A 72,089-nucleotide genomic window follows, 5' to 3' on the forward strand; every position below is an offset into this window, starting at 1 on the left:
ATCCACTTCGAATGCAGGGAGGTCAGAATCCAACAGCATCTGCAGTCCTTTTCAGCCTCTGAATCAGATTTTTGCTCAGGTCACTCAATTTCAGCCAGAAAATACCTGAAATCACAGAAAAACACACAAACTCATAGTAAAGTCCAGAAAAGTGAATTTTAAATAAAAACTAACTAAAACATACTAAAAACATACTAAAAACAATGCCAAAAAGCGTATAAATTATCCGCTCATCAATTCCTTTTCCTCTTTTCTCTCTCAAAGGGGGAAGAAATGATGCTGAAATGGCTTAATGTGAAGGCTTGTATATGTGGGTTTGGGTCTACTTGGGACCGGTTCACTTATGTGGCTCGTTTGGCCCACTTTTGGACCAAAACCACTGAATCCAAATATCATATTTAATTCACCAAATTCTGATTGCTAAATTTTCTAATCATATTCTCTCATATTTAATCTATTATTTAATTAATTATAGTTTGACCAGATTTTATATTATGCAGTCTGCTTTCTCAAGAATTAGCTAGAATCCAACCAGTTGACATTTCTGTTATCCAAAATGTGAGATTTTTATTTTACCTTCCAATCTAATGCCTATGCTTTCAAGTTGATATCTTAATTCTTATTCAATTAGTGGCAGTTGCACTCTTAGTTCATTGGATTTAGATGTTTCTGCTAAAATAATTTTTATTTGGATTTGGTAGTAGGTTGATTGACAGATCTTATTGACGGTCATTCTTCTTATTTTTGGACAACACAAAAGATCTTAGACCAGCTTGAATTAGATTTCTACTATCATGTATATAATAGCATTCTTTGTCATTTCTGATCACTCCTCCACCCTCTCTTTTATTCCTTGTTTGACAGTGGATCAAGTACATAATATGAGAATGTGAAAACTACTTAATGCATATAAAGAAGGATACAAAAGAAATGAGGAGATATTTTAATGCTATATCGTCTTTAAAAATTAAGAATAGCCTATAAAAATAGTAAAATATATTATAGTGACTAACTTTTCATTAATTTATTTGGGGGATTGATGGGGGAAAATCGTCGGTAAAGAATTTCACAAAAGTAATCACGTTGTAAGCATAGATCTAAACTGACAATTAAACCTCAATCAAATTTAATTTGTTTGTCACTAAAGCAAACCCAATAAAAATAACCGAAGTATTAAACCTCGGGTCGTCTCTCAAGGAATTGCAGGGAAGTGTACTTATAATTGGTTATGAGATTGTATCTTTTTGGGTTTTGAAATAAGGAACAAGAAAGTAAAATAATAAGGAAATAAAATAACAACTAAGAAAAAGTCCTAGCAAGGATTGATAATTAGAAGTCCTATCCCCATTATCATAGTCACTTGTGATGGTAATTGCCTTTTGCTTTCACTTAGTTAACCTCTAACAATGAAGGAAAGTCAAGTGAGTAAAGTTAACTTAAGTTCACAAGTCCTAGTCAAAGACTAGCGTTAATGAAGCTCATAGTCAACTAGCAAGTTTCAATCATCAACCAACAAGAGACTTTGACAATTCAAGAGTCTCTAACTACTCAATCCAAGCTATGAACATAAAAAGCTAAATTAAAATCCAGCCAAGCATTTTATCAAACACTTGGTGGGCGCAAAATGAAAGCATAGAAAAGCAATAAGAGAATGTAAAATCTAAAATCAACAATTGCAAAATCAATGATGACAAATAATAGGAGAAACAATAAACATGAAATACCTCAAATTGCATAAAAAGGGAAATCAAATCTAACATGAGAATTCATAAACCAAAATGGCAACATAAAGTAATCAACAAGGAAAATAAATAAACTAGAATACTAGAACAATTAAAAGTAGAAGAGAAACTAAATTAAAACAAGATAGAATTCTGAAATTGAAAAGGAATAAAACTAAGACCTAAAACCTAGAGGGAGGAGAGAGCCTCTCTCTCTCTAGAAAACTACATCTAAAACCTAATATTATGTGAATGAATTCATGAATCCATGATTCCCTCACTCTACAGCCTCTATTCTGTGTTTTCGGGCTTGGATCTGGGCCAAAAAAGAGCCCAGAAATTGCCTCCAGTGTTTTCTGATACGTGCAGCATGTGGCTCTATCACGCGTACGCATCACCCACGCGTACGCGTCGTTGAACTTTCACAAGGTCACGCGTACTTGTTGCCTAACTGCATGGAAACTATAGCAAATTATATATCATTTTGAAGACCCAGATGTTAGCTTTTCAACGCAACTGAAACTGCCTCATTCGGACCTAGATGTTAGCAAATTATGATCGATTTAGTATGAAGAGGTCAGGCTTGACAGCTTAGCAATTCCTTCAATTTTTTGTATTCCTTCCACTTTTGCATGCTTTCATTCCATCCTCTAAGCCATTCCTGCCCTATAAGCCCTAAAAATACTTAACAAACATACCACGGCATCGAATGGTAATAAGAGAGGATTAAACATAGCAAATTTAAGGCCAAAGAAGCATGTTTTCCGTCATAGCACAAAATTAGAAAGGAAAATGTAAAACATGCGAATTCTATCAATAAGTGTGAGAATAGTGGATAAAATTCACTCAATTAAGCACAAGATAAACCCTAAAAATGGGATTTATCATTTTTCCCACACTTAAACATTAGCATGTCCTCATGCTAAGCTCAAGAGAACCAAAAGAGTGAAGAGGAATGGTAGAAAGTATGAAATGCAACCTATCTATATGAATGCAACTAAATGCAAAATGCTTTTACCTACTTGGTTAAAAGTAAACAAATCCTTCAAGAAGAAATATAAACTGGATCTCATTAATTCAAATCATGAAATAATGTACAAGTAAACTTGCAAAAGAAGATAGCTCATGAAAGCCGGGAATAAGGAATCGAGCATCGAACCATCACTGGAAGTGTATACACTCTAATTACTCAAGTGTTTAAGGTTTGATTCTCTCAATTCTCTACTAACCTTGCTTTCTAAGACTTGCTCTTCTTCTATCAATCAATAGAAATTTAATGCACAAAATACACATATCAAGAGGTCTTTTAAGGGTTGTAATGGGGTTAAGGTCACGGTAGGATTGTATTTGGTCAAGTGGACTAAAATCTGAATCCTTAATTAGCCTAAACTTCCCACCTAACTTAAGACAATCCATATAATCACATGCAAAATCTAACTACCCACTAATTATGTTTTTCACATATTCATGGATCCCAATTTTGAGTACAACTCACATGCATTGCTACTAACACTTACTTTGGGGCATTTTGTCCCCTTTTTATTATTTGCTCTTTTTTTCTTTTTTTTCTCTTTTTTTTTCTTTTCTTTTCTTTTTTTTTTCTCAATGCATATGATTAAATTATTGAATGCAATAATATGTGCTCAACTATTGTTTTGCACATTTTCACAAGAATATACAACACCCAATTCTCGAACCAAATATTGGCAAACCCAACTTTTCCACACTTAAATCATGAATATTCTCACTAGACTAAGCTAACCAAGGATTCAAATTAAGGACATTATTGTTTTCCGCTTAGAGTTAGTGATGAGCTAAAGTAAAGAATAAATGGGATAAGTAGGCTCAACATTGGTTTACAAAGGATAATGAAAAGGTTAAGGCCATATGGGTATGTAAGCTCAGTGAAACAAGGCCTCAATCATATAAGTGCATGCATACATCAAATAATGGAAATATAGAATTAAGCAAGACAAAGATCACAGTTATAGAGAGAACAACACACACCAAACAAAGTATTGGTTGACAAAATGCAACCAATTAAATAGGCTTAAAATCTTACTGGTTTTGTGTTTTCGAGCTCTAAACCATATTCCAAAATAAATTCTTCAAACAAGTTTAACAAAAAAATTTTAATTCAAATTAGTGAAATGCTATAAATAGTTTCCTGAAAAAGAATTCATCACTTCAACCAAGTAGTGGTAAAATATGCACAAAATCAAACAACATGCAATCAAACATGCAAATGCAACAATGAACTAACAAAGAAAATTAAACATTAGTGTTGAGACAGGAATGTAACTAAACCACAAAAGTCGGTATCGACCTCCCCACACTTAAAGATTACACCGTCCTCGGTGCATGCATAGATGTGCAAGTGAACGGGTGGCTACAACTGATGCTTTTTGTCCAAAGAATGTGCGCAGGAACTTGTTTGTCGCCCCAGGTAAAAGTCTTCCGTTTCCTTCTTGATGGCCATCCTGAAAGAAGAGAAAAGAAAAGAAAGGTAACACAGAAACAAAGATAGAAAACAAATAGTATATGGGTGGGTTAATGCCAAATAATGAGGGTCTCAATTACATGGTAGCTACAACATGCAAGAGAGAAAATAGTAGAAGCAAATGGCATATCAATAGTGCAAAAATTGCAACAATGGGAAAGAGATAGTGGGTCATGAAAGACAATATAAGTTCATATCAATGCGAAAGGAATATAGGTATCATAAAAGATTAGCATTGACTTGAACAATATTACCCAATCAGAGTAAAACAAGTCATGAAGTACCAAAATAATTCAAGAAAAGATACAACAGTTGAATAAGAACATTTAACACCAATGGTAAAATAGGAAATTAGAAAAGGAGATAAAAATATGAATAAAATTAAAATGCAATGAAGAAAAGTATGCAAATGCAGTATGTAAAAAAGAACGAAAGAGAATAAGGATGAGAAGAAAGTGAGAAAAGAAGAAGAAGGAGTAGGAGAGGAGAGAAGAAAGAAGAAAAATAGAAAACAGGAAATGGAGTCGACGCACGCGCCTGCATCACGCGTATGCGTGAAAACTGAAATAGCCATTCGACGCTTACGCGTCGCCCACGCGTACACGTGGGTGGCCAAAAATAGGAACTGACGCGTGAGCGTCGGTCACGTGTACGCATGACCACTCGCGCGACTCCAGGGCTATGGCATCACAACTCTCTGTTCAGACACTTGATGAGCGGATAATTTATACCCTTTTTGGCATTATTTTTACATAATTTTTAGTATGTTTTAGTTACTTTTTATTACATTTTTATTAGTTTTTATGCAAAAATCACAATTCTGGACTTTACTATGAGTTTGTGTGTTTTTCTGTAATTCAGGTATTTTCTGGCTGAAATTGAGGGACCTGAGCAAAAATCTGATTCAGAGGCTCAGAAAGGACTGCAGATGCTGTTGGATTTTGACCCTCCTGAACTCGAAGTAAATTTTCTGGAGCTACAGAAGCCCAATTGGCATGCTCTTAATTGCGTTGGAAAGTAGACAGCTTGGGCTTTTTAACAATATATAATAATCCATACGTTGCTCAAGATTTGATGGCCCAAACAGGCATTCAAAAACCAGCCAGAGACTCTTTTCTGGCATAAAACGCTAGAACTGGCACCAAAACTAGAGTTAAGCGCCCAAAATGGCATCTAAGCTGGCGTTTAACTCTAGAAATGGCCTATGCACGTGTAAAGCTCAATGCTCAGCCCAAGCACACACCAAGTGGGCCCCGGAAGTGGATTTCTGCACTATCTGCACTTAGTTACTTATTTTCTGTAATCCCTAGTAACTAGTTTAGTATAAATAGCACTTTTTACTATTGAATTCACACAACTTTATACTTTTATCTTTTGATCATCTTATGTTACATTTGGAGGCTGGCCACACGGCCATGCCTAGACCTTTTTCTCTTATGTATTTTCTACGGTGGAGTTTCTACACCTCATAGATTAAGGTGCGGAGCTCTGCTGTTCTTCATGAATTAATGCAAGTACTATTGTTTCTCTTTCAATTCACGCTTACTTCTTCTCCAAGATATACTCTCGTACTTAATTCAGTTAAGTCAGAATGAAAGGGTGACCCGTGACAATCACCCATTATCTTCGTTACTCGCTTAGCCAAGATCCGCATGCCTGACAACCACAAGCGGTCTACATGATGTTCAACGTAGTCATTGGATGACAGCTGGAGTATATTCTCTTGGGTCTCTAATCCACAATTTGCATCGTCTCTCCTGACAACAGAGCATCCGAATCCGTGAGATTAGAACCTTCGTGGTATAGGCTAGAACCATTGGCAGCATTCCTGAGATCCGGAAAGTCTAAACCTTGTCTGTGGTATTTCGAGTAGGATCTGGGAAGGGATGACTATGACGAGCTTCAAACTTGCAAATGTTGGGCGCAGTGAAAGTGTGCAAAACGATAAAGAGATCCTATTCCGACGCTAGTGAGAACCGACGGATGATTAGCCGTGTGGTAGCTGTACCTGGTATTTTTCATCTGAGACGAGAAATCCGACAGTTGATTAGCCGTGCAGAAACCGTACCTGGTATTTTTCATCCGAGAGGATCATACAGCTTGTCATGTAAGGGAGCACGCATGATTGGAAGAAGACAATAGGAAAGCAGCGGTTCAGAAGCAACAAAGCATCTTCAAACGCTTATCTGAAATTTCCACCAATGAATTACATAAGTATCTTTATTTTATTTTATGTTTTATTTATCTTCTAATTATCAAAACTTCATAACCATTTGAATCCGCCTAACTAAGATTTACAAGATGACCATAGCTTGCTTCAAGCCGACAATCTCCATGGGATCGACCCTTACTCAAGTAAGGTATTACTTGGACGACCCAGTGCACTTGCTGGTTAGTTATGCGGAGTTGTGAAAAGTGTGATCACAATTTCGTGCACCAAGTTTTTGGCGCCGTTGCCAGGGATTGTTCGAGTTTGGACAACTGACGGTTCATCTTGTTGCTTATATTAGGTAATTTTATTTTATGTTTAAGCTTTTTATTTTTATTCTCGAAAAAACAAAAAAAAAACAAAAAAAATGTTCTTCAGAATTTTTAAGAATGAATTCTAGAGCTTCATGAGATATGTTGAAGCCTGGCTGGCTGTTAAGTCATGTCTAATCTTTTGGACTGAGGTTTCCACTTATCAATGCAGGAGCAGTTGGATTCCTATCTATTTGGCTGTTGTATGTAATGCACTGCTAAAGCTTGGCTGGCCATTTGGCTATGTCTAATTCTTTTGGACCGAAGCTTTAGACTAACATTGTACGAATCCTGGAATTCTTATTAAAAATTTTGAATTTCTCTATTTTCTTTTCCAAAATAATTTCAAAAAATATACAAAAAAAATTAATAAATCCATAAAAAACCAAAAATTTTGTATTTCTTGTTTGAGTCTAGTGTCAAATTTTAAGTTTAATGTCAATTGCATCTTTTTTATTTTCTCAAATTTTTGAAAATTCATGCATTGTGTTCTTCTTTGATCTTCAAGTTATTCTTGATGATTTTCCTTGTTTGACCTTTAACTTTTCTTGTTTTGTGTCTTTTCTTATTTTTCATATACATTTTCGAATTCATAGTGTCTAAACATTAAAAATTTCTAAGTTTGGTATCTTGCATGTCTTTCTTGTCTTAAAAATTTTCAAAAATATGTTCTTGATGTTCATCATGATCTTCAACGTGTTCTTGGTGTTCATCTTGACATTCAAAGTGTTCTTGCATGCATTATTTGTTTTGATCTTAAATTTTTATGTCTTGCGTCATTTTGTTGTTTTTCTCTTTTTTCATTAATTCAAAAAAATCGAAAATAATATCTTTCTCTTATTTTACTCATAAATTTCGAAATTTTGGGTTAACTTAGTCAAAAATTTTTAAAATTTAGTTGTTTCTTGTTAGTCAAGTCGAAATTTCAATTTAAAAATTTTATCTTTTCAAATCTTTTTCAAAAATCAAAATTTTTTTTTCATTTTTCTTCTTAGTATTTTCGAATTTCTTAAATAAATTTTCAAAATCTTTTTCTTAATTTTATTTCATATTTTCGAAAACTTTACCAATAATTAATGTTTTGATTCAAAAAATTCAAGTTTGTTACTTTCCTGTTAACAAAGGTTCAATCTTTAAATTCTAGAATCATATCTTTTAGTTTCTTGTTAGTCAAGTCATCAACTTTAATTTTCAAAATCAAATCTTTTTAAATGTCTTTTTCAAATCTTTTTCAAAATAAATTTCAATCATATCTTTTTCAAAACTTAATTTCAAAATCTTTTTCTAACTTCTTATCTTTTCAAAATTGATTTTCAAATCTTTTTCAATTAACCACTTGACTTGTTTGTTTTGATTTTAAAAAGTTTACTAATTCTTATCTTTTTCAAAACCACCTAACTACCTTTCTCTTTCTCTAATTTTCGAAAATCATTAACCACTTTTTCAAAATTCTTTTTAATTAACTAATTATTTTAAATTCTAATTTTATTTTATTTTATTTCTTTTTTTTTAATTTTCAAATTCTAACTTAATTAATTAAATAAAAAGAAAAATATTTTTCTTCTTCCTCTTCTTAAAATTCGAATACTCTATCTCTCTCATCTCTTTCTATTTATTTTATTTAATTACTAACACTTCTCTTCTACTCATAATTCGAATCCTCTCCCTCTCTCAGCGTTCAAATTCCTCTTATTCTCTCTCTATCTCATTTTTCTATTCTTCTATTCTTATACTCACATAAAGAAATCTCTATACTGTGACATAGAGGATCCCCATTCTCCCTTTGTTCTCTTCTTTTTCATATGAGCAGGAACAGGGATAAAGACATTCTTGTTGAAGCTGATCCTAAACCTGAAAGGACTCTGAAGAGGAAGCTAAGAGAAGCTAAAGCACAACACTCCGGAGAGGACCTGACAAAAAATTTTGAAAAAGAAGAAGACATGGCAGCCGAATCCAACAACAATGGTGGAGATGCAAGGAAAGTGCTTGGTGACTTTACTACACCAACTTTCGACTTCTATGGAAGAAGCATCTCAATTCCTGCAATTGGAGCAAACAACTTTGAGCTTAAGCCTCAATTAGTTTCTCTAATACAGCAGAATTGCAAGTTTCATGGACTTCCATTAGAAGATCCTCATCAGTTCTTAGCTGAATTCTTGCAAATCTGTGATACTGTTAAGACCATTGGGGTTAATCCCAAGGTCTACAGGCTTATGCTTTTTCCTTTTGCTGTAAGAGACAGGGCTAGGATATGGTTGGACTCACAACCTAAAGAAAGCCTGAACTCTTGGAAAAAGTTGGTCAATGCTTTCTTGGCCAAATTCTTTCCACCTCAAAAGTTGAGCAAGCTTAGAGTGGAAGTCCAAACCTTTAAACAGAAGGTAGGTGAATCCCTCTATGAAGCTTGGGAAAGATACAAGCAATTAATCAGAAGGTATCCTTCTGACATGCTTTCAGAATGGAGCATCTTATGTATATTCTATGATGGTCTATTTGAATTGTCCAAGATGTCATTGGACCACTCTGCTGGTGGATCTCTTCATCTGAAAAAAACGCCTGCAGAAGCCCAGGAACTCATTGAGATGGTTGCAAATAACCAGTACATGTATACTTCTGAAAGAAATCCTGTGAATAATGGGATGAATCAGAAGAAAGGAGTTCTTGAGATTGATACTCTGAAAGCCATATTGGCTCAGAATAAAATATTGACTCAGCAAGTCAATCTGATTTCTCAGAATCTGACTGGATTGCAAGTTGCATCCGGCAGTACTAAAGAAGCTTCCTCTGAAGAAGAAGCTTATGACCCTGAGAATTGTGCAATGGAAGAAGTGAATTACATGGGAGAATCCTATGGAAACACTTACAATCCTTCATGGAGGAATCATCCTAATTTCTCATAGAAGGATCAGCAGAAGCCTAATCAAGGCTTCAATAATAATAATGGTGGGAGAAATAGGTTTGGCAATAGCAAGCCTTTTCTATCATCTTCTCAGCAACAGACAGAGAATTCTAGGCAGAGCCTCTCTAACTTAGCAACCATAGTCTCTGATCTATCTAAGACCACTCTCAGTTTCATGACTGAAACAAGGTCCTCCATCAGGAATTTGGAGGCACAAGTGGGCCAACTGAGTAAAAGTGTTACTGAAATCCCTCCTAGTACTCTCCCAAGCAATACAGAAGAGAATCCAAAGAGAGAGTGCAAGGCCATCAATATACCCAATGTGGCTGAACCTATAGAGGAGGAAGAGGCAGTGATTTCCAGTGAGGAAGACCTTGCTGGATGTCCACTGACCAATAAGGAGTTTCCTATTAAGGAATCAAAGGAATCTGAGGCTCATACAGAGACTATAGAGTTTCCACTGAACTTACTGTTGCCATTCATGAGCTCTGATGAGTATTCTTCCTCTGAAGAGGATGAAGATAGTGTTGAAGAGCAAGTTGTTCAGTATCTAGGAGCAATCATGAAGCTAAATGCCAAGTTATTTAGTAATGAGACTTGGGAGGATGAACCTCCATTGCTCATCAATGAACTGAATGCCTTGGTTCAACTGAAATTACCTCAGAAGAAACCAGATCTCGGAAAGTTCTTAATACCCTGTACCATAGGCACCATGACCTTTGAAAAGGCTCTGTGTGACCTGTGATCAGGAATAAACCTCATGCCACTCTCTATAATGGAAAAACTAGGGATCTTTGAGGTACAAGCTGGAAGAATCTCATTAGAGATGGCAGACAAATCAATGAAACAGGCTTATGGACTTGTAGAGGATGTCTTAGTGAAGGTTGAAGGCTTTTACATCCCTGCTGATTTCATAATCCTACACACTGGGAAGGATGAAGATGAATCCGTCATCCTTGGAAGACCTTTCCTAGCCACAGTAAGAGATGTGATTGATGTAGACAGAGGAGAGTTAGTCCTTCAATTGAATGAGGACTACCTTGTGTTTAAGGCTCAAGGATCTTCTTCTGTAACCATGGAGAGGAAGCATGAAAAGCCTCTCTCAATACAGAGTCAAACAGAGCCCCCACACTCAACTTCTAAGTTTGGTTTTGGGAGGCCACCATTAAGCTCTGAGTCTCTGTGAAGCTCTCTAAGAGCTCACTGTCAAGCTATTGACATTAAAGAAGCGCTTATTGGGAGGCAACCCAATGTTATTTAATTATATTTATTATAGACATTTGTTTTCCATTGTTATTTTATGTTTTCTTTAGGTTGATGATCATGTGAAATCATAAAAACAGCTACAGAATTAAAGCGGAATCAAAAACAGCATAAAAATAGCACATCTTCGAGGACAGGATTACTGGCGTTTAAACGCCAGTAAGGATAGCAGAATGGGTGTTTAACGCCCAGTCTGGCAGCATTCTGGGCGTTAAATGCCAGAATTGGCAGCCAGACTGGCGTTAAACGCCAAAAAAGGGTCTCTGGTGTCTAGCTGGCGTTAAACGCCAGAATTTGCAGACAAACTGGCGTTTAACGCCAGCTAGACACCAGAGATTGGCAGACAAACTGGCGTTTAACGCCAGAAAAGGGTGTCTGGTGGGCGTTAAACGCCAAAAAAGGGCATCAACATGGCGTTTAACGCCAGAAAAGGTAACAGCGTTGGCGTTAAATGCCAAAAATGGCACACAGAGGGCGTTTGAACACCAGAAAGGTACATGGAGCAGAATTCCTTGACACCTCAGGATCTGTGGATCCCACAGGATCTCCACCTACCCCAACTCACTCTCTCTCCTCTTCACACCTCTCACTCTTCCCCATATTCTCTTCACCACTCACATCCATCCATCATAAAACCCCACCCACCTCCCCATTCAAATTCAAAACATTTCCCTCCCAAACCCAACCCCTCATACACGACTTCCCTCTCTCTTATAGCCTATAAATACCCCTCCTTACCACCTTCAATTTCACATATCATAAACGCTTAACCCCGTTGGCCGAATTCACTACTGTCCTCCATCTCCTCCATTTCTTCTTCTTCTACTCCTTTCTTTCCTCTTTTGCTCGAGGACGAGCAAACCTTTTAAGTTTGGTGTGGGAAAAAGCTCTGCTTTTTGTTTTTCCATAACCATTAATGGCACCTAAGGCCGGAGAAACCTCTAGAAAGAAGAAAGGGAAGGCAATTGCTTCCACCTCTGAGTCATGGGAGATGGAGAGATTCATCTCAAAAAGTCCATCAAGACCACTTCTATGAAGTTGTGGCCAAGAAAAAGGTGATCCCTGAGGTCCCCTTCATGCTCAAAAAGAGTGAATATCCGAAGATCCGACGTGAGGTTCGAAGAAGAGGTTGGGAAGCTCTCACCAACCCCATCCAACAAGTCGGAATCTTAATGGTTCAAGAGTTCTATGCTAATGCATGGATCACTAAGAACCATGATAAAAGGTTGGCATTTAACTTGCCATTGATGCAAGGAGATCCTCACCCTTTCACTAGAAGGGTCAACTTTGATCAAAGGTTGGACCAAGTCCTCATGGACATCTGTGTGGAAGGAGCTCAATGGAAGAGAGACTCAAGAGGTAAGCCAGTTCAATTGAGAAGGCCTGACCTCAAACCCGTGGCTAGGATGGTTAGAGTTCATCCAATGCTCTATCATTCCTACTAGCAATCGATCCGAAGTAACTGTGGATCGGGCTATCATGATCCATAGTATCATGATTGGAGAGGAAGTAGAAGTTCATGAGATCATACCTCTAGAACTCTACAAGGTGGCGGACAAGCCATCCACTTTGGCAAGGTTAGCCTTTCCTCATCTCATCTGTAACCTATGCAATTCAGCAGGAATTGTCATAGAGGAAGACATCCTCATTGAAGAGGACAAACCCATCGCTAAAAAGATGATAGAGCAAACAAGAGAGCCCACTCATGGACCTCAACAAGAGCATGAGGAGATTCCTCATCAAGAAATTCCTGAGATGCCTCAAGGGATACATTTCCCTCCATACAACTATTGGGAGCTAATCAACGCTTCTTTAGGAGATTTGAGTTCCAACATGGAGCAACTAAGGATGGAGCACCAAGAGCACTCCATTATCCTCAATGAAATCAGAGAGGACCAAAAGGCCATGAAAGAGGAGCAACAAAGGCAAGGAAGAGATATTGAGAAGCTCAAGCACTCCATAGGATTTTCAAGAGGAAGAACTAGCTGCCGTCACTAAGGTGGACCCGTTCTTTAATTTTCTTGTTCTTATTTTTCTGTTTTTCGGTTTCTATGCTTTATGCTTTGTCTATGTTTTTGTCTTTACTACATGATCATTAGTGTTTAGTGTCTATGTCTTAAAGCTATGAATGTCCTATGAATCCTTCACCTTTCTTAAATGAAAAATGTTTTCTAAAAAAGAAAAAGAAGCACATGAATTTCGAATTCTATCTTGAAACTAGTTTAATTATTTTGATGTGGTTGCAATACTTTTTGTTTTCTAAATGAATGCTTGAATAGTGCATATTTTTTATAGTGAATTTTATGAATGTTAAAATTGTTGGCTCTTGAAAGAATAATGAAAAAAGAGAAATATTATTGATGATCTGAAAAATCATAAAATTGATTCTTGAAGCAAGAAAAAGCAGTGAAAAACACAAAGCTTGCGAAAAAAATGGCGAAAAAATAAAGAAAAAGAAATAAAAAGAAAAAGCAAGAAGAAAAATTCACTAACCCTTTAAACCAAAAAGCAAGGGTAAAAAGGATCCAAGACTTTGAGGATTAATGGATAGGAGGGCCCAAAGGAATAAAATCCTGGCCTAAGCGGCTAAATCAAGCTGTCCCTAACCATGTGCTTGTGGCGTGAAGGTGTCAAGTGAAAAGCTTGAGACTGAGCAGTTAAAGTCGTGGTCCAAAGCAAAAAGAGTGTGCTTAAGAGCTCTGGGCACCTCTAACTGGGGACTCTAGCAAAGCTGAGTCACAATCTGAAAAGGTTCACCCAGTTATGTGTCTGTGGCATTTATGTATCCGGTGGTAATACTGGAAAACAAAATGCTTAGGGTCACGGCCAAGACTCATAAAGTAGCTGTGTTTAATAATCAACATACTGAACTAAGAGAATCAATAACACTATCTGAATTCTGAGTTCCTATGGAAGCCAATCATTATGAACTTCAAAGGATAAAGTGAGATGTCAAAACTATTCGGAAGCAAAAAGCTACTAGTCCCGCTCATCTAATTGAAACTAATCTTCATTGATAGTTTTGAAAATTATTGTATATTCTCTTTTTTTTTATCCTATTTTGTTTTTAGTTGCTTGGGGACAAGCAAAAATTTAAGTTTGGTATTGTGATGAGCGGATAATTTATACCCTTTTTGGCATTATTTTTACATAGTTTTTAGTATGTTTTAGTTACTTTTTACTATATTTTTATTAGTTTTTATGCAAAAATCACATTTCTGGACTTTTCTATGAGTTTGTGTGTTTTTCTATAATTTCAGGTATTTTCTGGCTGAAATTGAGGGACCTGAGCAAAAATCTGATTCAGAGGCTGAGAAAAGACTACAGATGTTGTTGGATTCTGACCCTCCTGCACTCGAAGTATATTTTCTGGAGCTACAGAGACCCAATTGGCACGCTTTTAATTGCGTTGGAAAGTAGACATCTTGGGCTTTCCAAAAATATATAATAGTTCATACTTTGCCCGAGATTTGATGGCTCAAACTGGCGTCCAAACACCAGCCAGAGCCTCTTTTCTGGCGTAAGACGCCAGAACTGGCACCAAAACTGGAGTTAAACGCCTAAACTGGCATCCAAGCTGGCGTTTAACTCTAGAAATGGCCTATGCATGTGTAAAGCTCAATGCTCAGCCCAATCACACACCAAGTGGACCCCGGAAGTGAATTTCTGCACTATCTGCACTTAGTTACTTATTTTCTGTAATCCCTAGTAACTAGTTTAGTATAAATAGCACTTTTTACTATTGTATTCGCACAACTTTATACTTTTATCTTTTGATCATCTTATGTTACATTTGGAGGCTAGCCACACGGCCATGCCTAAACTTTTTTCTCTTATGAATTTTCTACGGTGGAGTTTCTACACCTCATAGATTAAGGTGCGGAACTCTACTGTTCTTCATGAATTAATGCAAGTACTATTTTTTCTCTTTCAATTCACGCTTACTTCTTCTCCAAGATATACTCTCATACTTAATTCAGTTAAGTCAGAATGAAGGGGTGACCCGTGACAATCACCCATTATCTTCGTTACTCGCTTAGCCAAGATCCGCGTGCCTGACAACCACAAGCGGTCTACATGATGTTTAATGTAGTCATTAGACGACAGCTGGAGTATATTCTCTTGGGTCCCTAATCCACGATTTGCATCGTCTTTCCTGACGAAAGAGTGATAAACCACTATTTTATGGTTTATCTTGTGTTTAATTGAGTGGTTTCATCAAGTCTTTACCCACTTATTCATATGAATTGCATGATTTTACAATTCCTTCCTAAGTTTGTTCTATGGTTGAAAACTTGCTTCCTAGAGATCTTTAATTAGTATATTTTAATTCTCCTTTATACCATTCGATGCCGTGATCCGTGTGTTTAGTGTTTCAGGCTTTATAGGGCAGGAATAGCTTAGAGAATGGAGAGGAAGCTTGCAAAAATGGAAGGAACACAAGAAACCAAGGAGATAACCAGCGAGCACCGACGCGCATGCATGGCTCACGCGAGCGAGCGGAATGAAGAAATTTCCAGCGACGCGAGCGCATGCCTGACGCGTACCCGTGGATTGAAGTCTGCACAAAAGACGCGCATGCGTGGACAACGCGTACGCGTGACCTGCGCGATCTGCAAAAATAACAGAAAATGCTGGGGGCGATTTTGGGCCGCGTTTTGACCCAGTTTTCAGCCCAGAAACACAGAATAAAGCTAGGAAACGTGCAGAGACTCAACATACATTCACACATTCTCATTAGGATAGTTTTTAGGATTTTAGATCTGAATCTAGAGAGAAACTACTCTTCCTCTAGGTTTTCTTTACATTCATAGTTTTCATAGTTATTGCTTTTGCTTTTGGATATTGAAGAGTTATCACCTCCGTTGAAGATACTATTCTAGTTTGTTTTCTTGCTTACTCTTTTATTTATTCCATATTCTTAATTCTTGTTTAGAGTGGTAATTGGATTATTTTGGATTTATTTAATGCAAAGGATTACTTTTATCTTTAATTAATTTTCAAAGCTTTATTTTATTTAATTTATCATGTCTTCTTCTTATATTCTTATGGGCATTACATTCATGTGAATGGAGTAGATTCCCTACTTGACATGGGGGTTGATTAGGAGGAGACACTTGAGTTAGAATGCTCGAATGCTTAGTTAAATTGGAAGTTGTTGGCTAATTCTGTATTTACTAATGCTAGACCTTCCCAAGGGAGAGGACTAGGATTTGCGAATAAGAGTTAGCTCAATCACTTGACTTTCCTTTATTTAGTAAGGGTTAACTAAGTGAAAACAACAACCTCTTTATACTACACTTAGAGAATTCCAACAAGGATAGAACTTCCAATTAATCATTTCCCCCAGTCAAGGATTTTTAATTAGAATATATATTTCTCTTTAAAATTACAATTACTTATTTTCTGCCATTCAATTCTCAAAATTCTCAAAAAACTCCTGATTAATAACTTAGCACCCTTTCTAGCAACTCGTTGGGAGACGACCTGGGACTCATACTCCCAGTATTTTTATTCTAAAATTTTGTGACAACTTTTCTAAATTGATGAGGCGGATCTTAGCTGGTTAAGAACTATATTCACAACGTATTCCCTATATTGATTTTCTTAATTAGCCGACTTCTGCCCTCGCATCACAGAGCATCCGAATCCGTGAGATTAGAACCTTCGTGGTATAGGCTAGAACCATTGGCAGCATTCCTGAGATCCGGAAAGTCTAAACCTTGTCTGTGGTCTTTGGAGTAGGATCTGGGAAGGGATGACTGTGACAAGCTTCAAACTTGCAAATGTTGGGTGCAGTGACAGTGTGCAAAAGGATAAAGAGATCCTATTCCGACGCTAGTGAGAACCAACAGATGATTAACCGTGCGGTAGCTGTACCTGTTATTTTTCATCCGAGACGAGAAATCCGATAGTTGATTAGCCGTACAGAAACCGTACCTGGTATTTTTCATCCGAGAGGATCATACAGCTTACCATGGAAGGGAGCACGCATGATTGGAAGAAGACAATAGGAAAGCAGAGATTCAGAAGCAACAAAGCATCTCCAAACGCTTATCTGAAATTCCCACCAATGAATTACATAAGTATCTTTATTTTATTTTATTTTTTATTTATCTTCTAATTATCAAAACTTCATAACCATTTGAATCCACCTAACTAAGATTTACAAGATGACCATAGCTTGCTTCAAGCCGACAATCTCCGTGGGATCGACCCTTACTCACGTAAGGTATTACTTGGACGACCCAATGCACTTGCTGGTTAGTTGTGCAGAGTTGTGAAAAGTGTGATCACAATTTCCTGCACCAACACTCTTTTAGGCGGATTGGGAAGCCCACCCGTACGCGTCACTGACGCTTACACGTGGATGGACTAATGTGCAGGTGACGCATACGCGTGGGGCACGCGTACGCATGGGGTGGCTCATGCTCCAGGCACCCCTCCCGAGTGTCTCCATTGCAACTCTCTGTTCATTTTCTCTTTGTTGTGCAGTCACACATGACGTGTGCGCGTCGTAGACGCTTGCGCGTCGATTCCTCTTTTTTTAATAAACCATAAATTAATAAGCAACTAAACCATAAATTAAAAGGAATAAACATAACTAAAAATGAAAACATAACTTATTACTAACATAAACAAAAGGTAAATTAGAAAGAATTTACCATGGTGGAGTGTTTCCCACCTAGCACTTTTAGTTAAAGTCCTTAAGTTGGACATTTGGTGAACTCCTTGTCATGGTGGCTTGTACTTAAACTCATCTTAAAACTTCCACCAACGCTTGGACTTCCAATAAGCTTCAACATCTCCAAGTAAATTCACCAGGCCTTGATGAAGTTTTCCACAAGCTTTGAGCTCCCAAACTTGATCCTCTTGTATGCCTGATGATCGGAGTTTTGTGTGGTCTAGAATTTCACAAATGAAAGCTCGTTGTAAAGTATAGTCTCTAAACCAACAATAGTCCTCTCATGCAAAAATTTTGGTGTTGTCACTAGTAACAAACCCCAAATGAATTTATAACCGGAGTATTTGGACTCCGGGTCGTCTTACGAAGAGTTGCAATGAAGTGTATAATTATTGGCTATGAGGGGTATAGGGGGTTTTGGTTGATATGAGGCAAGAAAATAAATGACAAGAAAAAGTAAGTCAAACAAGTAATTAAAGAAAGCAATTAATAAAAAGAGACATTCATGGCAATGGATTGAGATCATAGGCTTTCTATCCTAGTCATGCATGATTAGTTCATCTTATTTAGTTAACTCCAACAAATAGGGAGAATGTCAAACAAGATTAACCAATCATGTCACAATAATAAACAAGAATTTGTCTCATTACGTCAACTCCAACAAATAGGGAGAAAGTCTAATGAGACTAGCTAATCTCAATCCAAAAGTCCTAACCAACTTACTAATTAAATTAGCAAAAGATTAGCGTCAATGGAAACAATATTCCATAAGTCCTAATCAACTCACTAATTAAATTAGCAAAAGATTAGCGTCAATGGAAACAATACTAGCTAAGAACTCTAGATCGCCAACACAAGTTGGGTTTTCATTACTCAAGATTGCCCAATTACTCTTTCCAAGCCAAGAATGCTCAAAATCTACTCTAACATCCTACCAACCATTTTATCAAACACTTGGTAGGCATAAAAGAAAAGCATGGTAAAATTGCAAGGAATGTAACTCTACACTACTCAATTGCAATGAATTAAACAACAACAAATCCAAATCAACAAGAAAGGAACATGAATCATAAATTGCATTGAAGGAAAATAAAAGAAGAAAGAGTGCATCAACAACAAAGTAGGCAATTACAAGAATGAAATACAAAATTAAAGAGAGAAAGAGTAGAGGAACAAGAAATTGTAAAGGAAAAGTAAATCAAAGCATGAATTAAACCTAGATCTAAGATGGAAATTAACCTAACCTAATTCTAGAGAGAAGAGGGAGCTTCTCTCTCTAGAAAACTAACTAAAGGCTCATGTTGGCTAAACTAAGTGCTCCCCCTTGCTTGGACTTCAATTCTGCATGAAATACACTCAGAAACAAGTTGGATTTGGGCCTGGGCTGTTCAGAAATCGCCCCCAGTGATTTGCCTTTAAGTGGGCCAAGTAAGAGTATTGGCGCGCGCGCGCCAAGTGCGCGTGCGCGTCGATTGGCAAATCCCCATCCGCGCGGAAGCGGCATGTACGCGTGCGCGTCCTTGTGGAAAACCGCTTTTGCGCGTGCGCGTCCATTGGTGCACTCCAAATCTTTGTTTCTTCATGCATTCTCCTCTTAGCATGCTTTTCTCCTCATTTCTTCCATCCAATACTTACCTTATGGACCTGAAATTACTTAACAAACACATCAAGGCATCGAATGGAATTAAAATGAATTAAAATTGCCAATTTAAGGCCTAAAAAAACATGCTTTTACATTTAAGCACAATTCAACGGAGAATCACGAAACCATGCTATTTCATTGAATAAATGTGGGAAAAGGTGAATAAATCCCTCAAAATAAGCACAAAATAAACCACGAAATCGGGGTTTATCAAATCTCCCCACACTTAAACTAAGCATGTCCTCATGCTAAAATCAAGAAAGAAGCAAAGGGTATTACATTTATTCAATGCAAACTACTAACTAAATGCAATCTATATATATGATGCAATAGCTTAGTCAGAATAAATCAATCTCCAAGAATATATATGCAAGCATAAGGGCTAAGGAAATGGCAATCAAATCAACCCACAATTGAATTGAATCATTGAAAGATTTTACAAACTTGCAAGAAAAGATGATCATGGATGGAAACATGTAATTGAGCGATCGAACCCTCACCGGATGTGTATCCGCTCTAGTCACTCAAGTGTATGGGGTTGATTCACTCAATTCTTCCCTAATGATGCTTTCCAAGATTTGTTTTTTCATCTAACAATCAACAATTACTCTATGCATGCATACAAATATCATGAGGACTTTCCCATAGGTTGTAATGGGGTTAAGGTCAATGTAGGATGCATATGGTCAAGTGAGCTAGAAATTTGAATCTTTGATTAACTTAAACTTCCCACCTAACCTATGACAACCTATACAATTCTAAACAAACCTAACTACCCATTCTTCACTTTTTCACATACTCATGCATTCTATTTTTTATCACCACACATATGCATTGACTCTTATTGAACTTCACTTTGGGGCATTTTGTCCCCTTTTTATTGCAATTCTTTTTCTTTCTTCTTTTATTTCTATTTTTTCCTTTTTGTATATATATATATATATATATATTTTTTCTTTTTGTTTTTCTCATTTCTTTTTTTTTTCAGACTAAAATATATACAAGAACATCAATGCATATGGTTTACAAATGATTAATACATGAGTATGTACCCAATTTCCAAAATTTTTTATTTTTTTATTTTTTTTTATTATATTTTTTCTCAACAACAACACAAAAATACACTTTCATCTTTACCCAATGTTTCCAACTCTCCCAAGATCAAGTAATGAACACTCTCACTAGCCTAAGCTAATCAAAGATCCAAAAAAGGGACATTTATTGTTTTTCACTTAAGGCTTGTAATGTGCTAACATTAAGAACAAATGGGTTAAGCATAGGCTCAAAATTGGCTAACAATGGAAGATAAAAGGTAGGCTATTTGGGTAAGTGAGCTATTTGAAACAATGGCCTCAATCATATAAATGCATGTATACACAAAATAATGGACATAAAGAATCAAACAAATCAAGGATTACAATCATAGGAAGAGAATAATGCACACAAGAATGAAAATAAGTGGTTATGTATGATGTAACCACACAATTAGGCTCAAATCTTACATGCTTGTGTTCTTAGCTCAAGAACATGATCCACAAAATATATAATTCAAGCAAGTTCTAAAAAAAAAATTTTTTCAATCAATTGGGGTGCCCTAAAGATAAAATCCTTGGAAAATATCATGATTTTGACTAAGTTTAATATATACATATGCAAAATAGGAAAGTGCAACTAAAAATCCTAAAAGGAAATGCAAAAGTGTTGGATTAGAAATTTGTTACCCAAAAACACCGAGTGGTCGGACGACCTCCCCACACTTAAAAGTTTGCACCGTCCTCGGTGTACTAAATGAGCAAGGGGGTACGGCGACTTTCCTAGTTGCTACCTTCAGCTGGTAGGTCAACTGGTTGCTGCGTGTTCTTCCTTTCGCTTCCATTTTTGCTTATGGTGCATCAATCATGAAAAAACAAAATAAACACCGTAAGATGAGAATATACAAAAGCAAGGAAGCGTGAATTGTTGGAATGAGGTAAATCACTAGAATTGAGTGAGTGAATTGGTGTGGCATTGATGAAAACTAAGTGTGTGGGTTCTAAAATTGCGCATGGTTTAGAACACATACACATTAGTACAAAAAGTTATGTCACGATTACACAAAAGAAAACATGCACTTCACTCATTCTAGTGTGCTTGAGATACTTTAAAAGATTTGTAGGTTAAGGCAACCAAACAAGTAGTGAAGAAGCATAAAAGCATTCAAGTAAAAATCAAGCAATTGTGAAATTGGATAATGAATGGGCATTGATTGATGTGTAAGTAAACTTGATGAACATATTGGCATATGAAACTTACACCACAATCAATGACACCTATTAAAGTTGTTGAAACACCTAAGTGACATAGAGGTGGAGCACATGGATGCTATGGAACTTAGGAAAAGGACATAGAAGTCAAAAATCATTTCACATAGCAAGCATGGTCCACAAAGCTTGAAAAGCTCAAAAATACGTCACTAGGTAAGCTCCCGATCCAATTTCACAATTCCACAATCTCAATGCATGAAATAGGTGATGATCAATTAGAACAAGCATCCTAAAAAATGCATTGATAATATACAATTACCTAACAATAGATAATGAATGCATGGTGGCCAAAACATGCAATTCAAAAGAGTTAAGATACATGAAGGCAATGTAACAAGTACTTGGTATTCAAAAATATTAAGCATGAAAAGTTCAGGACCAAGTAACCAAATATAACCTCAACAAAGAAATCCAATAATGACAATTAATAACAATGATGTTAAACTAACATCCTATTAATAGTAAGCAGCAGTAAACAGTAAACAAGATTAGTAATCCAACACTTATAATGGAAAACAAAAATTAAACTAACTAACTAACTAAAAGAAATGGTTATGGATGATGCTTGGTAGTATTGGATGATGATTGAAGGGTGGAAAGAAAAGAAGAGAAGAGAGAAGAAGGAAAGAAATGGAAAGGAGAGAAGAAAAGAAGGTGAGTGAAACAGGGCAATCCACGCGTGCGCGTCATGTGCGCGTAAGCGTGGATTGATGAAATGGAAGCGACGCGGACACGTACGGCACGCCTGCGCGTCGGTGAGTTATTTCGAGAGTGGCGCGCCCGCGCAAGGTGCGCGTATGCGTGCCTTTGGGCACAAAGTTGGCACACTCCAGGCACAATTCTCGGGAAAATGTATGGAGGGTGAAAAAGGCTCAATCCACGCGTACGCATACATGGCGCGGGCGCGTGGATGGTTGAAATTGCTTAGGCATGCGTACGCATGGAGTGCGCGTGCGCGTGGATGGTGCTCTGTTTTTCAAAAAATTTTCTATGTTTTTGCACCAAACCAAGCATTCCAAGCCTCCGAACAGCTACCAAAACATCATAAAACCTTATTTAACCTACTAGACTCCCAATTAAACACAACTAATCAAACAAAACATGAAATTAAACCTAAATTACCAATATTTACAAAAGAGAAAATGAAAAGAGTTTACCATGGTGGGTTGTCTCCCACCTAGCACTTTTGTTTATTGTCCTTAAGTTGGACTTATGGGGAGCTCCTATCAAGGTGGCTTGTGCTTGAATCCATCCTTGAACATCCACCAATGCTTGGACTTCCATTGTGCTACATCATTCAAAGATAATAACTCCAAACTTTGATGGAGTTCTTCACAAACCATAGGCTCCCAAAGTTGATTTTCCTTGTGTGATCCGGGATCCCACACTTTGTTTTCACACCCATCTTTGAGTTGATCATGGTGATCTCCTCCGGGTCGCAAGAGAGATGAATTCTCATAGAAGCACCAAACTATCCTCCTAGACCCATTCAATTGAGTACTACACCAATCCATGCTCCTCAATTTTGAGCTTCCAACCATAATGAGCCTTAACTTACAATGCCAACCACCAAACATCCTCCTCTTACGCTTAATTCCGCAAAGCGCCCTAAGTTGGCCATCCGTCTCAAGCAAACCAAATTCAAGTGGGATAATAAAGCTAAAAGTTGGAAGTTTTACCCACTCAAATGAAGGATTGGATGACAACCTAGGTGGAGGAGTTCCCAACGATCTTGACAATGCATGCTCCACTCCCGTCCATCCTTTTTGGAAGGCTTCCACCACTTAGCAAGGTTCTTCAAGCTCTACCTCTTGCCAAGCTCCCTCAAGTTCACATTCTTCTTCACCAATGTCTTCTAGCTCTTCCCCATCACTCAAATCATAAATAGGAGGTTGAGTGAAATCTACCTCATCATCAATTCCAAGTAGAGTGGGGAAGGTTTCTTCAAGCTCACAAGGATCACATGTTGACTCGAAATCGTCATAAATAGGAGGACCTATTTCTTGGGACACTTCTTCCAATTCTTCAATCACATTGTGCCTTGGAGGTTGTGCACTCTCCTCCTCAACATCAACTTCAAACTCCATGGAAGAAGGCTCTTCAATTTGTGATTCCTCTATGTACTCAACATGTCCTAAGGTTCCAACCACTACTTCCTCTTGTTCAATAATCTCTACCTTCTCCTCTTGTTCCTCTTCTTGCTTTGACTCCTCTTCTTCACCTTGGAGCTTCAAGTTCACTCCCTCACCAAGCTCCTTCGGTGCTTCTCCACATTCAACAATAGGAGTGCCTTGATCGCATAGGCTTAGGCAAGATGAGACTATGTTGCTAACGTCTTCTACCATGATAGCCATCTTAGCTCTTAGCTCCGCAAACTTCTTTTCATCCTCCTCGTGTTGCCTTAAGATGTGAGATTCAAGATCCCTTAATTCTAGCATAAAGGCTTCATCGGAGGGTTGTGGTGGAAGAGAGGGTTCATTGTTTGAGGGAAAGGTATTATAGTCGGAAGGTGGTTCATATTGGTGAAATTCTTGAGGTGGTGTGTGTGGTCTTTGTGGTTCATGGGAGTATTGGTATTGAAAAGGTGGTGGTTCTAGATGTGGTTCATATGGTGGTTGGTATGGTGGGTATGGGTTAGGATCATATGGAGGTGAATGGTGGTATGAGGCATGTGAGTATGGTGGAGGGCTATGTTGAGGATATGGCTCATAGGCATATGGTGGTGGTTCTTAAAAGTCACAAGGGGATTCACCATAGCCATTGGATTGATATGCATCATAGAATGACTCTTCTTCATAGTACATTGGTGGAGGTTGTTGCCATGAAAATTGTTCATAAGCTTGAGGCTCCTCCCACATTTGATCTCCAAATCCTTGATGCACATCCTCGTTGAAGCTTCCATTTCCTACAACATAGTTTGAACCAAACTCATAGCCAAAGTGAGAATCCATGATAGCAAGAGAAAATAAAAATAAAATCAAATAAGAGATAAAGAAAACCAAATCCTAAAAACTAGCAAGAGCTAACAAAAGCAAACATATTCACACTATTCACATATATACAATAACCAATAACATAACACCATTGCAACTCCTCGGCAACGGCGCCATTTTGATGATCGGACTTTTGTGTGGTCTAGAATTTCACAAATGAAAGCTCGTTGTAAAGTATAGTCTCTAAACCAACAATAGTCCTCTCAAGCAAAAATTTTGGTGTTGTCACTAGTAACAAACCCCAAATGAATTTATAACCGGAGTATTTGGACTCCGGGTCGTCTCACGAAGAGTTGCAATGAAGTGTATAATTATTGGCTATGAGGGGTATAGGGGGGTTTTGGTTGATATGAGGTAAGAAAATAAATGACAAGAAAAAGTAAGTCAAACAAGTAATTAAAGAAAACAATTAATAAAAAGAGACATTCATGGCAATGGATTGAGATCATAGGTTTTCTATCCTAGTCATGCATGATTAGTTCATCTTATTTAGTTAACTCCAACAAATAGGGAGAATGTCAAACAAGATTAACCAATCATGTCACAATAATAAACAAGAATTTATCTCATTACGTCAACTCCAACAAATAGGGAGAAAGTCTAATGAGACTAGCTAATCTCAATCCAAAAGTCCTAACCAACTTACTAATTAAATTAGCAAAAGATTAGCGTCAATGGAAACAATACTAGCTAAGAACTCTAGATCGCCAACACAAGTTGGGTTTTCATGACTCAAGATTGCCCAATTACTCTTTCCAAGCCAAGAATGCTCAAAATCTACTCTAACATCCTACCAAGCATTTTATCAAACACTTGGTAGGCATAAAAGAAAAGCATGGTAAAATTGCAAGGAATGTAAATCTACACTACTCAATTGCAATGAATTAAACAACAACAAATCCAAATCAACAAGAAAGGAACATGAATCATAAATTGCATTGAAGGAAAATAGAAGAAGAAAAAGTGCATCAACAACAAAGTAGGCAATTACAAGAATGAAATACAAAATTAAAGAGAGAAAGAGTAGAGGAACAAGAAATTGTAAAGGAAAAGTAAATCAAAGCATGAATTAAACCTAGATCTAAGATGGAAATTAACCTAACCTAATTCTAGAGAGAAGAGGGAGCTTCTCTCTCTAGAAAACTAACTAAAGGCTCATGTTGGCTAAACTAAGTGCTCCCCCTTGCTTGAACTTCAATTCTGCATGAAATACACTCAGAAACAAGTTGGATTTGGGCCTGGGTTGTTCAGAAATCGCCCCCAGTGATTTGCCTTTAAGTGGGCCAAGTAAGAGTATCGGCGCGCGCGCGCCAAGTGCGCGTGCGCGTCGATTGGCAAATCCCCATCCGCGCGGAAGCGGCATGTACGCGTGCGCGTCCTTGTGGAAAACCGCTTTTGCGCGTGCGCGCCTTGTACGCGTGCGCGTCCATTGGTGCACTCCAAATCTTTGTTTCTTCATGCATTCTCCTCTTAGCATGCTTTTCTCCTCATTTCTTCCATCCAATACTTACCTTATGGACCTGAAATTACTTAACAAACACATCAAGGCATCGAATGGAATTAAAATGAATTAAAATTGCCAATTTAAGGCCTAAAAAAACATGCTTTTACATTTAAGCACAATTCAAGGGAGAATCACGAAACCATGCTATTTCATTGAATAAATGTGGGAAAAGGTGAATAAATCCCTCAAAATAAGCACAAAATAAACCACGAAATCGGTGTTTATCAATGCCTGGATCCCAAATCTTGTTCCTACACCCGTTTGTAAGTTGCTCATCATCATTCCAACCGGGTGGCCAGCAAGTCGAATTCTCAATGCAATAGCAAACTGGTCTCTTAGATCCCAGCAATTGATCACTAGGCCAACCTTTGGATCTAACTCTTGAGGTTTCAACCTTGATGAGTCTTGATTTGCAACTCCAACCACTAAGCATTCTTCTCTTACGCTTAATGCCACAAAGCTTCCTAAGTTGACCATTGGTTTCAAGAATACCATACTCAAGTGGGACAGTAAAGCGAATAGAGATAAGTCTTACCCACTCGAATGAAGAGTAGATGGCAACCTAGGTAGAGAAGTCTCCAACGATCTTGACAAAGCATGTTCAACTCCCGTCCAACCTTGCCGAAGGACTTCCGCTTCCACATCATTCTCAGACTCAATCAGAGAAGGTTCTTCATACCCAAGGAGGTCATTTGCGGATGCAGATTCATCACTAGGAAGACTTGATTCATGATCATCATCACCAAGGGGACTTGCTTCTTGATCTATTCCATCCAATTCTTCATAGAGAATATGCCATGGAGGTTGTGCACTAGCCTCTTTGACATCAATTTCAAGCTTCTTGGAGGGCTACTCTACAACTCTAGACTCCCATGGAGGTTCAGCATCTCCTAAGTCTTCAACTACTTCTTCCTCTTCAACTATTACGGCTTCCTCCACTTGTTCCAATACAAAGTCACGTTCCTCACTGTCCACCAGAGTTTTTAGTGTCTCATTCATGCTTCGTTCTTCATTAGATTCTGCACATGTAGCCATGGAGATTTCTTGAGTGTCCAAATATTGGGAAGCTAATTGATTTACTACCTCGGTCAAGGCAGCCGTGAATTCTAGTACCTCCCTTTGCATCTCTCTTTGCCCTTGAAGAAGAACACCAATAGTGTCATGCATTGAAGATTGGGGTGGATATGAGGGTTCATTGATTGGGAGAAAAGGTTCATGATAGGAAGGTGGTTCATCATAATAAGGATGCGGTGGTTCAACACTCTCCATCTTTTCTACTTGTTGCACAACACACTTCAATCCCTTGTTCTCAAGTTGAGATTTTTTAGCCATGAGAGTTTCGTGTGCTTTTCGACTTTCTACTTGCTCTAATTGATGAATGGTTGCTTGAAGTTGATCCAGTGTTTCCTTGAGATGATCCCTTGACTCTTGTTCCGCTTGGATATCATAAGTAAGATCATAAGACTCTTGGATTGATGGATACTGACATGGTGTATATAGAGGTGGTGGAAAAATTAATGAGGGAAAAATTGTCGGTAAAGAATTTCACAAAAGTAATCACGTTGTAAGCATAGATCTAAACCGACAATTAAACCTCAATCAAATTTAATTTGTTTGTCACTAAAGTAAACCCAATAAAAATAACCGAAGTATTAAACCTCGAGTCGTCTCTCAAGGAATTGCAGGGAAGTGTAATTATAATTGGTTATGAGATTGTATCTTTTTGGGTTTTGAAATAAGGAACAAGAAAGTAAAATAATAAGGAAATAAAATAACAACTAAGGAAAAGTCCTAGCAAGGATTGATAATTAGAAGTCCTATCCCCATTATCATAGTCACTTGTGATGGTAATTGCCTTTTACTTTCACTTAGTTAACCTCTAACAATGAAGAAAATTCAAGTGAGTAAAGTTAACTTAAGTTCACAAGTCCTAGTCAAAGACTAGCGTTAATGAAGCTCATAGTCAACTAGCAAGTTTCAATCATAAACCAACAAGAGCCTTTGACAATTCAAGAGTCTCTAATTACTCAATCCAAGCTAAGAACATAAAAAGCTAAATTAAAATCCAGCCAAGCATTTTATCAAACACTTGGTGGGCGCAAAATGAAAGCATAGAAAAGCAATAAGAGAATGTAAAATCTGACATCAACAATTGCAAAATCAATGATAACAAATAATAGAAGAAGCAATAAACATGAAATACCTCAAATTGCATAAAAAGGGAAATCAAATCTAACATGAGAATTCATAAACCAAAATGGCAACATAAAGTAATCAACAAAGAAAATAAATAAACTAGAATACTAGAACAATTAAAAATAGAAGAGAAACTAAATTAAAACAAGATAGAATTCTGAAATTGAAAAGGAATAAAACTAAGATCTAAAACCTTGAGAGAGGAGAGAGCCTCTCTCTCTAAAAAACTACATCTAAAACCTAATATTATATGAATGAATTCATGAATCCATGATTCTCCCACTCTGCAGCCTCTGTTCTGTGTTTTTAAACTTGGAACTGGGCCAAAAAGGGGCCCAGAAATCACCCCCAGCGTTTTCTGATACGTGCAGCACGTGGCTTTGTCACGCGTCACTGAACTTTCGTAAGGTCACACGTACGCGTCACCTAACTGCATGGCAACTATGGCAAATTGCATATCATTTTGAAGATCCGGATGTTAGCTTTCCAACGCAACTAGAACCGCCTCATTCGGACCTTTGTAGCTCAAGTTATGATCGATTTAGTATGAAGAGGTCAGGCTTGACAGCTTAGCAATTCCTTCAATTTCTTATATTCCTTACACTTTTGCATGCTTCCTTTCCATCCTCTAAGCCATTCCTGCCCTATAAACCCTGAAAACACTTAACAAACATATCACGGCATCGAATGGTAATAAGAGAGGATTAAACATAGCAAATTTAAGGCCAAAGAAGCATGTTTTCAATCATAGCACAAAATTAGGAAGGAAAATATAAAACATGCGAATTCTATGAATAAGTGTGAGAATAGTGGATAAAATCTACTCAATTAAGCACAAGATAAACCAAAAAATGGGGTTTATCAGAGATCAAATATTTAAATTGATGAAGGCCATGAATAGTTGAATACTATTTATTCAACAACTTGTCCGGTACTTGTCACTACAATATGAGCGGTTTTAATAAATAGATCTAAAATCTAATTTAAATAATTAGTTTGTCAAAAATAAAATCAAATTAGATTCAATTAAATACAATTTTAATCGGTTTTTGGTTTAGATTGTATTAGATAAACGATTTAATCTATCTATTTATAATATATAAAGGCTAATACCAACTTTCTTCACAATGAATTTAAGCTATCTTTTCTTTGTTAATGATGCCACCTCAGCAATTTTAATGATTTGGCAAAAGATTAAAATCAACCAATCACTATTTAGTAAAATATTTTTAAAAAGTTAAAACAAAAAACTCTTATCTATTATTATTCAATTGAAACCTCAAATACTAATTAAACTAGTATATGTTCCCGTGTCCTACACGGGATAATACATAAAATTATATAAAAAATTTTCATTAAAATTTAAATGAAAAATATCTATAGTAATTATTATTATTATAAATATTTTATAACTTAAAAATATTAAAAATAACTAATATTTGTTTTAATCAATTTGGATTGGGTGAATGGTCATCTCATTTGTCCGTTTGAGCAAGTATTTAGAGTTCGAATATCGTTTTGTGTGTATAACAATCCATTAGTTAGCAACAGACCCTTAATAAATAGAGCATCAATATGTGGTGAATTAGTTATCAACTTGCCGAGTTAGGAAATCCGTAGAAAAAAATTGTATTTGTCTTTAAAATAGATTAATTTTCCATTAATAGCAATACTTATGGACTTTTGTTTTGTTGAAATTTACTTGGGATAATTTTATTTGTTGGTATTATATTCATTCTTGAAGTCAAAATAATATAATCAGCATTATTACTTGTTAAAACTTCACATTTTATGAAATGATTTCTACATTTTCAAATTCATAAACTTATGTCATTACAAAAGTTATTAGATCGATCAATTAATATTTTTTGGCAATATAGTGTATCGAAACACCATTGTTGAGTATTAGTTAGTGTGAAGAGAAACCAATAACAACTTTTGTTATTCAATATATAATTTATTCTATTGAAAAATAAATTAATATTTTCTAAACTTGTAAATACATTTTTTTCTAATTTCTTACACTATTTTATTTGACAATATTTACCATTAAAAAATAGCAAATGACCATACTATTTTACAATATATATGAGGTACAAAGTAATTTCTTATCTTAAAATTAATTCTGGTTAGTGAGATAAAATTAAAAATATTTTTTTTATTTTCTTACTCAAATTTAAATTTAAATTTAGAATTGATTAACAACTCAATTTTTTTAATTTCAATAAAAAAATATGGTTCGATACAAAATATTGAGTATTTAATAATTTCAATCATTTAAATTTTAATTACCAAAAATTAGATTAAAAATTAATTATAAACTTAATAATCATTAATATATATATATATATATATATATATATATATATATTAGTATGTAAATAATAATATCCAATGTATTAATTATTTATTTTTTTGATAGAATTAATGTATAATCTATTGAGAATTGATTTATTATCCAAAATTTTTTTCATAAACTTTGTAATATGTGAAAATAGTGAACTTATTTTTTATTATTATTTAAGAAATTATTCATAAATTTTTAATTATGTAATAACTTAATTCATAACCTTTATTATTGCTTTTATACTAAAAAAAGATTAATTTATATTATTTACATATTTTTCGCTACTAATAAATAAATAAGTATTTGCACTATTATACTTATTGTCCTAGATAATGACTTAAATTACTTATTTTGTATGTTAAATAATATTTTATATGTTAAATTTATTAAATATTAAGATGAAAAAATTGTTCAATAAATTATATAAATAGTCATTACAGAAAAGAAAAAAAATTATATATCATATATAATATTCCTTGATATATATAGTGTCATGTATATATTATCTATTTTAATTATGTGAGTAATTATTGTTATTTTTACTTTTTCGTTACATTAGAAAATAATATTTAAAATTAAAAAAGAGATAATTAATTTTTTTTAATTTGAATTAAAAATATCTTATAAATATATCCAACTTTTATATATACTAAGTGTTATAACATTAAATAGTATAGTATTTGCTATAACAATGATTTAAAATATTAATCCAAGATATATTTAGGCCTAATAAGACCTCAATGCAAGCAAGATCAACTAAAATCCATTGTTAGGATCCCAAATCCGACTTAGGTTCACTACCTTAAATGCCCAATGCAAATGAAGTCCACGCGTCCCTTCTTAAATCGGTTCAGATTGGATCCTGTTGCTAGTTAGATATGGTAATGAGTACTCAGGGGAGCGTGAGAAGCCTCCTTTCCATCCCTCACTCCTATTTAAAAAAATGCCCCGTTCCTTCTCTGTCATTGCAAGTTCCTATTTATTACCTTTTAGGGAACACAGATCTCCTCGGGTATCTACGAGTATTCTTTGAAAACTTTTGGGACGATACTGAGCAACATAGTGACGGACTTGAGAGGTAGAGAAAGTGAGTTAGAGAGAGAGATGATCGAGGCAGAGAATGAGTCTGGAAGAAAAAGGAAGAATTTGAATTAGAGGCAGAAATTAGGGATACTCAATTCAAGAAATGGATTTATGTATATATAAATTAGGATAAATTAATAATTTTATATTCGCGTATATTTAATAAATTCTATAGGGCAGGTACTTATGTTCATGTCCCCATTAGGGTGACAAACAGAAAAGCCTGCCCTGTCTTACAAAAAGCCCGCCATCTGGTGGGCTGGCCTGCCCTGTCTCGCCTAGTAAGCGGTCCTGAATTTCTCTGCCGCCCTGCCTAATGGTACGCTGGTGGGTTCTCCTTTTACTTATAAACCATTAAATATGAAATAATATAAATAATTTCACAACAATTTTAATAAATTTATAATTTCTAAAAGTATAAAAAAATTCTAATTTTTAAATTCACACACATTAAAGTCTTTATAATTATAAATATGTAATAAATATAATTATGAACCAAATTTATTGAAACGAAATAATAAAATCAACATTGTCCAAAGCAAAATAAATATTATCCAAAATATATAATTAAACATCTTCAAGTTTATAATCAATCAAATATAAAACGTAATCCAAAATATAACTTAGAATATCTTTAATTATCATCTTCGTCCTCTTGTAGATCAATAACATCATAAAAATTTGTAAAAAAATGGTCCTGACAAAATAAAAGCTTGGCCCAGCGGGAAAGCCTGCCCTGTCCCGCCGAAACCCGCCAAATCCCATGGATTAGGCGGTGTGGGGTAGGTAGGCTTTTTAAGATTGACAGTTTTAAATTTTCAGCCCAACCCACCTTTTGGAGGGGTCATGCAGGCCAACCCGACGGATTTTGGCAGGTCGTGAGGATTTCACGAGTTCCCATCTAGTCCCCAAATGCGAGTAATCCCTGCAAATACCCGTTTCGGCTGTTTTTGTGATTATCCCTATTGCAAGCATTCATTGGTTCGTGACGTGGAGCTATTCTAACTACTCAATAAATTCTCAGATAATCAAAGTTAAGGTTATATCATTTTTATAAAGTCACATATATCTTTGTTATAACAATATTAATAGAAAATAAATGGATAAACACTAAGATATTGTTTGGATATAAGATGGAAAATTAGAGGAAAGACAATGGAAAGAAAGAAAATGAGAGGAAAGAAAATGGAAAGAAAAGTATATTTTTGTATGTGTTGTTTAGATGAAGAAAAAATGAATGAAAAGAAAATAGAGAAAAAAAATTTTTTTTGCTTAGATGGAAGGAAAAGTAAGATGAGAAAAAATTATAATAGAGTAGAATTATATTAATATTTTTATATATTATATATAAATTATAATTCAAATGGTAACTTTATATTTTTACCCATGTTTGTACTTCTGCATCAGTTTTCTTTGCAATTTTGAAGAGAAAAAATTTATATGAGCTCCACATACACTTTTATGTTTTCCATTCAATTTCTTTGTTGATCCAAACAATGAAAATTAATTTTTTCGTCCATTTTATTCTCCAGCATTTATTTCCCTACAAATTCTTCTAATCCAAACAATGCATAAATAAGTCACATTTTTTATATATATAACAATAAATAATATTATATATTAGGTTAATTTACGTTGATAAATCAAAGCCACCCCAAAATTATTTGAATCTCCCAAACTCAAAAACATTACCTGATTATCTCCATTTACATTTCTATATAAATCGAATTTAATGAATTCGAATTAGCGTAATAAGTAGTAAATCAAATCTATAGGATTTGAATTACTTGACATTGTGATTCGAAAGTAAATTGAATTCAAAGAATTCGAATTATGTCATCTCCTACTAAATCGAATCTATACATTTCGATTTATATGTCCATGCTAAATCGAAGCAATAAGGTTCAATTTATACTCACTTAGTAGCAATCCAGCTCATTGTAAATCGAATCACCTTCATTCGATTTAGTAGTGATATGACTGTTACAATCCGAAGATATAACTCGGCACTGTACGTTACTACGAAAACACATATTTTGAACTCCATAAATTTGGTTTACATAGATATGTAAATTGAGACATGCACGTAGCCTTTTTTATTTTGGGGGATATACATAAAATTGGTTTGTAAATGGTTTATAAAGGTGATTTACCCCACATATTATAACTTGTGAAATCATAATATTTTGAGAAGTGACGTATAGACAACTTAAATGTTGATAAGTCTAAAAAATTTTAAAAAAAATATCAAAAAATTATATATTGACCCATAAGATTTTTTTTAAAAAAAAATTGTCTATAGTCTATGATTAATAACTTTAAAATTATATATATGTTATTTATTTTATATATTTTTTTATTTAATAGAGACATATAATTTTGTTATCGGCGATATTAGTGGTTATAAAGAGATTTTTACCTTTAAATAAATTATAGAGAAATTAAAAACAAAATTGGTTGCTATTTTTCTGACAAATTATTTATTTATTAGTTTAAATTAAAATTAAATTATATATTCAATTTATATTTGTTTGTTTATCCTAATGATTGTATATAATAGATAATATATTTAAGCATGTTTTGAAAGAAACTATTGAATTTTATATAATTAAAAGTTAACTATGAAATTAAAACTAAGATGAAGTGAAATACAATAAACATATGAGGAGTGAAAGTAAAATAAATAATTAAAAATAAGATAATAAAATAATTAAAAAAAAAGTAAAAAAAGATAGAAAAATAATACATGTAGTTGATAAAAATACACTGTAAAAAAATTAGTATAATCAATGAATATATGAAAGACAAAAATTAAGATATATTTTTGTTAAAAAATTCAAGAAAAATATTGCGAAGAAAAACCTATTAATTAATCAAGTTTTATGAAAATATTATAAAAAATTTAAAATGTTAGTAAATAAAATAATAACACCTTTAAGAACTATTAATCAAAATACATAAAAGTACATTCTGTTTCATAGATATAGAAAATAATAAGAGAATGATTTAAATTAAATTTATTTATTTTATTTTTTATTTATTATTTTTAAATAATTTAATATTTATTTAATTTTAGTCAAATCAGATAATATAATTGATTAGTTATAATTAATGTTGTTCACCCTAATAGTATAATTGAAACATATATATTCAAACTCTAGAGGTAAAATTAAAATTAAATATTAAGGATAAAATTAAAATAAAGTTGCATTTGCTATCTTGTAATTTTTTTAAATAAAAATCTTATTTATACATTTTTAAAATGCATCACTTTAATACAATGATATTTTTATTAAAAATAAAAATTATGATAAATATCTCATATATTTGTTAGTAAATTATATATAACTATTTTTATCATTTTTATTATATGAAAATAATTTAAATATCTTTAAATGTAATTATGACAATTTATTAAGTATTATATTTTTTTACTAATTTATATTTAATAATTTACCTCTAACTTTTAATTATAATAAAAATGTAAGATATGATGCCAAAAAAGAAAAGTTAAAGCGACATAAATTTTTTACTAACCAAAAGAAATAATTTTTTTATTTTTTAAACACGTATCTATTTTTTTAAGTTATACATTTTAATTTATAGAAATTAATGACAATTAAATGTACAAAAAAATATTAATTAATAAAAAAATAAAATTTAAGATAAACATGTCCTGAATAAATTGAAATAAAATAAAAATTTTTAATTATGATCATTAATTATAATCACATAATTTTTACTAGCAATTGACAAAAAATTCATTACAATGGATATATTCATTTTAATAAATATTTTTCTATCTAACACTATAAAAAAATACATTGGCCACTTTGAATTGCTACAGGTCAACTTCTATCCACAGTAGTAGAATGCTTAAATTGAGATATATTCATCAAATAAACAATCAATAAAATACTCATCCTTACTTTCTCATTTTGGATACATTTATATATAAAATAAATTATACTTAAAGAAAAAAAAAAAGAAGAAAAGAAGAGTTGAAATAGTAAGAGCGATAAAAATTACGATTCTTATAATTTTGTGTGGCCATCTATATATAGTAGACCAGACAACTATGATTATCTAACAAAATTAATTTGTATTTATTGCACTCAACTTGAATAAGTAAGAAATTATCTTATTTTAATTTAGTCCTTAATTCACATGATTTGAATTTAGCTCAATATATATGATTTGATTTGATTTGATTTAATTATTAGTTGAAAATATCTCAGTTGCCTATTTTATTCATAAATTTATTATTTTAATAACTAATAAATTAATCAAATTAACTAATTAGTATACACAATAAATTTAGTTTAATAAATTAAAAGAAATAAATTAAAAAATACTAACAGAATATTAAAATAAATAAATTAAAAAATACTACCAAATCAAATTGATATAAATTGATATAAATTATATGATATTTAAATATCTAATCAAATCAATTAGTTGATATAGTTAGTTTATCGTAATAACTTGTATTTAATGCGTTAAAAGAAATAAATTGAGAAACACTCTCAGAAACATGCCACGTCAGCTCCATCATTAAATATAGAAATTCGATTTTTATATAATAGAATGGATAGATGTAATAAATATACATTAAAAGTGTCATAATAACGATAATTATAAAAAGCCAATGAGTAATAGCTCAAATGGCATAATCTCCCCATACTCAATTAAGAGGTTGCGGGTTCGAGTCTCCTATCTTTGGTAAAAAAAAAATGATAATTATAAAAAATTTCAGTTACAAATATTCAAATTCTACAACGTATACATATTAGACTCTTACTACTCTTTATTTCTTAATCTCTTATATTAATTGTCAAAAATTTCTTAAATTTAATATAACATTTTTATATGTTTTTCATTCTCATTCATTCATTTTTTTAATTATTTACAAAAAAAAAGTGCAAGAGGTAGGAAATTAGAATTTCAAGAATTAATGAATGCAAAATACATTACTGTAAAGAATGGTATAAAATTAAAAAAATATTTTAAGTAAAGATTAAAAAATATCAATTTATGTCAAAAACATTTAAAGAATGAAAATAATATTAATATATGCAAACATATAAATAGAATGTAAATAAATAAAAAAATAAAAAATATTTTTTTATAAACAAATTGATTATATAAAATAAAATATAATTGATGATAAGATAGGTATGAAATTAAAAAAATATTTTAAGTAAAGATTAAAAAACATCAATTTATATCACAAACATTTAAAGAATGAAAGTAACATTAATATATGCAAATATATAAATAGATTACAAATAAATAAAAAAATAAAAAAATATTTTTTTATAAACAAATTGCTTTTACTAGTTTTCTCTATTTATTAAACTTAAGTACTGTACTTGAACGTGAAGAAATCTAGGAAAGATTGCCGTGAGAAATAGTACCATCATTTCGATTCAAAATAGGTCTGCCATCGTAGAGCCATGAACTTGGAAGCAACCGCGAATCTATTTCCTTTTTAAGTTCCCACCGATTGAAAAGTACCGATTACTCCTTCCCTTATCTTTATTTCCTTGTCCTTTTCACATTCAGGTAACTCCATGAAAATCTCTCTTTTTCCGCCTCTATGCCTTTCCTTCTCATGTTGTTTGGTTTCCAGAAACTGAATTGATTTGTGAGGAAGCAAAATCAAATCTTGTAAAAATTCTTCTGCTTTCTTGTTCTCTTTCGTGTTGATTAATTTTCCGTCCTTGGATTCTGTTTCTTCTTTGTTTGAATAGCGGCTGAAAACAAGGTTTCTATATCCGAATTGGGATTAGTGCACATTTAGGGCTCGAAAATTCCTCTTCGCTTTCAATTTCTTATTTTTGAGGAAATTGTAATGGCTGCCGCTGCGACTTGCAAGCGATTGGCACAATTGAGAACGAGGTCGGGGATTGCCATGCCCATAACACAATTTTCGAGCTTTGAGGCCTCAAAGTCGTTCTCTTCCAACTCAAGTCTCAGATCATTTTCCCAATTGGTGAAATCAAATGGACAGCGGTTGTTCCTCGTTGATACATTAGTCCTTGTAATTTAAGTTAACCTTCTTACTAATTTTTATTTTTCTCTCTTTTCATTGCCTTTTTGTTCGCTTATTTTGTTTTCTATCTAGTTGCAAATTTGCAATTTTAAGAACGATTGAATATGTTAAGCTGTTATGAGTGGTTTGGTCATAGGTGTAATCGTTTTCTGCTTTCTAGGTTAGGAAACTTGAGGGGCAAGGATTGCCCACAAAGCAGGCTGAGGCGATAACTGATATCATAACTAAACTTTTGAATGACAGCCTGGGATCATTAGTATCAAAAGCAGAGATGCAAAGGGTGAGGCCCATGTTTATATTGTTCTTTATTTGGCTCCTTTATGAAGTTTACTACTCTCTTGGAATCTAAGACACCAAGACATTGCTTTTTTTTTTTTTTAAGACTGAAATGCTCCAAGAGTCCAGCCTGTCCAAATTCAAAGCAGAGGTGCAGAGCTCACAGGTAATTTGTGTTTACATTTAATAGAGAATGAGGGTATGTAAGAGTGGAGTACAGGAGTTTATGTAAAAATTGGTCTATGTAAAAATTGTATTAAGTAATAAGGATAACATAAGAAGGAAGGAATTATCTAGCCAAGTAAAGAAATTCTACAAGAAGAAGAGAATACATGAAAAAAAAAAAGAGAAAGAAGAAGAACGCAGAGATAGAGAAAGAGCAAGGAGAAGAAAGTACTTCTCTCTCAGAACGACGATGTAGAGAAGAAGCTCAAATTAGGAAAAATAAGAAGGGATAATAATAGAATAATAAAAAATATCTATGGATAAAAAGAGAAAAATTTTCATAAAAAAAGTCCGTGTCCATCATTGTTCTTCATAAAAGAGTGGATGCAAAAATATAAAAAGCTGTAGTGGAGACAATTTGTTCAGTGTCAATGTCTCTACTTCCAAACACTTTTTAAATATTTGTTTTCTATGTCCCTACCTAAGTGATATTTAGAATATTACTGACTAATGTAGGTGACATAAATTACAGTAATCCATAACAAGGATCCTTTTTATATTTGTGTGTCGATGTTGGGCATTAGGATACATGTGTATCCCACTTTTCTAGCTCTTATTTAGTAATTACAAAGCATCTGTTTTTAGTTGTCATTTTAGACAACAATGATACATTCTATTACATTGATATGATTGTTAAGTTACCTCATTGATGATGTTGGAATGTTGGGCTAACATCTTAGTTCTTTGTCTTTTCAAATGTAGCTAGGTTTCTGATGTTACTTTTATCCTGTTTGACACCAGGATAACTGAAGAATAACATTCAAAGGGAATTATGTTATTTCATAATTACTTATGACTCCTAATTAAAGTAATTATAACAAGATATATATAATTAAATTTTCTTACTTATTTTTCCAGTAGTGTCAATGAAATATGTATGTTAATGTCAACAACATACATTATAAAAGAAATAAATACTCTTAAATTAAATATTTAATAAATAATCAATTTATTTTATCTATTTATTAAAAAGAATAAGTGTTTAGTCATGTAGTATATTCAATCTCTTGCTGTAATAGGATAATATCTTTTTTCTAGCATGCGTGATAATTATGTTAATTGCCAATATATAAATTATGCGTGATAATTATGTTAATTGCCAATATATAAATTGCTTTTTCTAGCATTTGTGTCGGTTTCTTGTGTGGTATTGTATCTTTGAATAATGATTATAATCATCCTCAATGTTCATCTCATTTAATCATTAAATTGATAGTTTTGTTTTATTTTTTTTTCAAAGTGAGAGCTATACATGTTTTCGAGAAATTCTCTATTTGTTTCTTGTGGTATTATGTTTTTAAGTAACGACTGTAATAAGATGAGAGATTTCATTATATTCATATAGATCTATGTCTTGGCATCTTAAAGTAGATACATGGGTTTAGGGACCATGAATAATTCAAATTGTTATTGTTATTGAAACAAATCATGTGGTAAAATATATATATATATATATATATATATATATATATATATATATATATTGAAAAGTTTGATTTGGTTCTTTGCAATATTAAATTGTGGTTCTAAACTATGGAAACTACTTGGATTCTTGTTATTTTTTTTTTACACTTCTTGTTTTCTCTTCTCATTTTTTCTCATTTTCTAGTTATGTTGAGGTTGTCAATTTGCACTTGTCTTGTGCTATTATATGATGGAAAATTTATAATGTAGGGACATCATTTCTCCTCGCTGCTACATGAGAATGAAAAACTAAGGAATGATATAGAGAAGATGCGCAGTGAATTGAGGTCCATTTTATTTTTAAATCAGCTACTAGTTTCTTTTGTCATTTTATGCTCTTTAAGGTGCAACTTGATGGATTATGATGCAGGTATGAGATAGATAAATTCACAGCTGGACAACGATTGGATTTGAATCTTGAAAGGGGGTAAGAATTAGGAAAGAAAACATGCCACTTTTCAGGCACTATGGAACTTTGTTTCATTGCAATGTCTCATTTTTTTCTTAATACTATAACCAATGGTTCTATGTAAGCGCAGGAGAATAAGGGAGGAATTGTTTGATCAGAATGCCGAAACTGACAATCTGAGTAACAAACTTGACAGAGTAAGAAAACAAGCGAACTTCAAGAAGTACTTCTCAGTTATTATCTTGCCACATCATTTTAATTTTGTTTGTCTTTTTTCTTTTCAATATTGTCCAGGAGGTTAATGCTCTAAGGGCACAGTTAGATGCAGCAAAATATGATGTTATAAAATATTGCATAGGAACCCTTGTCTCAATTTCTACTGTTGGACTTGCTGTTCTCCGCATCTTGATGTAACCAGGTTGTATTCTAATTTAAACACAATAATGGTGTAGTTGATGGGAAGATAATATTGTATGTTTTATAAAGAGCAATTTCACCGAGTCACTGTAATACAGAATTTGAAGTCTGAATTTTACTTTATCACTTTAAGATAGTTGTCATTGACCAAGGTAGACAAAATCGCGAGTTGGCTCGCGAAAATGTACGAGTTTATGTTTCTTCTCTCTCTCCGTCACGCTTCTACTATTTGAGTCGCTGGAGTTGCTTATGCACAGAAACGCCGGGAAAAGTCGCAGAGTCGTCGGAATCGCGGTTCTGCCGATGACCTATGTTTTGAGAAGAAAGTTGACCCAAAGCTTAGTTTTGTTGTGCAATGCAAAATCCAACTTGGATCTGAAGCATAATCTGCTAAGAAGGTGTTGGAACCTTAGGTGTTCTTCCTTTTTTCCCTTTCTTTGCTTCTAATGTGTTTAATACACCATGTCTTTTTTTCTATTTCATCACTTTGATAGGTGTTATTCTATTAGAAGAGGAATAAGGATATGTCTAGAAATAAGTTTATTGTTTTGAACAAAAACAATAAGAGGTAGTACAGAGTTAAGATGGTGATGTGGAAAATGAAAATTTTGGAAGAAAAGTAAATATGGAAGAGGCGTTGAAGAAGAGATTGTTGGAGAAGAGATTGGCGATGGAACTGAAATGATTAATAAAATTGGTTTATTTTATTTTATTTTTCTTTTGAAAACTTTAAAACTCTTTTTCTTTTTCTTTTCTTTTTGAATTCGGTTGTTTTTTCTTTATGAATATCTCTTATTGATTTTTTTTTCATATCCTTTAGGTAGTATTTGTTTTGAGGTACTGAGACGGAAACTAGGAGACTAAGACTCAGTATTTTAGTACCTCAAAAAAGTGAGGACACAGGTAGGGGTGACAAATGGGCCTAAACTTGCCGGGCTGGTCCACATAACTTGCCAAAAATGGTAGGTTGGGCTGGAAAATTGAGACCGCCACACATTAAAAGCCCGCCTAACTCGTACTGCTTAAACCGTGGGCTTTGACGGGTCGTGGCGGGCTTCTCCCCCAGGCTTCGTATTTTTTTAAAGATGTTCTAATTTAGTATTTTGGATTATGTTTTACGTTTGATCGATTATGTTCTAAACTTGTAGATGTTTAATTATATATTTTGGACAATATTTATTTTACTTTAAACAATAGTGGTTTTATTATTTTGTTTCAAAAAATTTGGTTTATTTTTATATTTATTACATATTTATAATTATAAAGATTTTAATGTTTGTTAATTTAGAAATTATAATTTTTTTTTATGTCTTTATAAGTTATAAATTTATTGAAAAAATTGTAAAATTATATATATTAATACTTTTTTTTGGTAATTTTTATTATTTAATACTTAATAGTAAAAAAAAAAAAAGCAAATTTGGTGGATTTAGCCCACTAGCCCGCCAGTCCGCTGTTAGGCGGGGTGGGGTGAGATTTTTGGACCGCCTCATTAGGCGGGACGGGACGGGCTTCCCCACTTGCCACCCCTAGACGTAGGAGACTGAAATTTTTAGGGACGGAGACTGAAACTTTAATAACATTTTATATCTAAAATACTCGCATTTCAATTAATTAATTCCAACTTTACCGTTTATACAAATTAAATTAGAGATTCATTCTTATTTCAGTCTCTGTCTCCCACTTTATAACAAACACAATACTGAGACTTATTTCAGTCTCAAAACGCTACCTTATTCATTATTTGCTTTATTGCTTTTGGTTAAATGAGCCTTATCCATTGTTCAAGTTGTGTCTTAGACTTACAGCATATATGTATGATATAATTATGAATCACTTAAGTAAAAAAAAAAAATTATGAACTACTAAATTATTTTTTGTTAAACATAATTTGAGAATTAATTATGAAATTCATTTTTATTTGTTAATTTTTTTATATATTTTTTTATTTTTTTTTATAATTTATGAATCATGTTTTCGTTTCATCTTACGATAATATGAGTTATGATTTTATCGTAGTTGTCCGAGTTAAAGTAAAGACTACGAATTCATTACCTTCGTCATTGTTACTACCAATTGTCTAATGCCATTTCTCAAATTCTATCTATCATATCTTGGTCTTTGAGGCTTCTTCCTAATAAATTCAAAATATATCACACAATATAGGTTATTTCTGTGACGATTTAAAATATAATTTCCTCTTTTAATATATGAATACCTTCATAAATTAAAGTCTAGGTTTAATTTTAAATAGGAGTGTTGCATCTTCTTTCAATTTAATACAGCCCAGTTTATCCTTGAAGTCTTGTAATTTAGTAGTTGAGTGATTAGTTCTTATGGACCCAAAAAAAAAAAAAGAAAGAATAAAAATAAAAATAAAGGAAAAAATATTACGTAATTCAATAGTTATCTAGTTTAAGTTTAGGCTCGAGTCCGGATTCCGGATATAGTAATACAATCCTGTTAGGTAACTAAGAGGAGGTCCAGCTAACTCCTGCCAACTCCTATTAGGTTGGGCCCTAAAGCCCATTAACCAGAAAAAAACATTCCTCAATTATCCCTCATTATCCTAATTCATCCTAATTCAAAAATTACTGTTGATCTTTTGACCTACCTCTATTTTCACCGCCATCGTTCTTCTTCACCTTACCACCAAGGTTCTGAAAACCAGTTTGAACCGGCCAGTCGAATCGGTCAAACTGTGAACCGAAGGGAAAAGCGGTTCGGACAATAGGCAAAATCGCAGATTTTAAAAACCGTGATCAAACTGGCGAACCATTCGGTCGAACCAAACAGTGACCCGACCGGTTTTTGGAGAACACACCTAAACGTCGCCGTTTTTCACTGATTCACTCACTGAACAAGCAATCCCTAATCTAATCTTACTCCATCGCGCAAGCCCTAGCCCCTCTAATCGATCTCGATTCTCCTCTCCATCTCTCACACACACTTAGTCCACGGAGGAGGGCTACCTCTCAAGTCTCAATCTCATCGAGCTTACCTCCGTTCAGCCACTGCCTCGTGCTGCCGCCGTCATCGTTCCTTCAAACAGCCACCGCCTCGTGCTCGCTCACTCCCCCTCCATCGCGCAGCAGCCATCGCAACCTTCGAAGCCACCGTCTACTCCACCAGTCTTGCATGCTCTGTCTCCCGCGGTGCTCTCGGTGTCTCTGTCTCCCTTGGTCACTCGGTGTCTCTGGCTCTGTCTCTCAGTGCCTCTGTCCCCCTCCGAACCATTGGCTCTTGCATGCTCTGTAGGTAATTTTTTTAATTAACTATGAATTTATGATTGAACTCTGATATAGTGAAGCTCTGTGAACTCTGAATTTATGATTGGCTGATATAGTGAAGCTATGTGAACTCTGATTCAAGTAATTCAACTGTGAACTGAAATGGTGATATAGTGATATAGTTTTTTTGTGAACTGTGAAGTGTGAACTGATACAGTGATTGAATAAATAATTGAATATTATTCTTGTTATTTTGATTTTCAGTTTTAATTGATATTATAAACTTGTTAATTTGATGAATTATTGTTTTGGTGTTGTTCTTGACCTTTTGATTGTTATATTGTGTTTTGCAGTTTTTGATTTAATAAATTGTTCATTGAGTGGAAGACGAAAACCTGCCATGATAAACCTACTCCTGCCATGTTAAACCTGTCATGTTAAACCTATTCAATTCATTTCATTCTTGGCATTCATAACAAGGATTTTCATTTCATTGCAAGAGTGGTGGCACATCTTGATGAAGCTATAATGATGTAAGCATGGATAAATCACAAGCTTGATTTCTAACATACTTTATTCCGCAAACAGAAAATTCACATAACAAAAAAAAAAAAAAAGAAGAAAGAAAACACATGAAGCTTTGCATGGCCTCTGATCTCCTCTGGTTGTTCTGTTAGGCATATCCATAAACAAGTCTCGCAAGCCACAACGGTTTAGATAAGTGAGGGATTAAGGTAGCAAAACTACAATAAGTTATGGTGGATTTTGATGATTGATGATAAACTTGGATGTTGTCATTTTATGTTTGGTTGGTTGTTTTTGTTATTTGATTTTTGAGTTTGTATTTGAATGAGATTATAACATTCTGGTTTATGTAGTACTTTTAATTTGGATAATATTTTAAAATTTATATTAGACTATAGTTATGTTTTAGTGTGTTTATTTATATTTTATTTATTATTTTATTATAAAACGGTTTTTCGGTTCAATCACGGTCAAACCGGTTGAACCTATAAACCAGTGAACCAGTAGCTAAAGCGGTTTGATGACTGGTTCAATTTTCAGAACCTTGCTTACCACGCATGACGGCTGCGCACTGACCAGCCACCTCCGCAGACCATCTCCGTTGCTGCCGACAACTCCGTTGAGAGCACCTCCGCCGCTTCCTGTGAAGGTTACCATCGTCACCTATTCGAGAGCAATTGGTCATCTTCAGAAGCGCAGTTCAGTGCCACCGCTGCTGATTCCAATGCAGGTTATTGTCGAAGTGTGGAGTCCTCCTCTTCCAAAACCAGCAACATTGCACCGTCATCTCCATTCGTCCATCGAGCCGTGCCTCCCCCTGCTCTGCGTCCACGTCATGTTAGGTCTCATTGTCTCCCGTCGCGAGCAGCTACTCCTAATTCAACCCAGTGTTTAGTAGTTTTTTTTATGTATTTTCCTTGATTTTTGTAGAATTAGTAGTTCATATGGATGTTATTTGATGAAAGCAGGTTTTCTGGTAAGAAGGTTTTTTGGGTTTTAATTTAAAATGGATGGTTCTGTTATTTTCATGGTTCAAAATCTATATAAAATGGTTAGTTTGTGATATTCATTGAGTTTGTTCAAGTAATGGATGTTCCATGATTTCATTTGACTGATTGATGTTGCTTTTGAATGATTTTAGATGTTCTTAGTGTTGTACTTTGATTTTTGTTGAATTAGTGGTTTAGATATTTCATGCTACCGGTTCTGACTGCTTTGCTTGATATCCCTTTTTATAGGCTTGTGAATGTGTCTTTCTTATGGTTGCGGATGCTTCTTCATTTTCTAGATTTGATATTATATTGACGTTTCTTTTTTGTTAGAATGATGTTTGTTCTGTGACTTACTGAATGGTTTTGTATGTTTTGCTAGATTTATGTGGATTGAAAGTTTTGGAAAAAAAAGTTAGTAATAAGGAAGTTCAATTATTTCCAAAATGAAATTCTTTTTTGTCATAAAATTAGGTTTGAATGTGGTCATTTTAGTTTATTTTTGGTTGAATTGACATTGGTTTATAATTTAATCCTTCAAAATAAATATTATTTTTAAATTTTAATAATTTATAAATTAGTTTGTATTTATTATACGCTTTAAGTATTTATAAAAAATAAAAATAGCAATCATAGAAATAGAAAATATATTGTAGTTAATAAAATATTTTTTTAAATTTGTAAATATAATTTACTTTTATAAAAATATTATGTATAGAAGATAATATATTTTAAACTTTATTAGGTTTGACCGAAACTGGATCAGGTTAAACCGATTTTGAACAGGTTTAACTAAATTAATTGCTTAACTGGTTTAAATGATGATCCAATCTTTTTTTTTTATTTTCATCAGGGCCCAAGACTCCAATAAAACACAGCAACTACTCAAACAAAGTTCTGGGAAACTTTACCCATCTCCTATCAGCATCAATGGTTGAAACAAGAAACGGTGGAGGAGTGTTGAAACAAAGAACTCTATGATCCACATCCTGAGCTCGCTTTGCTAGGATGTCCACAACAAAGTTAGCCTCTCGAAAAATATGCGAAATATGAAAATCACCATGGCCCACGAGTAGCTCCTTGATATCACGAATGAGCGAAGTGCTCGAATGGAGCTCTGTGTCTTGCCTTCCTATCAATTAAACTGCGCATGCTGAATCTGACTACACTTTCACATTAGTAATCCCAATCTCAATAGCAATTTTTAATCCCACATAGATCTCCCAAAGTTCTGCCATTATGATAGTGATTTTTCTAATCTTCATCATGAACATAGCTACCATTTTCCCGGTTGAACCATCAAGATTTAGCTTAAAACAGCCTTCGTTTGGGGGTTCCCACCCAATGTCTTCCACTTTTTTATACCGAAGAGCTCCTTGGTGCACGGAATTGTGATCACACTTTTCACAACTCCGGTACAACTAACAAGCAAGTGCACTGGGTCGTCCAAGTAATACCTTACGCGAGTAAGGGTCGATCCCACGGAGATTTCCGGCGTCAAGCAAGTTATGGTTATCCTGTAAATCTTAGTCAGGCGGATTCAAATGGTTATGAGGTTTTGATAATTAAAAGATAAATAAAACATAAAATAAAATAAGATACTTATGTAATTCATTGGTGGAAATTTCAGATAAGCGTTTGGAGATGCTTTGTTGCTTCTGAACCTCTGCTTTCCTATTGTCTTCATCCAATCATGCGTGCTCCCTTCCATGGCAAGCTGTATGTTGGTGGATCACCGTTGTCAATGGCTACCATCCGTCCCCTCAGTGAAAATGGTCCAGGTACAGTTTCTGTACGGCTAATCAACTGTCGGATCTCTCGTTTCGGATGAAAAATACCAGGCACAGCTATCGCATGGCTAATCATCTGTCGGTTCTCACTTGTGTCGGAATAGGATCTCTCTATCCTTTTGCACACTGTCACTGCGCCCAACATTCGTGAGTTTGAAGCTCGTCACAGTCATCCCGTCCCAGATCCTACTCGGAATCTACAACAAACAAGGCTTTTCGCAACGGTCAAAAACCGTTGCCGTATATTGAAAAACCGTTCCCTAAACTTTAGGCAACGCTTTGGCAACGGTTTTTTACTTGTGGTATATGCGGCCGTTGCCAATGCTCGAAGGCAACGGTTTTTTACCTAAGGCAACAGTAACCAAAAAACCGTTGCCAAAGTTACTGGTATAGGCAATGGTTTTGAAAACAAATTTTAAACAACGGTTTCAAACCGTTACTCGAGAAACAACGGTTTTAAATCGTTCTTTTTCATGATACAACAGTTTAAAACCGTACCTGGATAGGCAACGGTTTTAAACTGTAGTAGTTTTGTTATCCACAACAGCAACGGTTTTAAAACATTACCGTTGGTGTCATTTTTTGGTAATGGTTTTTGTACCGTTGCCAATTTATAGTTGTCTAAGACAACAGTTTAAAAGCGTTACCATTGATTTTTTTGGCAACAGTTTTAAAACCCTTGCCATTTTATAGTCATCTAAGACAACGGTTTTAAAGCATTACCGTCGGTGTCGTTTTTTGGCAACGGTTTTAACACCGTTGTCCTTTGTAACTTTTGACAACGATTTTTCGTAATATATAATTCTTTATTTACAACAGTAGTTTTCTCGTGAATGAAATTAATTTCATTTTTTTAAATTATTTAGAGTCAATAAATAATCTAAACTATTTGAATAAAGTCACTAAAGAAAAATAATTGAATATTTTTCATCAAATTTGACTTATAAAAATTGTTGTAAGATCCACAATCACATTCAAAATACCACAATACTATCATGACAACATCGAACTATATCATCTAATGTAGCAAAAAATATAACAAAGAAGAGTTGAAATAGCTAACAATAATAATATTCTCACTTGAACAGATTCCCAAATGGCTTCTTTATCTTTAATCCCCTTTCAATTTGTGTAAATTAATGGACAAAAATCTAAATTCCTTGCCACTGTGCCCAAAATTTTGCTCAAGTTGTTTACAGTTTCATCAGTAGGACCAATTGCCTCTCCTTCAATATCTATAATAATTTCTTCTCTATCTTCCAACGGTCTTGCATGAATCTTCAAGCATTGTGTAGGTCCTCGTGTTTTCTTCACTGTTGTCTCTATACAAAGATACTAATTAAATTCCATCCCTCTTATTGATTTATAAGATATTTAATTGAAAAAAAACTAAAGCAACAAATTACCAAATTCAATTCACAAATTGAAATTCAATTAACACACAAATTTTTGGAAATTTCGGCAACATTATGGCAGTAAATAGGATGTTTCTGAATTTAAAAAAAATCAACCCATACGAACTCACTAAAATCAAATCAGCACTAATAAAACAGCTCAGAATAAGGCCATCAGCATCATTGCTCAATCAAAACAAGGCATGAAATCAGCCATTAACAAGGATAAAGCAGCACTAAACAGCAAAATCAACCCATATGAACTCACTAAAATCAAATCAGCACTAATAAAACAGCTCAGAATAAGGCCATCAGCATCATTGCTCAATCAAAACAAGGCATGAAATCAGCCATTAACAAGGATAAAGCAGCACTAAACATCAAAATCAACCCATATGAACTCACAAAAACCAAATCAGCACTAATAAAACAGCTCTAAATAAGAACATCATCATCATTGCTCAATCAAAACAAGGCATGAAATCAGCCATTAACAAGGATAAAGCAGCACTAAACAGCAAAATAACCCATATGAACTCTCTAAAATCAAATTAGCACTAATAAAACAGCTCAGAATAAGGCCATCATCATCATTGCACAATCAAAACAAGGCATGAAATCAGCCATTAACAAGGATAAAGCAGCACTAAACAGCAAAATCAACCCATATGAACTCTCTAAAATCAAATTAGCACTAATAAAATAGCTCAGAATAAGGCCATCATCATCATTGCTCAATCAAAACAAGGCATGAAATCAGCCATTAACAAGGATAAAGCAGCACTAAACAAGGCCATCATCATCATTGCTCAAATAAAACAAGGCATGAAATCAGCTATTAACAAGGATAAAGCAGCACTAAACAGCAAAATCAACCCACATGAACTCACTAAAATCAAATCAGCACTAATAAAACAGCTCAGAATAAGGCCATCATCATCATTGCTCAATCAAAACAAGGCATGAAATCAGCCATTAACAAGGATAAAGCAGCACTAAACAGCAAAATCAACCTATATGAACTCTCTAAAATCAAATCAGCACTAATAAAATAGCTCAGAATAAGGCCATCAGCATCATTGCTCAATCAAAACAAGGCATGAAATCAATCATTAACAAGGATAAAGCAGCACTAAACATTAAAATCAACCCATATGAACTCTCTAAAATCAAATTAGCACTAATAAAACAGCTCTAAATAAGGCCATCATCATCATTGCTCAATCAAAACAAGGCATGAAATCAGCCATTAACAAGGATAAAGCAGCACTAAACAGCAAAATCAACCCATATGAACTCACTAAAACCAAATCAGCACTAATAAAATAGCTCAGAATAAGGACATCATCATCATTGCTCAATCAAAACAAGGCATGAAATCAGCCATTAACAAGGATAAAGCAGCACTAAACAGCAAAATCAACCCATATGAACTCACTAAAACCAAATCAGCACTAATAAAACAGCTCAGAATAAGGCCATCATCATCATTGCTCAATCAAAACAAGGCATGAAATCAGCCATTAACAAGAATAAAGTAGCACTAAACAGCAAAATCAACCCATATGAACTCTCTAAAACCAAATCAGCACTAATAAAATAGCTCAGAATAAGGCCATCATCATCATTGCTCAATCAAAACAAGGCATGAAATCAGCCATTAACAAGGATAAAGCAGCACTAAACAGCAAAATCAACCCATATGAACTCACTAACACCAAATCAGCACTAATAAAACAGCTCAGAATAAGGCCATCATCATCATTGCACAATCAAAACAAGGCATGAAATCAGCCATTAACAAGGATAAAGCAGCACTAAATAGCAAAATCAACCCATATGAACTCTCTAAAATCAAATCAGCACTAATAAAATAGCTCAGAATAAGGCCATCATCATCATTGCTCAATCAAAACAAGGCATGAAATCAGCCATTAACAAGGATAAAGCAGCACTAAACAGTAAAATCAACCCATATGAACTCACTAAAATCAAATCAGCACTAATAAAACAGCTCAGAATAAGGCCATCATCATCATTGCTCAATCAAAACAAGGCATGAAATCAGCCATTAACAAGGATAAAGTAGCACTAAACAGCAAAATCAACCTATATGAACTCTCCAAAATCAAATCAGCACTAATAAAACAGCTCAGAATAAGGCCATCAGCATCATTGCTCAATCAAAACAAGGCATGAAATCAACCATTAACAAGGATAAAGCAGCACTAAACAGCAAAATCAATCTATATGAACTCACTAAAATCAAATCAGCACTAATAAAACAGCTCAGAATAAGGCCATCATTTGACAACATCAAAGTAAATAGTAGAAATTAAGAATAATATCAGGAGTCTTTAACTCAACTGTAAACGTAAAAGTAACAACAATTGATGGACAAATTGCCAAGAGACAAGAAATCTATAACCTATTTTAACTCAACCCCAAAGCTAGCTCAAAGGCAAAGAATGTCTCACATTTATAAACCACCTAGAAACCTCATCTTTGAATGATGTTGGATTTGTAATGCTGGCAATGTTCATTACCTCACAAAGGTCACCAGAAATCTGCTTAGATTTTGCTTGTAAAGTCGTATGGTACTCACGCAACAAGCACTGGTCAAGAGTTTAAAATCTACCCTCTCGTATCTGCATCAGTTAGACGGTTTACATTATAGTAAGCAGCTTTTCGTATGGAAGGAAGAAAGCATAGTAATCAAGAACTCAAATGAGTTTTTACAAGAAAAAGAAACTCATTGATCTCAGGGAAACCTTCAAGCTCAATGGCGAAGCTTCTTTAAGTCTATTTAGGGTAGAAATGCACCATGCATCATTTGTTTCACTTGCCACTCTTTCCTAATGGAAATTTAAGTAATTAGATGGAAAAAGAAACCGTGAACTGTTACCAGAAAGTTAAGCCACTCACAATAGATAGATGTTAATCAAGACTAGCTGGTACAAATAGAGTTAACAAGATAAGAGACTACAACTAAAAGCAACACTAAAGACATTTTAGCAGCAGAATAAATGAAATTCTAAGATAAAGTTGTGCTAGAGGTACTTAAATTTAATGGAAGATGTAAAACTCACCAAAGAATCAACAATCTGTTCCATTGTGTCATGGCAAAAGCATTTATCTACAATTTCAATCCTGAAGAAAATGAAAAGTAGAAAAAAGGGCTATCTTAAACTGTGAATCAGAATATAAGAAACAAAGTTAGTAAAGAGAGCATCTAAATAGCTATAGGAATTTTTCATTTTCAGAGAACCAGTTTCCAAATCAAAATCAGAACAACATTAGACATGTATCTTCTCAACACACTCTTGCAGACTACAGCATACACATATCAACATGTTCTACCTTACTATCGTAAAATCAACAAGAGGCACAACCAGTCACACATTTAATCTACAACCAAAATCCATTGCATATAAAGCATTCAACTATTCGTAATAATCCAGTAAACTTTTTAGGCATTCAAAGTTTAAAATATTTAATTTAATAAAATATTCCCTACCTCGATGTCACAACTCGCGAAAATCACTAAACGCAGCAGCTCCATCAGTGGTTCCAATACCAGCTCCCATGGCAGCAGCAGTAGTGATTCTGGGCAGCTCCAGTGCTGGTTCCCGGCGGCTGAGGACTCCGGCAACTTGCAGAACCTAGAGGCGAGGCAGAACAGAGCCGTTTTCCTCAAATCCCAAGTAGCAGCTTCCCTGTTTCCTTTTCCATTCACGTTCCTCTCCATGGCCAAGATGAAACAACGAATTGAACGGCGGCATAGCCAGGATGCAACGGTGGTGGCTCCCTTTCCCTGGACCCTGGCTCATGCGTAGTTCTTTCTCTCCGCAACATGAAAGTGACGGAAATGGAAGCTTCTATGATAGAAACGAACGCGACGGCGACGGCAGCGGCTCAGCGACCCCTCGACGGCTCCTTCTCCTTTCTCGCACGATGATGGCGACCGCTCAACGGAGGCGACAACGCAGTGGCGTTGCGGGGTTAGCGCGGCTTTTCTTCTCCATCCCTCACTCTCCCTTTGCGGACTCTCTTTCTCCTTCGGGCTTGGAAACGACGGCGACGGCGGCACCTAACCCGCCGGCGCCGTCCTCTTCTCCTTTCTCCTCTCTTGTCCGTGTGTGTGTATGTGTTCCTCCTCTCTTGTCTGTGTGTGTGTATGTGTTACGCTTATGAGTGGCGGGTTGTGTGGGGGGGGGGGGGGGGGGGGGGGGGGGTGTTTAGGGTTTTTTATTTAATTTTGGAATTTAGTTAGGAATGAGAGATTTTATAAAAGGATATAGATAAAATAGATATATTAATAAAAATGGGTGGATAGAATAATAATTTTAAAATCTAATATACTATATTAAAATTATTTAAAAATATTATTTATCAATCTATTGCTGAATTCAAATAATTATTTCTAACAAAAAATATATATTTGTTATAACAAAATAATTATTTATAATAAAAATATATAATATTTATTATAAATTTATTTTAATTTTATTTTTTTCAAAAATAATATTTGCTACATAATAATCAATAATAGATATATAATATTTATTTTAAAATTATTTTAATTTTATTTCTTTATATTAATATTTGTTATATATTTAAAATAAAAATATATAATATTTATTATAAATTTATTTTAGCCTTATGTGTTCAAAATATAATATTTTTTATATATTTATAATAATATATAATATTTATAATAAATTTATTTTAATTTTATTTTTTAAAATAATATTTGTTATTTATTTATAACAATAGTTTTTGAGTATTTTATAAATTCAGTATTTATAGAAAAAATAGTTTCAATTTATATAATTATCTGAAATTATTTTTATTAGTATTGTTTAATTTGTACAATTATTTAAATAATATTAGAAAATGGTTGTTTCATAAATAATTGTTGTAATGGTTGTAAAACCGTTCTTTAAAATAGTCAAAGAGAACGGTTTTATTTTGTTACTATAGCATAATGAAAAAATGAACTTCAACAACAACACTGTAAAAACCGTTGTCTAAGACCATCTAATGGAACGGTTTTAAAGTGTAGCATTTCGGCAACGGTTTTAATGCGTTTCTTTTGTACAATTCTTTAAACAACAATAAAAAACCGTTGTTTAAAACCAAATCATGGTAACGGTTATAAAACCGTTCTTTAAAATAGTCAAAGAGAACGGTTTTATTTTGTTGCTAGAAATTGATGAAAAACTGAATTCAATAGTAACACTTTAAAAAACCGTTGTCTAAACCTATCTAAGAGAACGATTTTAAGGCGTTGCGAAATTTGGCATTTCTAAAGGCCATATTTGTTGTAGTATCTCAGGAATGCTGCCAATTGGTTCTAGCCTCTACCACGAAGGTTCTAATCTCACGGATTCGAATGCTCTGTTGTCAGGAGAGGCAAGTCAAATCCGTGGATCAGAGACCCAAGAGACTATACTCCAGCTGTCGTCCAATGACTACGTTGAACATCATGTAGACCGCTTGTGGTTGTCAGGCACGCGCATCTTGGCTAAGCGAGTAACGAAGATAGTGGGTGATTGTCACGGGTCACCCCTTCATTCTGACTTAACTAAATTAAGTACGAGAGTATATCTTGGAGAAGAAGCCAGCGTGAATTGAAAGAGAAACAATAGTACTTGCAGTAATTCATGAAGAACAGCAGAGCTCCGCACCTTAATCTATGAGGTGTAGAAACTCCACCGTAGAAAATACATAAGAGAAAAAAGGTCTAATGGCCAGCCTCCCAAATGTAACATAAAAGTCCAAAGATTGATAAGATGATCGATATGAATACAATAGTAAAAAGTGCTATTTATACTAAACTAGTTACTAAGGATTACAGAAATTGAGTAACTAAGTGCAGATAGTGCAGAAATCCACTTCTGGGGTCCACTTGGTGTGTGTTTGGGCTGAGCATTGAGCTTTACATGTGCATAGGCCTTTTCTAGAGTTAAACGCCAACTTGGATGCCAGTTTGGGCGTTTAACTCCAGTTCTGGTGTTTTACACGAGAAAAGGGTCTCTGGCTGGTGTTTAAACACCAGTTTGGGCCATTAAATCTCAGGAAAAGTATGGACTATTATACATTGCTGGAAAGTCCAAGATGTCTAATTTCCAACGCAATTGAGAGCGTGCCAATTGGGCTTCTGTAGCTCCAGAAAATCCACTTCGAGGGTAGGAGGGTCAGAATCCAACAGCATCTGCAGTCCTTTCTCAGCCTCTGAATCAGACTTTTGCTCAGATCCCTCAATTTTAGCCAGAAAATACCTAAAATTACAGAAAAACACACAAACTCATAGTAAAGTCCAAAATATGATTTTTGCATAAAAACTAATAAAAATATAATAAAAAGTAACTAAAACATATTAAAAACTACCTAAAAACAATGCCAAAAAGCGTATAAATTATCCACTCATCACAACACCAAATTTAAATTGTTGCTTGTCCCCAAGCAACTAAAAACAAAATAGGATAAAAAGAAGAGAAAATACAATAAATTTTAAAATATCAATGAAGCTTAGTTCCAATTAGATGAGCGGGACTAGTAGCTTTTTACTTCTGAATAGTTTTAGCATCTCACTTTATCCTTTGAAGTTTAGAATGATTGGCATCCATAGGAACTCAGAATTCAGATAGTGTTATTGATTCTCCTAGTTCAGTATGTTGATTCTTGAACACAGCTACTTTATGAGTCTTGGCTGTGACCCTAAGCATTTTGTTTTCCAGTATTACCACCGGATACATAAATGCCACAGACACATAACTGGGTGAACCTTTTCAGATTGTGACTCAGCTTTGCTAGAGTCCCCAGTTAGAGGTGCCCAGAGTTATTAAGCACACTCTTTTTGCTTTAGACCACGACTTTAACCGCTCAGTCTCAAGCTTTTCACTTGACACCTTCACGCCACAAGCACATGGTTAGGGACAACTTGATTTAGCCGCTTAGGCCAGGAATTTAGTCCTTTTGAGCCCTCCTATCCACTGATGCTCAAAGCCTTGGATCCTTTTTACCCTTGCCTTTTAGTTTAAAGGGTTATTGGCTTTTTGCTCTTGCCTTTTGGTTTAAAGAGCTATTGGCTTTTTCTGCTTGATTTTTCTTTTTCTTTCTTTTCCTTTATTTTTTGCCATTTTTTTCGCAAGCTTTGTGTTTTTCACTGCTTTTTCTTACTTCAAGAATCAATTTTATGATTTTTCAGATTATCAATAACATTTCTCTTTTTTCATTATTCTTTCAAGATCCAACAATTTTAACATTCATAAACTTCACTATAAAAAATATGCACTGTTCAAGCATTCATTCAGAAAACAAAAAGTATTACCACCACATCGAAATAATTAAACTATTTTCAAGATAGAATTCAAAATTCATGTACTTCTTTTTCTTTTTTAGAAAATATTTTTCATTTAAGAAAGGTGAAAAATTCATGGAACATTCATAGCTTTAAGACATAGACACTAAACACTAATGATCATGTAATAAAGACAAAAACATAGACAAAACATAAAGCATAGAAACCGAAAACAGAAAAATAAGAACAAAGAGATTAAGGAACGGGTCCACCTTAGTGATGGTAGCTTTTTCTTCCTCTTGAAGAACCAATGGAGTTCTTGAGCTCCTCTATGTCTCTTCCTTGCCTTTGTTGCTCCTTGTTGGAACTCAATTCTCCTAAAAAGGTATTGAGTTGCTCCCAGTAGTTGTGTGGAAGGAAATGCATCCTTTGAGGCATCTCAGGGATTTTTTGATGAGGAACTTCCTCATGATCTTGTTGAGGTCCATGAATGGGCTCTCTTGTTTGCTCCATCCTCTTTCTAGTGATGGGCTTTTGAGATGAATCTCTCCATCTCCTATGACTCGGAGTTGGAAGCAACTGCCTTTTCTTTCCTCTTTCTAGAGGTTTCTCTGGCCTTAGGTGCCATTAATGGTTATGGAAAAACAAAAAGTAGAGCTTTTTCCACACCAAACTTAAAAGGTTTGCTTGTCCTCGAGCAAAATAAGATAGAAGGGAGTAAAAGAAGAATGATGCAATTAATTTTGAAAACTTATTACTGTATACAAGAAAAATTAAAAAGAGTTGAAAAGAATTTGAAAAGATATGTAAGTTTTGAAAACGTTTTGGAAGGAATTGAAAAGAATAAAAAAAAGGATTAAAAAGAATTGGAAAGATTATTAATATTTGAAAATAGAAATTGAAAGATGAACGTTTAAAATATGTTTGATGCAAAAAATTATGAATTAAAACATGAAAAATTAAAAAAAAATTGAATTGGAAACAAAATTACCTCCCTTGTGTCATCCTGGCGTTAAACGCCCAGAATGCTATCCATTCTGGCGTTTAACGCCCACTTGACTGCCTCTTTGGGCGTTTAACGCCTAGCCAGATACCCTGGCTGGCGTTAAACGCCAGAAATCCTTCTTTACTGGGCGTTTTTTTGAACGCCCAGAATGCTGCCCATTCTAGTGTTTAACGCCCAAAATACTACCTGCATGGGCGTTAAACGCCCATTCTGCTATCCTTACTGGCGTTTAAACGCCAGTAAGCCTGTCCTCTACGGTGTGCTGTTTTTGATGCTATTTTTGATTTCGTTTTAATTCTGTAGCTATTTTTATGATTCCACATGATCATCAACCTAAAGAAAACATAACATGGCAATGGAAAACAAATGTCTATAAAAAATAAATATAATTAAATAACATTGGGTTGCCTCCCAATAAGCGCTTCTTTAATGTCAATAGCTTGACAGTGAGCTCTTAGAGAGCTTCACAGAGACTCAGAGCTTAATGATGGCCTCCCAACACCAAACTTAGAAGTTGAGTGTAGGGGCTCTGTTTGACTCTGTATTGAGAGAAGCTTTTCATGCTTCCTCTCCATGGTTACAGAAGAAGATCCTTGAGCCTTAAACACAAGGTAGTCCTCATTCAATTGAAGGACTAACTCTCCTCTGTCCACATCAATCACAGCCCTTGCGGTGGCTAGGAAGGGTTTTCCAAGGATAATGGATTCATCCTCATCCTTCCCATTGTCTAGGATTATGAATTCAGCAGGGATGTACAGGCCTTCAACCTTCACTAAGACATCCTCTACAAGTCCATAAGCCTGTTTCATTCATTTGTCTGCCATCTTTAGTAAGATTCTTGCAGCTTGTACCTCAAAGATCCCTAGTTTCTCCATTACAGAGAGTGGCATGATGTTTATTCCAAACCCCAGGTGACACAGAGCCTTCTCAAAGGTCATGGTACCTATGGTACAAGGTATTAAGAACTTTCTGGGATCCGGTTTCTTCTGAGGTAATTTCTGTTGAACCAAGGCATTCAGTTTCATGATTGCTCCTAGATACCGAGCTACTTGCTCTTCAACAATATCTTCATCCTCATCAGAGGAAGAATCTTCATCAGAGCTCATGAACTGCAGCATTAAGTTCCATAGAATCTCTATGGTCTCTATATGAGCCTCAGATTGCTTTGGTTCCTCAATAGGGAACTCCTTATTAGTCAGTGGACGTCCAACAATGTCTTCCTCACTGGAAATCACTGCCTTTTTACTCTCTCCAGGTTTGGCCACTTTGGATATAGTTATGGCCTTGCACTCTCTTTTGGGATTCTCTTCTGTATTGCTTGGGAGAGTACTAGGAGGAGTTTCAGTAACTCTTTTACTCAGCTGACCCACTTGTGCCTCCAAATTTCTGATAGAAGACCTTGTTTCAAGTAAAAGTCTTAAGTCTTTGGGGGACTTTTAACTTCCAAATATTTTTAAAATGAGGTTTTGTCACCTCTCCTTCTCCATAAAAATGATTATACGCAGACTTAATAGAAAAATTTCCACTGGTCTCAGACATCCAACAAATAGAGTCATCGCCCATATTGGCATTTGGAGCTTTTAGAATATGAAGATGATCCAACATCTATTCTGATAGGATTTGATGCAAAATCTCTCACTTCCAACTCCCGTAGCCAATAGCATAGGTGCTCATCGTCTCTTGCAACATCTCCTGATTGAGATTGATAAGTGCAACATTCATTAAATTTGGGATTTTCGGAACCCAAGGGCCTTCCCAAAAAGAAATTATCGTACCATTGCCAATTCTCCAAACCAAATTATTAATAAAATTATCCCAAAATTTGACAATGTCATTCCAAGCATTTGAATTACTATTTTTCAAGCAAACTTTAGGTATAACATTGTCTTTACACCCATATTTTGCACGCATCACCTGAAACCAAAGCGCCTTTCTATTGTGGATAAGATTCCAACCCAACTTCATGAGGAAAAGTTTGTTGGTCTCATGAGTTTTCGTATTCCTAGGCCGCTTTGATGTTTCTCCTTGCAAATGTTGTCCTAGTTAATCAAATGAATCTTTTTCTCCTCCTCGCTGTGTAAACCCTGGATAATTAGTAAATAATTAACCAATAAATTAATTATTATTCAAAAAAATTAGGAAATTAAATTTGATATTTTAGAAAGGTAAAAATAACTAAAATAAGAATTTTAACACCAATTTTAAAAATTTTGGCCTAAACTTGAGCCAACGGACTAAATCAGGTGAATCAGACCCAAGCCCACTTATACAAACCATATATATATACACACACACACACACACACACACATGCTTGCTTCAGCCTCCTGATGAGTGAAAATTATTTGATGGTCTAGAATTTCTCTTATAGGAAAGAATTACTTCGTTGCAAGTATAGTTCTAAACCAACAGACAATCCTCAATCAATCAAAAATATTGGTTGTCACAAGTACAAATCCCAATATGAATTTTTAACCAAAGTATTTAAACCTCGGGTCGTCTCACAAGGAATTGCAATGAAGTGCTCATTATCGGCTCTGAGTGAACAAGGGGGTTTGATTTGTAAAAAGGGACAAGAAAAGTAAAGGAAACAACTAAAGAAAACAAGTGATAAAGAGAGACATTCATGGCATGGATTAAGATTCTAGGCTTTCTATCCTAGTCATACAACGATTAACAAGAATTTATCCTGTTTCTTCATCTCCACGTCAGAAGAAGGTATAGGTTATCTTCCATGAGAGAAAGTCAAATAAGACTAGTTAATCTCAATCCAAAGGTCCTAATCGACTCACTAAATGAATTAGCAAGAGATTAGAGTCAATGGAAATAATACTAACCACAACTCTAGATCACCAACATGAGTTGGGGTAATCATAACTCAAGATTGCCTAACTCCTCTTTCCAAGCCAAGAATGCTCAAAAATCAACTCTAAAGCCCAACCAAGCATTTTGTCAAACACTTGGTGGGTACAAAAGGAAAGCATGGTAAAGTTGCAAGGAAAGGTAAAATCTATCAACTATAACTTGCAAGGAAACAATAACAACTACTCAAATTAACAATAAAAGAACATCAAACATCAAAATGCATTAAATGAGATCCAGATCCAACAATGGTGTTCATAGACATGAAAGAGAGCAAAAAGGGAAATTAACAAGAGAGAACAAGAGACTTACACTACTAGAGCACGAAAATGTAGAAGAAATAAGATGAAAACAAGAATTAAAACCTAGATCTAAGATGGAAATGCACCTAAGAACCCTAATTCTAGAGAGAAGAGGGAGCTTCTCTCTCTAGAAACTAACCTACATGATGCTATGCTACAAACAATTGCTCCCCCTTTGCCTAATCTTCAATTCTGCGTGAAATAGTCTCTGGAAGCCATTGGATTTGGGCTTGGGCAGCTCAGAAATCGCCCCCTGTGTTTTGCCTTTAAGTGAGTTACATGCGAGCTTCGACGGGTACGCATGGGTCACGCGTACGCGTCACTTGGCAATTTGCATTCCACGCGTACGCGTCATGTCACATGTATGCGTCGCCATGCGACTTCAACTTCCATGCGTGTGCGTCTGCTACGCGTGCACGTCGATGAATGCATCCCAAATCCTTAATTTTCCATGAGTTCTCCATTTTGCATGGTTTTCTCTTCACTCCTTTGATCCATTCCTGTCCTTTTCAACCTAAATTCACTAGGAAACACATCAAGGCACCTAGTGGAATCAAAGGTGAATCAAAATTAGCTATTTTAAGGCCTAAAAAGCATGTTTTCATACTTAGGTACAAATTCAGGGAGAATTACAAAACCATGCTATTTCGTTGAATAAATGTGGGAAAAGGTGACAAATTTCCCCCAAAATAAGCACAAGATAAACCACAAAATTGGGGTTTATCAAACCTCTCCACACTTAAACCAAGCATGTCCTCATGCTTAATTCAAGAAAGAGACAAAGGGTATCAACATTTATTCAATGTAAACTAACCAGATGCAACTACCTACATGCAATCTATATGAATGCAACCACTTAGTCAAAATGAATCAATCCCCATGAATACATATGTGCACATGAGGGCTAAAGGTATCTCAATGAGATCAAATCCACAATTGGTTGAGTTATTGAAAAGGTTTTTACAAACATGCAAGAGAAGATGATTATGGGTGAAAATATGTAATTGAGCAATCGAACCCTCACCAGATGTGTATCCGCTCTAGTCACTCGAGTCTATGGGGTTGATTCACTCAATTCTCCCCTAATCATGCTTTCCAAGATTTGTTTTTCATCTAACAATCAACAATTATTTCATGCATGCATACAGATATTATGAGGTCTTTCCCATAGGTTGTAATGGGGTTAGGGTCATGGTAAGGATGCATATGGTCAAGTGAGCTTGAAATTTGAATCTTCGATCAACCTAGGCTTCCCACCTAACCTATGACAACCTATATAATTTACGAAGCTAACCTAACTACCATTCTTCACTTTTTCACACACTCATGCATTCTCTTTAATTCTCATTCCATATGCATTGACTTTTATTGAACTTCACTTTGGGGCATTTTGTCTCCTTTTTTATTGCTATTCTTTTTATTTCTTTTTTCTTTTCTATTTTTTTCTTTTTACTTTATATATATATATATATTTTTTTTTTTTTGCAATAAACTATATACAAAAGTATCAATGCATATGGTTTTACGTATAATCAACACATGAGTATGTACCTAATTCCCAACATTTTCAACAAAAATAAAAAACACTCTTTTATCCCAACCAATGTTCCCAACTCTCCCAAATTCAAACGATAAAAACTCTCACTAGCCTAAGCTAATCAAAGATCCAAACAAGGGACATTTATTGTTTTTCACTTTAGGCTTGTAATGTGATAAAATTAAGAACAATTGGGTCAAGCGTAGGCTCAAAGTTAGCTCACAATGGAAGATAAAAGGTAAGCTATTTGGGTAAGTGAGTAATTTAAAACAATGGCCTCAATCATATAAGTGCATGGATACACAAAACAATGGACATATAGAATCAAACAAATCAAAGATCACAATCATAGAAAGAGAATAATGCACACAAGAAGGAAAATAAGTGGTTATATGATGTAACCACACAATTAGGCTCAAATCTCACTTGCTTGTGTTCTTAGCTCAAAACATGTTCCACAATATATAGTTCACGCAAGTTCTCAAAAATTTTTTTTTTCAAATCAATTGGGGTGCCCTAAATATAAAATCTTTGGAAAATATCACGATTTTGACTAAGCTTAATATATACATATGCAAAACAAGAAAATGCAACAAAAATTCCTAAAATGAAATGCAAAAGTGTTGGGATTAAAAATTGTCACCCAAAAACACCGATCGGTCGGACAACCTCCCCACACTTAAAAGTTTGCACCGTCCTCGGTGCATCCAAAGTGAGCAAGGGGGAACGACGACTTTTCGAGTTGCTACCTTCAGCTGGTAGGTCAACCGGTTGCTGCGTGTTCCTTTTTTCGCTTCCATTTTTGCTTATGATGATTCATCCTGAACAAAAGAAAACAGGATAGTAAGAAAAGTAAATGCGCAAGCAAGGAAGTGTAAATTGTTGGAATGAGGTGGATCACTAGAATTGAGTGAGTGAATTAGTGTGACTTTAATAAAGACAAATGTGTGAATTCTAAATTTGGCGCCATTTAGATCACACACACTAGCATAAAGAGCTATGTCACAGTTACACAAAGAAAGTATGCACTTCACTCATCCTAATGTGCTTGAGATGCTTTAAAAGACTTGTAGGTTAAGATAGCCAAACAAGTAGTGATGAAGCATAAGAGCACTCGAGCAAGAGTCAAGGAATTGTGGATTGGATAATAGATGGACATTAATTGATGTGTAAGGTAACTTTAATGGACAAAAATGGAATATAGAGCTCACACATCAACAATGACACATATTAAAGTTGTTGCAACACCTAAATGACATATAAGTGGAACACATGATTGCTATGGAACTTAGGAAAAGAAGATGGAATTTTAACTCAATCACATAGCAAGCATGGTCCACAAAGCTTAACAAAGCTAAAAAATATGTCACTAGGAAAGTTTTCGATCCAATTTCACAATTCCACAAATCTCAATGCATGAAATAAGTGATGTGAATAAAGATTCAATCATAAACAAGCATCACCTAAAAAAAATACAATGATAGTATACAATTGCCTAACAATGAATGATGAATGCATGGTGGCCAAAACATGCAATTCAAAATATTTAAAAAAGCTTGGAGGCAATGTACAAGTACTTGGTATTAAAAAACATTAAGCATGAAGAGTTCAAAACCAAGTGACAAATATGACCTCAACAAAGAATCCAACAATGGGTGTTAACACAATTATGCTAAAATAGCATCAGTTAATACTAAGCAGCAATAAACAGTAAACAAGATTAATAATCCAAGACTTATAGTGAAAAATAGAAAATTAAACAAAAAAAAAACTAACTAAATAGCTAACTTACTAAACTAACTAATGGTTGATGGTGTATGGTAGTGTTGGATGATGGGTGGGAGAAGAGAAGAAGAGAGAAGAAGGAAGGAAATGGAAAGAGGAGAAGAAAATAAGATGGGTGAAACAGGGCATTCCATGCGTGCGCGTAGTGTGACGCGTAAGCGTGGTTTGCTAAAATGGGGTCGACGCGTACGCGTGTGTCGCGTGGTGGGTTATTCAGAGAATCGACGCGTACGCGTGGTTGGGGCCAGAGAGAAGCGATGCGTACGCGTGGGATGACGCGTACGCGTGGGTTGATTTTGTGCTAGAGGCACAATTTCAGCCCAAAACTCGCACAACTCTCTGGTTTTTGTATGGAAGATGGAAAATTTTAGATACACGCATACGCGTGGGGGACGCGTGCGCGTGGATTGTCGGAAAAACCTGGGGCATGCGTACGTGAGGGTGACGCGTACGCGTGGCCTGGTGCTCTGTTTTTCAAAAATTTTCATGTTCTTGCACCAAACCAAGCATTCCAAACCTCCAAACAGCTACCAAAACACCTTAAAACCTTATTTATCCTACTAGGCTCCCAAATATACTAAACAAACTAAACAAAACATGAGATTAAACTAATCTTACCAATATTTACAAAAGAGAAAAAAGGGAAAGATGTTACCATGGTGGCGTGTCTCCCACCTAGCACTTTTGTTTATTGTCCTTAAGTTGGACTTATGGGGAGCTTCCATCAAGGTGGCTTGTGCTTGAATCCATCCTTCAACATCCACCAATGCTTGGATTTCCAATAAGCTCTATCATCCAAAGTTAATAGCTCGAAACTTTGATGGAGTTCTCCACAAACCATGGGCTCCCAAAGTTGATCTTCCTTGTGCAATCCGGGATCCCACACTTTGTTTTGACACCCGTCCTTATGTTGATCATGGTAAGTTCCTCCGGGTGGCAAGCAAGATGAATTCTTATGAAAGCACCAAACTATCCTCCTAGACCCATCCAATTGAGAACTACACCAACCTTTTCTCTTTGAAGCTTCAACCATAATGAGCCTAGACTTACTGCACCAACCACTAAACATCCTCCTCCTATGCTTAATTCCACAAAGCGCCCTAAGTTGGCCATCCGTTTCAAGCAAACCATATTCAAGTGGGATAATAAAGGTAAGAGTTAGAAGTTTTACCCACTCAAATGAAGGATTAGAGGGCAACTTAGGTAAAAGGGTTCCCAACGGTCTTGATAAAGCATGTTCCACTCCCGTCCATCCTCTCCTAGAGGCTTCCACCACTTGGCAAGATACTTCATGCTCAACCTCTTGCCAAGCATCCTCAAGTTCACCTTCTTCTTCATCAATTTCCTCAATCTCTTCCCATCACTCAAATCATAGATAGGAGGTTTAGTGAAATCTACCTGATGAGCGGATAATTTATACGCTTTTTGGCATTGTTTTTAGGTAGTTTTTAGCATATTTTAGTTACTTTTTGTTATATTTTTATTAGTTTTTATGAAAAAATCACATTTCTGGACTTCACTATGAGTTTGTGTGTTTTTGTAAATTCAGGTATTTTCTGGCTGAAATTGAGGGACCTGAGCAAAAATCTGATTTAGAGGCTGAGAAAGGACTACAGATGCTGTTGGATTCTGACCCTCCTGCACTCAAAGTGGATTTTCTGGAGCTACAAAAGCCCAATTGGCGCTCTCTCAATTGCGTTCGAAAGTAGACATCTTGAACTTTCCAGCAATGTATAATAGTCTATACTTTGCCCGAGATTTGATGGCCCAAACTAGCGTTAAACGCCAGCTAGAGAACCTTTCCTGGCGTAAAACGCAGGAACTGGCACCAAAACTGGAGTTAAACGCCCAAACTGGCACCCAAGCTGGCGTTTAATCCAAGAATGGCCTATGCACGTGAAAGCTTCAAAGCTCAGCCCAAACACTCACTATGTGGGCCCCGGAAGTGGATTTCTACACTATCTGCAATTAGTTACTCATTTTCTGTAAACTTAAGTTACTAGTTTAGAATAAAAACTACTTCTAGAGATTCATTTTGTAACTCATGACATTTTACATCTCATATTGTATCTTCTACGGCATGAGTCTCTAAACCCCATTGGTGGGGGTGAGGAGCTCTGCTGTGTCTCAATGGATTAATGCAATTACTATTGTTTTCTATTCAATCACGCTTGATTTTGTTCTAAGATACTCATTCGTACTTCAATATAGAGAATATGATGATCTGTGACACTCATCATCATTCTCAAACTTATGAACGCGTGCCTGACAACCACTCCTGTTCTACCTGAGCTCAACGTAGTCATTGGGTGACAGCTTGAGTGCGTATCTCTTGGGTCTCTAATCCACGGACTGAGTCCGTGGTATTAGAAGCTTCGTGTTAGAGGCTAGAACCAATTGACAGCATTCCTAAGATCCGGAAAGTCTAAACCTTGTCTGTGGTATTCCGAGTAAGACCTGGAACGGGATGACTGTGACGAGCTTCAAACTCACGAATGTTGGGCACAATGACAGTGTGCAAAAGGATAGAGAGATCCTATTCCGACACAAGTGAGAACTGACAGATGATTAGCCGTGCGGTAGCTGTACCTGGTATTTTTCATCCGAGATGAGAAATCCGACAGTTGATTAGCCGTGTAGAAACCGTACCTGGTATTTTTCATCCGAGAGGATCATACAGCTTGCCATTGAAGGAAGCCATGCGTGTTTGGAGAAGAAGACAGTAGGAAAGCAGAGATTCAGATGACAGAGCATCTCCGGAACCTCAACTTGTTCCTCATTACTAAATCACAAGTACCATTTATTTCATGTTATTTACTTTTCATAAACAAAATCATTTTTATCATTAATCTCTTGACTAAGATTTACAAGATAACCATAGCTTACTTCAAGCCGAGAATCTCCGTGGGATCGACCCTAACTCACGTAAGGTATTACTTGGATGACCTAGTGAACTTGCTGGTTAGTTGTGCGGAGTTGTGAAAAGTGTAATCACAATTCCGTGCACCAAGTTTTTGGCGCCGTTGCCGGGGATTGTTCGAGTTTGAACAACTGACGATTCATCTTGTTACTTAGATTAGGAAAAAATTTTATCTTTTTGGTTTAGAGTTACTAAAATTGAGTCTTCTATTATTGTTTTTTTTTTGTTAAAATTTTAAAATTCTTATTTTCTTTTTCTATATTTTTCTTTCGAAAATTTTTAATAAATAGATAAAAACCAATAAACTAATAATTGAGTCTTTTGTTTGAGTTTAGTTTCATGTTTTAAGTTTGGTGTCAATTGCATGTTTTTTTTCCTTCAATTTTTCGAATTGTATGTTCTTTTCATTCTTCATATTTTTGAATTTTATGTTCCTTATTCTTTCTTGATCTTCAAGTTGTTCTTGTTTATTTTTCTTGTTTGATCTTTAGTTTTTCTTGTTTTGTGTCTTTCCTTGTTTTTCTTGTGCATTTTTGAATTATTAGTGTCCAAAGTATAAAAAAATTTTTAAGTTTGGTGTCCTTTGTGTTTTTATTTTCCTAAAGATTTTCAAAATTTGTTCTTGGTGTTTATCTTGATCTTCAAAGTGTTCTTGGTGTTCATCTTGACATTCAAAGTTTTCTTGTTTGTTTTCTTTGTTTTGATCTAAAAATTCTAAGTTCGGTGTCATTTTATTATTTTTCTCTTTCCTCATTAAATTAAAAAAAATATCTTCTTGATGAGCGGATAATTTATACCCTTTTTGCCATTATTTTTACATAGTTTTCAGTATGTTTTAATTACTTTTTATTATATTTTTATTAGTTTTTATGCAAAAATCACATTTCTGGACTTTACTATGAGTTTGTGTGTTTTTCTGTAATTTCAGGTATTTTCTGGCTGAAATTGAAGGACCTGAGCAAAAATCTGATTCAGAGGCTGAGAAAGAACTGCAGATGCTGTTGGATTCTGATCCTCCTGCACTCGAAGTGGATTTTTTGGAGCTACAGAAGCCCAATTGGCATGCTCTCAATTGCGTTGGAAAGTATACATCTTGGGCTTTCTAGCAAACTGGCGTTTAAACGCCCACCAGAGACCCTTTTCTGGTGTAAAACGCCAGAACTAGCACCAGAACTGGAGTTAAACGCCCAAACTGGCATCCAAGCTGGCGTTTAACTCTAGAAATGGCCTATGCACGTGTAAAGCTCAATGCTCAGCCCGAGCACACACTAAGTGGGCCCTGGAAGTGGATTTCTGCACTATCTGCACTTAGTTACTTATTTTCTGTAATCCCTAGTAACTAGTTTAGTATAAATAGCACTTTTTACTATTGTATTCGCATCCAATCTTTTATTCTTATGCCATTTGGGAGACTGGCCATTCGGCCATGCCTAGACCTTTTTCTCTTAAGTATTTTTCAACGGTGGAGTTTCTACACCTCATAGATTAAGGTGCGGAGCTCTGCTGTTCTTCATGAATTAATGCAAGTACTATTGTTTTTCTTTCAATTCACGCTTACTTCTTCTCCAAGATATACTCTTGTATTTTTATTCAGTTAAGTCAGAATGAAGGGGTGACCTGTGATAATCACCCACTATCTTCGTTAATCGCTTAGCCAAGATCCGCGTGCCTGACAACCATAAGCAGTCTAAATGATGTTCAACATAGTCATTGGATGACAGCCGAAGTATCTTCTCTTGTGTCTCTAATCCGCGATTTGCATTGTCTCTCCTGACAATAGAATATCCGAATCTAAGATTAGAACCTTCGTGGTATAGGCTAGAACCATTGGCAGCATTCCTGAGATCCGGAGAGTCTAAACCTTGTCTGTGGTATTCCGAGTAGGATCTGGGAAGGGATGACTGTGAAGAGCTTCAAACTTGCGACTGTTGGGCGCAGTGACAGTATGCAAAAGGATAGAGAAATCCTATTCCGACGCTAGTGAGAACCGACAGATGATTAGCCGTGCGGTAGCTGTACCTGGTATTTTTCATCCGAGATGAGAAATCCGACAGTTGATTAGCCGTTCAGAGACCGTACCTGGTATTTTTCATCCGAGAGGATCATACAGCTTGCCATGGAAGGGATCACACATGAGTGGAAGAAGACAATAGGAAAGCAAAGGTTCAGAAGCAACAAAGCATCTCCAAACGCTTATCTGAAATTTCCACCAATGATTTACTTAAGTATCTCTATTTTATTTTATGTTTTATTTATCTTTTAATTATCAAAACCTCATAACCATTTGAATCCGCCTGACTAAGATTTACAAGATGACCATAGCTTGCTTCAAGCCGACAATCTCCGTGGGATCGACCCTTACTCACGTAAGGTATTACTTGGACGACCCAGTGCACTTGCTGGTTAGTTGTGCGGAGTTGTGAAAAGTGTGATCACAATTTCGTGCACCAAGTTTTTGGCGCCGTTGCCGAGGATTGTTCGAGTTTGGACAACTGACGGTTCATCTTGTTGCTTAGATTGGGTAATTTTATTTTATGTTTAAGCTTTTTATTTTTATTTTCGAAAAAAAAAACAAAAAAATTAATAAAATCATAAAACCAAAAATATTTTGTGTTTCTTGTTTGAGTCTTGTGTCAAATTTTAAGTTTGGTGTGAATAGCATGTTTTTATTTTCTTAAAATTTTCGAAAATTCATGCATTATGTTCTTCATGATCTTTAAGTTATTCTTGATGATTTTTCTTGTTTGATCTTTGATTTTTCTTGTTTTGTGTCTTTTCTTGTTTTTCATATGCATTTTCAAATTGTTAGTGTCTCTAGTACAAAAGTTCTTAAGTTTGGTGTCTTGCATGTGTTTCTTTTCTTAAAAATTTTCAAAATTATGTTCTTGATGTTCATCATGATCTTCAAAGTGTTCTTGGTGTTCATCTTGACATTCAAACTGTTCTTGCATGCATTATTTATTTTGATCTTAAATTCTTATGTCTTGTGTTATTTTGTTGTTTTTCTCTTTCTTCATTAATTCAAAAATAAAAAATAATATCTTTCCCTTATTTTACTCATAAATTTCGAAATTTTGGGTTGACTTAGACAAAAATTTTTAAAATTTAGTTGTTTCTTGTTAGTCAAGTCAAAATTTCAATTTAAAAAACTTTATCTTTTCAAATTTTTTTCAAAAATTAAATCTTTTTCATTTTTCTTCTTAAAATTTTCGAATTTCTTAAATAAATTTTTCAAAATCTTTTTCTTAAATTTATTTCATATTTTCGAAATTATTACTAACAATTAATGTTTTGATTCAAAAATTTCAAGTTTGTTACTTTCCTGTTAAGAAAGGTTCAATCTTTAAATTTTAGAATCATATCTTTTAGTTTCTTGTTAGTCAAGTCATCAACTTTAATTTTCAAAATCAAATCTTTTTAAATTTCTTTTTCAAATCTTTTTCAAAATAAGTTTCAATCATATATTTTTCAAAACTTAATTTTTCACACTCCATGGAAGAAGGCTCTTCGACTTGAGATTCCTCTTTGCATTCAACGTCTCCTAAATTTTCAACCACTTCCTTTGCTTCAATTATATCTGCCTCCCCCTCTTGTTGCACTTCTTGATTTAACTCCTCTTCTTCACCTCGGAGCTTCAAGTTCACTTCCTCACTAAGCTCTTTGGTTTCTTCTCCACATTCAACAATAGGAGTGCCTTGATTGTGTAAGCTTAGGAAGGATGAGTACATGTTGCTAACGGCTTTCGCAATGATAGCCATCTTGGCTTCTATCTCCTTGAATTCCTTTTGCGTCTCCTTGAAAACCCTATTTTTAGGGTTTATCTTATGCTTAATTTAGAGGATTTTATCACCTTTTACTCACATTTATCCAAGGAAATAGCATGGTTTCATGATTGTCTCCTAAATTGTGCTTGAATGTGAAAACATGCTTTTTAAGCCTTAATTAGCTAAATTTAATTCACCTTTGATTCCACTAGATGCCTTGATGTGTTTCTTAGTGAATTCAGATTGGAAAGGCTAGGAATGGATCAAAGGGATGGAGAGGAAAAGCATGCAAGTGGAGAACTCATGAAGAAACAAGGATTTGGGATGCATTCATCAACGCAGACGCGCACGCGTAAATCGATGAGGTCGCATGGCGACGTGTGGGAAGGAAATTTCCAAGCGACGCATACGCGTACATGGCACGTACGCGTCGATGCTCGCACGTGACTCACTTAAAGGTAAAATGCTGGCGGCAAATTTTGGGCTTCCCAGGCCCAAATCCAACTTATTTCTGAGGTTATTTAAGGCAGAATTCAAGGGGGAGTCAACACATTCCAACACATTAGAAGTTAGTTACCATTAGTTTAGCTTAGCTTTAGTTTAGAGTTAGTTTTCTAGAGGGAGAAGCTCTCTCTTTTTTCTAGAGTTAGGATTAGGTTAGAGGTAGATTAGGAATTCTTAGATCTAGGTTAATTTCATGCTTTGATTTACTTTTCCTTTATCAATTCTTGTTCTTCTACATCTCCTCTCTCTAGTTTAGCATTTAATTCTTGTAATTCTCTACTTTTATATTGATGTACTCTTGTTTCTTCTATTTCCTTTTAATTCAATTTGAGGTAATTCATGTCAATTGCGATTGCTTTGATTGTTGTTGTTAATTCCTTGCATTTAATTGTTGATTAGATTTTATTCTTGTTGTCAATTTACTATGCTTTCTTTTAGTGCCCTCCAAGTGTTTGATAAAATGCTTGGAAGGATTTTAGAGTAATTTTATGCTCTTGGCTTGGAAGGTAACTTAGGAACTCTTGAGTTACTAATGTCCAAGTGATTAACGATTGGTTGCCATTAACTCTAGTTCTCATTACTTCAATTAGTGAATGGCTAGGATTTATGGACTTGGATTGATATAACTCATTTGACTTTCCTTTACTAGTTATAGTTAGAAGATGATTTAGTGAGATTGATCCTTGCCAATTTTCATGTTGTGGTTAGTGATAGGGATAGAGATCCTTGACCACCAACCTTTGCCAAGACTGTTTTATCATTTGCAATTCATTGTCAATTACTTTTCATGTTCCTTATCCAAAACCCCCAAAATATACAACTCATAACCAATAACAAGAACACTACCCTGCAATTCCTTTGAGAGACGACCCGAGGTTTAAATACTTCGGTTATTAGGATTATTAGGGGTTTGTACTTGTGACAAACAAATTTTTGTATGAAAGGATCATTGTTGGTTTAGAAACTATACTTGCAACGAGACTTCATTAGTGAATTTCTACACCATCAATTTTCCATTCATCAAAAATGGCGCCGTTGCCGGGGATTTGCAATGGTGTTATGTTATTGGTTATTGTACATATGTGAATATTGTGAAAACGTTTTCTTTTTGCTTTTTTGTTAGTTTTTAGTTTGCTCTCTTTATTTGTTAATACTCTTAGTTTTTATTTTCCCTTACTATCATGGATTTTTACTTTGGCTATGAGCTTGGTTACAATTGTGTTGTAGGTAATGGAAATTATAATGAGAATGTATCAAGAATGAGACAATCAAAGGTGGGAGGAGCCATATGCATGTGATCAATCTTCTTGGCAACAACCCCCACCAATTCACTATGAAGAAGAGCCATTTTATGATGCATACCAATCCAATGGCTATGGTGAACTTCCTTGTGACTTTCAAGAACCACCATCGTATGCCTATGAGCCATACCCTCAACATAGCCCTCAACCATACTCACAAGCCTCTTTTTACCAAGCACCTTCTTACGATCCACATCCATCATATGACCAATCACCCATACCACATCCTTGCGATCGCTATGAGCAAGAACCTTTAGAACCACCACAACCCCATCATGATTACTACCAAGAATCACCTTAACACATACAATCTCCATACCCTTACCTAGAAGAACCACCTTCCCATTGTAAACCCTTTCTCTAAAATAATGAA

The 72,089-nt window shown here is 34.8% G+C and overlaps 2 protein-coding genes and 2 non-coding genes across 10 annotated transcripts; 2 read left to right on the plus strand and 2 right to left on the minus strand.

The window, feature by feature from the left end:
* Positions 1-9,086: 9,086 nt before the first annotated feature.
* LOC112787949 (small nucleolar RNA R71) lies at positions 9,087-9,194 on the minus strand. Its single transcript, XR_003195336.1, has one exon. It is a non-coding gene; the product is annotated as a small nucleolar RNA R71 (small nucleolar RNA).
* A 27,808-nt stretch (positions 9,195-37,002) lies between these two features.
* On the plus strand, positions 37,003-41,696 carry LOC112783367 (protein FMP32, mitochondrial). 2 transcript variants are annotated; one of them, XM_072230465.1, is made up of 9 exons: positions 37,018-37,221; positions 37,410-37,699; positions 37,872-37,991; positions 38,094-38,153; positions 39,887-39,963; positions 40,047-40,103; positions 40,216-40,282; positions 40,380-40,503; positions 41,323-41,696. In XM_072230465.1, the coding sequence occupies exons 2-8, from the start codon at positions 37,511-37,513 to the stop codon at positions 40,497-40,499; spliced, it is 690 nt and encodes a 229-aa protein (XP_072086566.1). In that variant the 5' UTR covers positions 37,018-37,221; positions 37,410-37,510; the 3' UTR covers positions 40,500-40,503; positions 41,323-41,696. The 2 variants fall into 2 exon arrangements, with proteins under 2 accessions (XP_025682082.1, XP_072086566.1); XM_025826297.3 differs by lacking the exon at positions 41,323-41,696 and having other exon boundaries at positions 37,003-37,221; positions 40,380-40,634.
* Positions 41,697-43,424: 1,728 nt separating this feature from the next.
* On the plus strand, positions 43,425-45,320 carry LOC112786855 (uncharacterized). The gene is made up of 2 exons (XM_025830228.2): positions 43,425-43,760; positions 44,798-45,320. The coding sequence occupies exons 1-2, from the start codon at positions 43,750-43,752 to the stop codon at positions 45,150-45,152; spliced, it is 366 nt and encodes a 121-aa protein (XP_025686013.1). The 5' UTR covers positions 43,425-43,749; the 3' UTR covers positions 45,153-45,320.
* A 2,629-nt stretch (positions 45,321-47,949) lies between these two features.
* LOC112784507 (uncharacterized) lies at positions 47,950-52,707 on the minus strand. Of its 6 annotated transcripts, none has more exons than XR_011879095.1 (5): positions 51,948-52,700; positions 51,520-51,580; positions 51,202-51,280; positions 50,977-51,078; positions 47,950-48,358 (listed from the first exon to the last, which is right to left on the minus strand). It is a non-coding gene; the product is annotated as an uncharacterized protein (transcript). The 6 variants fall into 6 exon arrangements; XR_011879092.1 differs by having other exon boundaries at positions 51,202-51,285; XR_011879094.1 differs by having other exon boundaries at positions 50,908-51,078; positions 51,202-51,285.
* Between the last annotated feature and the right edge of the window lie 19,382 nt (positions 52,708-72,089).

This window comes from Arachis hypogaea, chromosome 20 (genome assembly GCF_003086295.3).
Source record: "Arachis hypogaea cultivar Tifrunner chromosome 20, arahy.Tifrunner.gnm2.J5K5, whole genome shotgun sequence".
In the NCBI taxonomy this organism is placed as follows: Eukaryota; Viridiplantae; Streptophyta; class Magnoliopsida; order Fabales; family Fabaceae; genus Arachis; species Arachis hypogaea.

What these genes read in the sequence shown, in the direction of transcription:
- LOC112783367 (XM_025826297.3), top strand. Translation starts at nt 37,511, where the DNA reads ATGGCTGCCGCTGCGACTTGCAAGCGATTGGCACAATTGAGAACGAGG. An exon ending in GATTTGAATCTTGAAAGGGG is followed by an intron (nt 40,104 to 40,215) that starts GTAAGAATTAGG and finishes ATGTAAGCGCAG; the next exon opens with GAGAATAAGGGAGGAATTGT. An exon ending in TGAGTAACAAACTTGACAGA is followed by an intron (nt 40,283 to 40,379) that starts GTAAGAAAACAA and finishes AATATTGTCCAG; the next exon opens with GAGGTTAATGCTCTAAGGGC.